This window comes from Pinus tabuliformis, chromosome 2_1 (genome assembly GCF_031772625.1).
Source record: "Pinus tabuliformis cultivar Carrire ecotype Pingquan chromosome 2_1, CPIR1, whole genome shotgun sequence".
NCBI classification, from domain to species: Eukaryota; Viridiplantae; Streptophyta; class Pinopsida; order Pinales; family Pinaceae; genus Pinus; species Pinus tabuliformis.
The window spans coordinates 537050607-537122695 of NC_142299.1; the positions used below are offsets into that span (position 1 = coordinate 537050607).

The following is a 72089-nucleotide window of genomic DNA, read 5'->3' on the forward strand; positions in this document are numbered from 1 at the left end:
AGGACCACCTACAGCCCAACGCAGGCAGAGACAGTCACCTGATCGGTACACTGGATACATGGCTCTTCTGAGCAAGCGGGTTGTGACTGAGCCATCCTCTTTCGAGGAAGCTGTGGAGGATCCCGCATGGGTAGACGCCATGGTGGAAGAGTATGATTCTATTGTCAGAAACAGTGCATGGGAGATTGTTCCTAGACCGGAAGGGAAATCAGTGGTGGGTTCGAGATGGATCTACAAAGTTAAGCAGGCAGCTGACGGGAGTGTGGAGAAGTACAAGGCAAGATTTGTTGCCCGAGGCTTTTCACAGATTGAGGGGATCGATTATGAGGAGACCTTTGCACCTGTCGCAAGGTATTCTTCCATACGGACGATTCTTGCTCTCTCAGCGCAGATGGGATGGCACATTCATCAGATGGATGTGAAGACTGCGTTCCTCAACGGAGTCATTGAGGAGGAGGTGTACATTGAGCAACCCGAAGGCTTTGAAGTCTTCAGCAGCGAGTCGCATGTGTGCAGGCTCAAGAGAGCGTTGTATGGGTTGAAGCAAGCACCATGTGCTTGGTACACACGGATAAACAGCTATTTCACAGGACTTGGATTCTCCAAGAGCGAGGCGGATCCGAACCTATACCAGATTGTGGTGGAGGGTAAGTTGCTTATCATTGTACTGTATGTTGATGATTTGATTCTAACGGGTGATGAGCTGTTGATACTGTCATGCAAGAAGGATCTTGCTACAGAGTTTGAGATGAAGGACTTGGGCCTCCTTCACTATTTCCTAGGATTGGAAATATGGCAGCGCAGTGGTGGACTGTTTGTTTCTCAGAGCAAGTATGCTCGGGAGATACTGGAGAAGTTCAACATGCATGGCTGCAAGCTTGTTGATACTCCTCTTCCTGGAGGTTGGAGGAAGGAGGATGCCACTTCGGGAGAAGAAGTGGATGCCACTGTTTATCGACAGTTGGTGGGGTCGCTGATGTATTTGGTCAATACACGACCTGATATATGCTATGCAGTTAACCAGCTTTCACAAGCTATGGTTAAGCCTACCAAGCTCTTCTGGAAGGCGGGCAAGCATGTATTGAGCCACTTGAGAGGCACATCGGGATATGGATCTTGGTACAGACAGGAGGATGAGGTGAAGCTATGTGGCTTCACGGATGCAGATTGGGCAGGGAGCCCAACAAACAGAAAGAGCACATCAGGAGGGGTCTTTAGTATCGGATTGACAGTAGTTTCTTGGTACAGCAGGAAGCAGAGATCTGTGTGGATGAGGATGATCCTGGTCGGGTTTTTTGGGTCCAAGCACATCAGGTACCATCATATCAGAGATTGTGTGCAGCGGAGGATCATGTTACTTTCGTACATTCCAACGGAGGATCAGGATGCTGATATTCTGACGAAGGCTCTCACTAGGAGCAAATTCGAGTACCACCGAGGCAGGATAGGGGTTGCTGATAATCCATATCTTGTCAAGAGGGAGTGTTGAGATTGCAACAAGATGATGGAGCTTAGTGAAAAGAGTCGCCTAAGTGGGCCCGCAGGCTATTTTTGGCGCAAGTCTATTTTTAGACTATGTCTATTTTTAGACATATGGATCATGTCTATGTTTATGGATGATTGATCAAGTTGGGAAAAATAGATGGACTTCTATTTTTGATGAAAGTGTGAGTGATCACAGTGTGAGTGATCAAGTCTATTTTTAGACTGGCTGTCAAAAAATAGAAAAGTCAAATATTATTATCTCACAATAATATTTGGACTATAAACTTAATCTTATTCTCTTGGAGCACTTCAGTTTGAGCTACGGAAGTGGCACATGCAGCTGTCAGAAGGAAATTCGTTTTTCTTATGAGTCAGTTGAGTTGTTGCATGCATGACTTCAGTTAGAACTCAAGTGAGTTGAGTTTAGTGGACTGGAGGTACAGTTGATGGAGTTGTGTTCAGTTTAACTTAGTTAAACTGGTTGTAGTTAGTCTAACTGCAGATAGACTAATGATGAGTTGTTAAAATAATTATTAACTCATAATACAACTAAAGAATACATCAGTTAACTCAGTTGCATGTCAGTGCATGTTCAGTTCAACAGGGACAGGTGGTAGAGAATCAGATTGCTATCAGTTGTGACTATAGTTGTGCACCAGATCTTGCACAATCAAAGGATTGAGTATGCCAATGAGTTTGCTCACGTATTTGGCCCGCATTTTAGCATTTGCTCACGTCCACAAAGGGTGAGTGACTATTTTGCAGGTGAAAATCGAGTTTGGGAAGCAATTCTCATCAGTTCTTGAGCAGGTATTGAGCAGTGGAGGTAGGCAAGCAGCGGGGGAGATTTGGAGATCAGATCTGAGCTGTATTGTGTGTAACAGAGGTGGAGATACTTGTGAGAAGTATTATGTTGTGTAATGTTACATGACTCAATCATTAATATACAGATAGTGTGGGGTTTTTAGCGAGATGCTTTCCCCGTGATACATACTGTGTTAATGTGTGAATGCTCTTGATGTTTTATTGTTATTGATGCTGCTATATTCTTGATCAACGTAGAGGAGCTTATGTATTGTGTATGTTTTCCGCATTAGTACATGATCAGGATAATCTCCATTGAATATGTGTTAAATTATTCAAAATTTCTACAGAAACTAGTATTAGTAAACAACCTTTGGACAAGGGTTACATATGCCAAATATAATGCTCTGATGCACATCATGGACTGGATTAGAAGAACTCACCTAAATACCACGGGCATCTCTATTATCTGGGAGGTCGTCCTAAAAGCTTGGAACCCTATCAGAGAGGGCCTCACTTGGAGAATTCGATCTGGGTGCACTGTTCGCATCGGCCTCGATCCGTGGGTGGGATGTGGGGACATGCACTGCCTACCTATGGATCTCATACAGTATCTTCAGCAACATAACATTTCTTATATTGCACAAATTGCAAACTTGGAGAACACTTCTTTCCTCCAACAGGCCTAGAAAACTGCTCATCATTTAAACATTCCTCCTATTTGGACACAGTACTGGGAGGACTACACTCAAGCCCTCACTGATGCCCACATCCATATCCTTGAAGGTGACGATGAGATTATATGGGCTCTTTCAAAAAATGGAAGGTACTCGCCAAAAGAAGGATATATGAATTTGTCGACACCAAGGAAGCCTCTGATGCTTTTCAACTGGTGGAGACATCTCTGGAAGCTAAGGGCTCCTCCCAGAACTAGACTCTTAATGTCGACCATCCTATGAAACAAAATCCCATCTAGTGAAAACCTCCTCAAACGAGCACATTATGGTCCCCATTGGTGCAGCTTTTGCAAGAAGGAAAATGAATCCACTTCCCACCTATTTCTGGAATGTACAGCTATTTGTAACCTGTGTAATCTTATCCTCCCTCCCATCGCCCCTTCTACAAATTGGGCTGGCAATACTATTCTTGCGGCCTGGCAGTCCTGGTACAACACTTCATCATCACAAAAGCTTCAGAACCTCCCCCTTCTAATTTGCTGGACTATCTGGATTGCCAGAAACAGTTTAATTTTTCAGGACACAGTGCCGAACTGGGTTGTACTGGTGACCAAAGTCAAGGCCGAATTCTCCTCATTCCAAATGATCCTCCCCCATGTAATACATGCATTCCCACTCCTATTTAAATAGAATACAACAAACATGGGTTTATTTCGACGATGCAGCACAAGAGAAAGGTTGTGGGTGGGGGGGGCTATACTTCATATAAACCATCATCATTCTTATAGCATGCTCATAGGTTTCCGAAGATGCACTAACAATTCAACTAAGCTCCTTGCCGCAAAACATCTCATTCATTTCGCTTTGGAGAAAAACTGCAGAGATATACAATTATTTGGGGACTCAAAAATTATTTGTGACTGGATGAACAGGAAATATAGATGTTCTACTTTTGCATTAAATCACATCTTGGAAGAAACTTTGAGATTGATTTCATCTTTTGACACCTTTATATGCTCACATATTTACAGGGAGTAGAACGGAGCTACCGACAACCTATCCAAAGAGGCTGCGCTCGAGGAGTCGGGCATCTGGTTGATTAGAGAGCACCATGGGGAAGATTTCTTCCAATATTATCATCAACCATTCATGGATCTACAAGGTTAATTCATGCTTTTTGTTTTAGTTATTTTTTGATCAGTCACATACCTTTTTTGTATGTATATACTGACACTGAACATGGTAACAGTATGATTATTATATGGCTTATAGTTTTTTGTTTATTATTGTTGCCCCCTGCATGGATCAAAGGCAACAATATTGTTTATACATGACATGATCATGCACTGCATATGCACCAGCATCTACAGAATGTAATTTCCTTTTTTAATGAAATTACGATTTTTCCTTATGGGAAAAAAAACTCAACATCCAAAGTCCATATTTCTTTCTCAAAAGAAATACATTGGATATCTATTGAACAGGTTTGGCATGACAAAATGCAATCCTCTTACTACTCCAATGGAACAAAACTTAAAGCTTACATCTATTGAAGGAAAAGAATTTGAGGATGCAACAAAGTATAGACAGCTTGTAGGAAGTCTCAACTACCTAACTACTACCAGACCAGACATTTCTTTGTTGTTGGAATCCTCTCCAGGTTTATGAAAAAGCCTTGTGAGGGACAAAGGTCTACTGCAAAAAGAGCTATAAGGTACTTGAAGGGAACTCAAGACTTTGGAATCAAGTATACACAGGTGGACGACATCAGCTTGATTGGATACTCTGATTTAGACTTCGATGGAGACAAAGAAACTAGGGTATCTACTTCAGGATATGCTATGAGTCTTGGATCAGGAGCTGTGTCCTGGAGATCACGCAAACAATCAGTTCTAGCAGATTCCACAATAGAAGCAGAATACGTGGCAGCAGCTAAGGCAACAAAATTAAGATAAGCATGTGACCTCAAAAAAATGTTGTTTAGGGGGTCAAACTACTCTGGAAGTTTAGGACTTGAATGAATGCTAAAAATAGCAAATGCCGAAATAAACAAAGAAATAGATTAAATTGACTGGAGGTCTAGGTGGAATAGGTGGGTGGCCACCAATATCCACATGGATCAATCCTCCCCCCTTAGGAATCAATGTTCCCCATTGCGTGCAGAGCCTCTATGAAGTGAGGAAATTTTTGTTGAACCTAGTCCCTGGTGATGGAGTTGGCCTGCTTTGACAACTCAATATAGTTGGATCCTATGTTGGCCAGTGTTCTTGATCTATGTGTCCATGAGTTGATCAGCTGTGGCATGTTCCATGCAGTCTGGGTTTATCTTTGTTGGTGTCAGTTGTTCTACAATATTGGATGTGTCCAACAATGGTGGAAAGTATGGCCAAAGGCGGTCTACATTGAACACTAGTTGCAGACCAAGGAACGATGGGATGTTAATCTCGAAGGCATTGTCATCGATAAGCTTGGAGATGGTGTATGGCCCGTATCGGAGTGGGCGAAGCTAACAGTGGGGTCCAGTGAGACACTCCTTCTGCATATTTAGCCAAACTTTATCACCCACCTGGAACTTGTGTGACACTCGATGTTGATCATGGCATTGCTTGTACTTAGCATTAGCTCTGTCCAATATATCAAGGACCTGTTGGAAGATGTGTTGAATGTGCTCAATGAAGTTCTTAGCCCTATTGGCTTTGGACTGGACGTGAGTTGAATCTGCCTAAGTGGTTGCAAATGGTATGGTCACATCAATGGGACATAATGGTTGAAATCCCATCTCTACCTAAAAGGGGATTTGGACAGTTGAGTTGTGGAGAGCGTTGTTGTAGCTATGATGGACATAGGGGAGACTTTCATCCCATGTGCATGGATGCTTCAAGTTGTACATGAACAGAATGTGTACGATCATCCTATTGACAACCTTTGTTTAGTCATTAGTTTGGGGATGGAAAGTCGTAGACTTAGTAAGTTTTGTATCCAAAATCAACCAGAGACTTGACCAAAATGCACTTAGGAATCTGTTATCCTAATCTGAGATAATGGATTGTGGGATCCAAAAGTGTACCCACACTCGCTCAAAGAAGAGCTTAGTAGTGACCTTTGTTGTGATACTCTTCTTGCAAGTCGCCATGATAGCTATCTTAGAGAATCTGTCAACAACCACGAAAACATAATTGTTTCTATGCTTAGTAGAAGGAATTCTCGACATGTAATCCATGGAAATATATTCCCAATGTCAACTTGTTATAGGTAGAGTAGTATATATGCCTTATTTCTTGATGGTTGGTTTGGCAATGGCATAGGCGGTGCAAGATCTAATGTACTTCCCAACATCCTGATGAAGTTTCGGCCTTAAAAATACTTCTACAATACCGCCATTGTTTTCTCTACTCCTAAATGTCCAGCAACATGATTGTAGTGTGCCTCCCAAATCATCTTGGCACACTCTCTTGAAGGAACACATATGTTTTCGTAGTGGCATAATAGTGCATCCTGAAGGTGAAAATTTGGAAGTCTCTTCCCTTCCAAGAGTGTCTAGTATGTGCTGCTGAATTCTAGATAGCTCTAGTAAAGATGCGACCACCCCGAAGTTTTGTGTCCACAAGAGTCGAGAGAACAGTGATCAGCGCCATGCCTAGTGGTTAGCTGAGGCAGTCTGCAACATTATTATGTTTCCCTTCTTGTACTTAATGTTCAAATGGAACTATTTCAGGTAGGTGGACCATTTATGATAGCGATCATTCTACAACTTCCCTTGTGTCAGTATGAATTGCAGGGGTCAGTGATCTGTGTGGATGATAGTTTCGTTCACCATTATGTAATGTTTCCATCAATGGTAGGCCTACACAATGGGATACATTTCTTTGTCATAAGTGGGATACTTTCAAACTATGTCTGAAAGTGTCTCACTGTGGTAAGCCATTAGATGTCGTTGTTGAGTAAGAATTGCACCACTAGCATAGTTGGAGGCCTCTATCTCAACCTCAAATGGTTGTTGCAGTTCTGGTAATGTGAGCACTGGTGCACAGTAAAGGTGATACTTAAACTTGGAAAAATCCTTCTTTTGGGTTTCAGACCAAAAAAAAAAATCTATCTCTACCCTTGGTGACTTGACTTAAAGGCCAAGTGATATGAGAGAACCTCAACAAGAACCTGCGGTAGAAATTGGTAATACCCATAAAGATGCGTAGCTCTTTTAGATTAGTTGGGGCCAGCCAATCCTGAATGACTTGTATCTTGGTTGGGTCCACATTCACACCTTGCTCATCAATGATGTGCCCTAGATATTGAACATAGGTCATGCCAAAAGTGCATTTCTCCAAGTTTGCACACAACTTATGGTGTCGTAGGGTTCAAAGGACTTGTCAAATATGGTGGAGGTGTTCTTCTCAAATCTGGCTGAAGATCAAGATTTCATCTAAATACACCACCATGAATGCATTAGTGAAGGGTCGCAAGGTGTCATCCATCAATCTCATGAAGGTTGTGGAGGCATTCGTCAACTCGAAAGGCATTACCAACCACTTGAAAAGGACCTCCGATCGGAGGGTTCGATAGGCACCTGGTGATAGCCATACTTCAATTCAATCTTTCTGAAATATTTGGCCCCTTAAGCAAGTATGAAAGGTCATCAATTTGTGGGATTGGGAACCTATTCCGGACAGTGATCTTGTTTAGCGCCGATAGTCAATACAGAGTCTCCAGGTCCTATCCTTCTTTTATACCAGTACAATCGATCTCCCACATGCTGATGAGCTTGGCCTGATGTGCCATTTCTGCAATAGCTCCTGAATATGCCCCTTGATCTCATCGTTCTCCAGAACATAGCATTGATAAATCAGTCCATTAGGTAGCGGCATGCCCGGGGTCAAATCGATGGAGTGCTTGACCTGACAGTGTAGAGGTACCCTTGTAGGTGAGGCGAAAATGTCCCTGTACTCCTCCATGACCTTGTACATATGTTGTTGTTGTGTGGTGGAGCCCTGTCTAGAAGTCATGGCCACAACCTTCTTCTTTCCCTGAGGGTGTATCATAAGGAAAACAAATTTCCTGATTTGGGAAATAATATTATTGCATTGCTTTGCAGTGATCAAAGAGATGGCGGTAGGCGGGGCTACCTCCAGTATCATGTATAACTTATTGCCCAAAGTAATAATCACATAGTGATATCTAGACTCATATACAACATGTCGCTTACACAAGTACGGTTGTCCTAGTAATACATCACAAAATTCAAGAGGATCAACATCACACAGTACCTCATTTGTGAAGGGCTTGATGTTGTAGGGAAGGCGGCACTGCTGGCTGACATGGAGATCTAGTCATTGGTGAAGCCACTCGATGGTGTATGATTGCGAATGTACTTTTTTCAGTAGGCCCAACCACTTCACAACCTCTACTAAAATGAGGTTCTGTTGGCTCCCAATATCGGTGATGAACTACAGCGAAGAACCCTTCACCCACAAATGTGAGTGGAAGAAGTGTTCCCCCTCCTCTGGATCTTTAGGCTCATTCTTCTAGATCTTGGTGGTGGCCACGGTGGCATTGGACTCCGCGTCAACGATCTACTTCCCTTTGTCACTCCCCTTGTCGGGTTCTGAGTCAGAACCCGCTTCTGATTCAGAAGCCTTCAGCGCCGCCACCAATGACTGCTTGGCCTAGCACTCACTTGTGTTGTGAATGGAGCTCTTATGGAACTCAAACCATTTTCCCGTGTCCTTCTTTGGTTTCGTGGTGTTGTTCTTTGCTTGCAGCTTTGATGGTTTGTCCTGGGTCGCCTCTCCTTGGCTTTGGCCTTTACTCTGTGGTTTCGGGGTGCCTTTTCCTTGCTTTGGATTCACAAATCCAAAGTCTCGCTTCTTCTGTTTAAACTTTTGCTCGATCTTGAAAACATATTGGTATGCCATGTTGAGTGAGGATATTTCCAGAAACCCTGTCTCGTCCTGGATATATTTGTGTAGACAATCACGATACTTGAGTACCAAATTCCACTAGAATCCTTAATACCCAACTTCGTGTGGAGGGTATGGAAAACATTTGTGAACTCTGGCATATCTTCATCCCTTCCCTACCGAAGCGTGTTTCGATTTATGTATTTATCTTCATATCTTCCGACATGGTAATTGTTCCTTGATGGCATTTCGGAAAGAATCCCAAATGGGTGCGGCTAAAAACAATGATGATTCACTCTCGTCCTTTTGTTCACATTAGGTTTCCCACCAGTGCTTGACATGTGGGGCGGCTTTGAGAAGTGAAAATGTAATATTTTCCTAATTGGAAAATTCATGAACTGAAAAATATCCTTCCAATATATTCAACCATTTATCTATGACATCTACATCTATCTGACCCTCAAATATGGGAATATCAAAGTTAACTTGTACCTTAAAAGGAGTAGCACCTCCAGAGTGGTTTCTGGATGAAGATGCGACGCCTGTGGGTGGTCGTTGAAGAATCTGGGCAAATTTATCCATCATCACGTTCCTTTGTCGCTCGAGGGCTTCCTCAAGCAATATTTTGAAAAGATCTCCTACCCCCTCATCTTTCTTTTCTTCCTCCATGGGAGGTCGTCAGGGTTTGCAATGTTGGTCTTGTAAAGGTTCAACTAGATTGATCCCCAAATCCTTCTACCCTGACCTCATTGGGGACACGTAAAGAAAATAGAGAAAGAGCAGACTGCTATGGTACTATTGGTTCGAACTTAAACAGGAACACAAAAAATTACAAATATATCCATAAATACAGAGATGTATCAGAAATAACACTTCATTTCATTAATATCAAAATACTGAAATATGCTTACAAACAGAATCGAAATAAACCAGCTTGGTCGATGATAGCTTATCTCTGAGAAGAGATGTCGTGGCTACATGCCTCTGAACTATGTTACAATGAGGCTCAAGGGCCTATTTATTATTGAACAATAAGAGAAAACCCTAAACAACCAAAACCCTAACCCCAAGAGATGTAATGCCAAGAATTTGTGGGCCTCATTAGGGTTAGTTGGGCAGCCAACTTCTCGGGGTCATAACTTGGTCATATTATCTCCATTTGGCACGTATGAATCCTTGTTGGAAAGGCCTCCCCAAGTACTACAGGATTTTTAGTAGGCCCCTACCAATGGCTATAGGCCTATAGTGGACCTCAAAAAAATGTCGTTTAGGGGGTCAAAATTGCTCTGAAAGTTCAGGACCCGAAAAATTGCTAAAAATAGTAAACGTTGAAATAAATAAGGAAATGGATGAAACTAACTAGAGGTCCAAGTGGAATAGGCGAATGGCCACCAATATCTACCTAGATCACAGCTGGAGTACACAAGAAAATTGAACTAATAATCAGGAACTTTTTATCGCTGGGGGTTAAGAGTGATATAAAAAAAAATAGCTTGGTAAAATGGAACCAACTAATCGTATATTTTGAAAAAGGAGGTATCTCCATTCGTCTTTCTGGGTTAATGAATATTTCCTTAGGAGATAAGGTGATTTGGATATTTATAAATGGAGAATCCACTTGGTGGAAGAAAGTTTTAGAGGCAAAATATCTTAACTACCCTCGCCAATCCTTTCTCACTGAAAAAATGCCTATCAGACCTTGCTCTCAAATTTGGAAATTAATCAAAAAATCCCTCCCTCTTGTCAAAGAAAACAAATCAAGAATCCTTAGGGGTGTTCGGAACATAAATATTTGGAGTGATAGTATAATGAGAAATCCTCTTCTCTCAAACCTTCATGGTATTCAGGAACTCAAAAATTGGATGATCAACAAAGGAATATGCTCTCTGGAAAGAATATCATATTGGAACCAGAATGACAATTCTTGGGATAGCTGGTTTCCTCCAGATTTCTCCCCAGACCTCAAACCTCAACGGGATACCCTCCTGTCTCATATAAACGGTGCATCTCCAATCAGTTATGGCCAACAAGACTCCTTCAAATGGAATCCAACAGGAGGAGAGTTCACAGTCAAATCAGGGTATTCAAAGCTTCAAGATAATCAAAATCATCATGATTGGTCCCTTTGGAAACTAGTTTGGAAGATTGAAAGTCTTCCAAAAATAAAAATATTCATATGTACCATGTTAAATGGGAAAATTCTTACAGCAAAAGACCTAAATCAAAAAGGCATTCTTGGCCCCTCTCGTCGTCCCCTGTGCAAAGAAGAAGAACAAACAATCCAACACATATTTTAAGGGTGCATATTTGATCAAGAATGTTGGACCTTGTTGACTGGACTGTTTGAAGCAACTATCAACACCTATCTCACCATCACTAAATTCTATTCAAATTGGAAAGACAAGTACCCATACTCCTTAAAACACAAAAACTTGATAAAAGGGTTTTGGAACAGTCTTCCCTCTTTTTTATGTTGGAAAATTTGGCTTACAAGGAACAACCAAAATTTTCAAAATATCAAGCCAGAAATAAGGAAGTTTTTTTCTAAAACTTGGGGGCTAGCAACAGAATTCCTTTTTGCAAAAGGAGTGAAAAATATAAATTTCAGTCTCCTCCAACACGAAGAAAAAATATGGATGAGTTTAGTTTCATACAGGGCTCAACACTTCAGAACTGTTCAAATAATAGCATCAAGTAAATACAAATATTGGAAAGTTCACCTTAAAGAAAAGGAATTTCTGATGTGACTGAGTACTCTAAAGAGGCCATGTTTATTCTTCGATGGGGCCTCAAAATCAAATCCAAGGCGAGCAGGTGCTGGTGGCTATGTAATGGATCAAGAAAATAAAAATGTGATTGTTTTCGAATGGGGTCTTAGATCAGATTCCAACAACCAAGCTAAAGCATGTGCATTTCTTTTTGGATCTCAAATCCTTAAAAGAAAAAATTATCTGAACCCTATCATCTTTGGAGATTCTTCAATTCTAATCCAACTAATGGTTAAGAAAGAAAGGTCGAAAAATGTTGGCCTTGGGAAAATAACAACCAAAATTCACCATCATCTGAAAAATCTAGGTAATGTCACCTTCTACCATATTCTGAGAGAAAATAATAAGGATGTTGATGGTTTCTCTTCCCCATGGAGTTTAAAAATCGAAAATGAAGTCTCTAATCAAACCATCCCCTAATTCCTCTCTTCCTTATCATTTTTTGATATACCACCTCGTTCTCTGGATAATCATCCTTAAGATATTGCTCTATCCAACCCCTGTCAGCTCTATTATCCTAAAGCAATATGTCTCTATCCCAATATCCTTCTCAAGTCGCTCCTCTTATGACTCCTTTCCTCCTCGTGATCCTCTCTTCTTTGACTCTCAGATAACGCATTTGACTCCTCCCTCTTTATTTCCCTACCCCTTCTATTCTCCCCTATATCACGTCCCTCCCTCTTTTGTTGGTTGATCTTCCAACACCTCCTTCCTATCCCTCAGCTCGGTGCCTTCCCTTCTCAGTGTTCTCCTTCTACGTTGGCAATACTTCCCTCTTCTGGTGCAACACCCTTCTCCTCCAGCGACCTTCCTTCATTTCTCCAAATGGATCTATTGGACGATCCTCCTAAGAGTCAACCTTGCACCCACTGCAAATCACACAAGGTTGTGTTGGAACATAAAAAATCAACGCTTGAGCAGCTTCGCAGTCAAATAAGATCAAAGCATGCTCTCATCTTTCAGCAACTTAGTAAACACAGGGAGGAGTTCGGAAAACTCAACAACAGATGCACATTGTCAATTTCCTAAGAATACTGTCAATTTCATAAGAGAAGTAATAGCAAAGAAGCTAGGGGAAATTTCCAACACCCTAGATCGAAGCACCAAAAACCAGCAACAAGAGGGGAAAATAATCAATCAATATTAAAAGGAATCACAAATCTAGTGCATCTGCATAATTTTTGTATTCATCTAGAAGGATTCTTAGATCTAGTTATATTCTGATCTTTATATTTTGCTATGAAATGTAAATGTAAATTATTGCTTCAGCAGTATGTCAAGATCTCCACGCTTGGTATTGTAGGCAAATTAAGAATTTATGAAGTAAACTTAGCAGCTAGAAAAGAAGATGCAAGGATTTTGTTTTCATATCCTTCCTTGATCTCTTCATCTTTGTAATTGGAAACGCAACCTCCCATTTCTTTTTGGATGAAATTCAAAATACCCAACTTTGTTAAAAAAAATACTATTATTAAAACTATATTTTAGGAATTAAATGATTATTTAAATTTGAAAATAAATTCAAAAAAACAAAAGTTTTTCTTAAATTTTGTAATTACTTTTATTAAAAATTTCATACATTACAAAAATCAATTATCTCATATTTCAAATTTAATTTTTTTTTGTATTTATTTATAAAAATAAAAGTTTTATAGTTGATTTAAAAAAAATGTAATTTTAAAAATAAAATAAAATTATTGTTTTGCAAAATGATAATGTCCATAACAAAATTAATTAAAATTTAATTTGCAAAATTATGGGATAATGTTATATGAAGCATATGCAAGTTAAATTAACCATAACCTAAGTATTAAATAGATTAAATGATATTAAAACTAAACATTGTTTTACAACTCCAATGGTATATAGCTAAGATGACAAAAAAACCCACAATATATAACTCCAATTGTGGATATCTGACATGACCAAAAAAAACCATAATAATTGAAGTTTTGTATTTTGGGTCATTTTCATTAGATAAATCCTTGTTTTAGTTATCTATGAAGATTTTGTATTTAAGTCATTTTTATTTAATAAATCTTAGTTTTAGTAATGTTCAAAGATTTTGTATTTTAGGTTGTTTTTATTTAATGAACCTCAATTTTAGTAATCTTTGAAGATTTTAGGCATGACAATGCAGATTTAAGGCAACCAGTAAATCCCATGCTATTGGGCCATTAATGCATAAGATTTATTGGTTGCCAGTACCTTATTGCTACCATGAGCCATGAAAGCCATACATATCCATGGACATTCTGGCAACTCCATCACTCTACCTCCGGCAAGCTCCAGTATTCAATGTAATTAATGCAGATATAGTACAGCCCGACCCGACATCCATCGTAGCACTCCTTCCTAGCATATTTCAAACTCAGCCAGCGGGAAATTTCAAAATTTGAAATGAAATATGGGAGGGACTGTATGAATATTTCGAAAATCCGTAGGATCACTTCTCATATTATCTTTCAATTGGCAATTGCCTGTCTGAGCCATGCTCAATCTGAGCAGATGAATGGAAATGGCGAGGGGCCGGAGATCGGTATCGATCTGGGGACGACGTACTCGTGTGTGGGAGTATGGCGGAATGGCAGAGTGGAGATCATCGCCAACGAACACGGGAATCCAATCACTTCCTCCGTTGTAGCCTTCAATGATAAAGAGCTCCTTATTGGAGAATCCGCTGAGAACCAAGTTGCCAGAAATCCCCACAATACAGTTTTTGGTCAATAATCATCAACTACCATCTATACGATTTTATTTGTTACATTCTTCCTCTTTCCGTCAGAATTGAATATGTTTTCGGGGTCTTTTGTTCTACTCCGATATTTTCATACTGAGTTGTTTTGTTAACATATTGCAGATGCAAAGCGGTTCATTGGAAGGAAGTTCTCTGATGCGTGCGTTCAGAGCAATTTGGGGTCATGGCCTTTCAATGTCATTCCAGGAGCTGGTGATAAGCCCATCATCGTTGTGACATACAAAGGGGAGGAGAAGCATTTTGCAGATGTTAGGATAGATTTGTTCAAGAAGTGCATGGAGACGGTTGAAAAATGCCTGAGGGGCGCCAAGATGGACAAGAGCTCGATCCATGATGTGATTCTTGTTGGTAGGTCTACTATGATTCCCAGAGTGCAGTCCTTATTGCAAGGAACTCTGGAAGAATATTAACCCAGATGAAACCAGTTTGTTTTCTAATATTAAATACTCTTTTCCATCGACTCCGAGATTTAATTGTCTTACACATTAATATCATTTAAAACGTTTATTAACAATTTGTTTAAGTGGATTTAAGCAGTATCGTGAACATCTGAATTCTGATCAAAGGCCTTTATGTAGAAGTTCTCGACTGTTATTATCAATACCAAGGATCTCTCAAGTTCTTGATTGTTCTTATCAATACCAAAGGCATGGATCTCTCTAACCGAAAAATTAAGGATGTGGCATCGATCTATCACAATACATATTTTGGCTTCAATATCGTTTCAATATACATTCTGTATATCATTTCGATATATATAGTTTTGTCTATATCGTTTTAAAAGGCTTCAGTATCGTTGAACAATATACATAGTTTTCTATACATCGTTTAAACCGATATAGTTTTTTATAGTATTTTATTTTTATTTTTTTACACTATAGTTTTCTTTTGCATCTCGTAGTTTTCACTCTAGTTTTCCTCTCTTGAATTGTATAGTTTGCATTCTGTTGGCGATTCCGTATAATCTATAAGTATGATAAATTTATTAAGAGTAAGAGTTTTCCCTCTTGCATGGTATGGTTTGGATGATAAATTTATTAAGAGTAAGAGTTTTCCCTCTTGCATGGTATGGTTTGGATTCTGGTGGAGATTCCGTATAATCCAGAAGTACGATAAATTTATTAAGAAAATCACTAGCAAACACATTATTGTATAATTTTTTTATTACATTGTAGAGGAAATTTATTACAATATTAAGAGTAAATGGGATTATATATTGCATTTTAATATATTTTGTATTATTATGGGCATTGTTTTATATATGGTTTTGTTTTCTATTATGTTTGAATTGATTTGTACAATTTTGTTTTCTATGGAATAAATGAACCTGTAGATGAGAAACATGAATATAATGAAGCTATTAATAAAGGAGAAGGTGAGTCATTAGGGGACATGATTTTGGAGGAAATCCAGAGTTGGTGATGTATTGAGTATTTTGAATTTAGTTTTAATACATATGAATATTAATATATAAATTCAGCTTCAATAGAATATGTTTTAAATTGGGTTTCAATATAAGTTTGACTTTTCTCTTTTAATAAACACTTTGTTATTAATAATATTTTTTGTTATAGAATTTGCCTATATTTTTTTGATTTATTGTGTATATGCATTAGATTCATCTTGCAAGCTAGGTTCTCTGTAATAGTTTGTTTAACAATTTTGAATTAGAGAGTACATTTAGTGAATCTAAGAATGCATCTAGAGAATTTAGGAAACATATACTCACAGAACTGTAACTTTTCTTGATTACTTGGTGAATGTCCTTTCGCTCAAACTACGCTTTCTCCTTGACTTCCCTATGGATTTGAGCATTTGAAACACTTTCGTATTCAACCTACATACTCCACTATCCAACACTCGTATTCCACTTCCCACAATTGTTACATACACTAATTGTATATATTGCATACTCCACACCCTTGCACAAATAAGAAAAACGTTTGAGGTGTGTTGTCAAGGCATGGCCTCATTGCACTTCCCACCCACTCATTGATTCCACTTCCCACTAACGGTGACAAGTGGTAGATTAATTGTGTGACATAAATAAGACTGGGTGATAATTTTAGAATTCCACTTCCCACTAGTCTCACACATGGTCTAAGGGGTGAAATTAGGGAAAAAAATATTTTTGCATTTTAGTTATGGGTTGATTCTACTTCCCACTAAACATCATATTAAAGCATCACAATATTTTTTTAATCATGCTTTATATAATTGAAAAAGTAAAACATGGATTATGAAATAAGATAAAGTTAATTTGATTGATATAATTCATTGGTATAAAGAGAATGCAAGAATATGCTAGCATATTTAATTCTAGACCATTTAATCAAGATTTTAATAATAGATGAATTAATTTGCCAATTTCAATAAGGTTTCATTAGGGTGACGCCTATCTTAGTAATTTCCTTTGTCAAAACTTTATTTACAAATTTATTTAAAGATTCTACTTTCCTTGCATTTTATTAGGCTATCAAAGAAAGATTATTGGAAACCATTTTCCCTTTAACCCCTATTAGTTTTCTTTTGACTAACACAATTTTAATTTTTACCTTTTGAAAATAAAATATTAATTTTTGGATAAAACACAAAAAATATAAAAACTCTATTGAATACGAAGCCCATTAATAATTCTATTGAACAATAAGCTCATAGTCTTATTACTACTTTCCAAAATGAAATGTCAATTGTATAACCGCCCCATGGATATATTGCATGTATGTTGTCTATGATAGTTGGGGTTTTTGGTGATATGTATAACCACCTCAGTGATACCTTGTATAATGTTGGCTATAGTTGGGTATGAGGGTCTAGTTACTTCATTTTATTTTCCCCTATTTAGTTCATTTGTGAGTGGATGCAACACCACCACTAAGATTTGGTGTTCAGTGTCATCATTCAATGCCAAGGTTCGATCCCCTCTTGCTCCATCCTTTGTAGAGAGTTTTTAGTAGCGAAAATGAGCATTCACATTTGAAGTGCATTTAAAGTGAATAAAAACATTTTGACTATTTTCTAATTTGTACCATATTATTTCATTATGTAGTGTGTTGTTCCAAAAATATTTCCTTCATGTGCTTGCACCTAGTACATGTCATGTATCAAATTCAAATATTATAAGGCTTTATAGTTCGATGGACTATTGGTTGGCATGAAATTTTATTAGTTTTGAAAATATGTTTATTTCAATTTTTTACATATACATTTACATATTTATGCGCTCTGAATAAAATGCATTATTTAGAAATGGGAAAAAGCGCGAAGGTAAATTTGATCACTTCTTTCAATTGTGTTTACATGGAACCCAATACTTTGGTTGATAAATTATAAAAGAGGGACTCTAAATTTTAGCACATCAAGCTAGATTATTCTACTTAAGTTTATGAATGCTTTTTTTATCAACATTATTTCTAAGTCAACAATTTTTTCTTGGATTGGTGTATATGTATTATATGTAATAGTTTAGTCAACATTTTTTTTGGATTAGTTTATATGTATTATATGTAATATGCAAAGCCATCTCTTATACGCCCACCAACCACAAGTCGTCGGAGTGTGGGGGGGTCTACTATACATGGTTAGTCTCATGATAGATCACGTAGCCCAAGCAAAGTGTGTGTTCCACTCATACATATTGGCACCGACACCAGTCGGAATGTCAGAGGCAATGTTTCTATATTTGTTGACAATCATGTTACATATAGTGGACCATCTTCACCTTCTACAGGTGCATTTTTAAATCCTCTTTAAACTTTATGTGTTTATGTCTTGAAATTGTCTTTAATTTTTAAGTCGTATTCAATTGATGTGTTTGAATTTAATGTATATGTTATTATGTTTATGATTTACAGTCCCTCAACAAGGTGAACTTGGGGATCACAGTGCAACGTTGATCCCTCCGTGGGACGATGCTATAGCCAATATCACACTAGAGGATGTTGTGGCCTAGCATACATGGATCACACAAGAGTTGGATAAAATATGTGCTAGTTCACCTACTAGGCATAGTTTGTCTTTGATGCTAGATAACATCAATAGGTTGATCGAGACATACCACAAGGTAGGCCCACAAAGTCGCCTCCTACATTCCATACAAAGGATTAGAAGGTAGGAGGTTAGAGGCCCACATACTTGAGAGGCAGTGAAAGACACCACCAAGGACATTGATGTTTGTGGGGAGTTATTTGAAATCCATCTAGAGCGTCGTGCTAGACATCAAGGTTTGATTCCACTCAAATATTTTAAAAATGTTGACGCAGCCCCTTTTTTTTATGATTGATTCGTTAGAGCTTGGGGCCAATTCCCCCACCATGACGAGGTACCCCTTTACTTTGCAAAGAATATATATGCAGAGTTTGTGCTACATATGAGGTCGAATTACACTAGCACCGGATCTGAGTTCTATGGACCCATCTTGGAACGTACCTATGATCATGACGAAGCTCGTAGGGGCCCTGGGCATGTACCACCACCTCTGAGATTGTTTCGACTACCGTCTCGGAGTGTGGTATTGTTGACGGCGCTAGAGGAGTCTTTGCAACTCAATGCTAAGACCAGGAATAACATTACAGATAGCATGCAGACGACATTAGCCAGTGAGCATGCAGACATCATTGTTAACAGAGCTAGAGGAGTTGTTGCAACTCGATGCTAAGACCAGGAATACCGTTGCAGATAGCATGCAGATGACATTAGCCAGTGCGCATGTCACATTTCATGGAGAGATAAGCATAGCACCACCATTTCCTCATGACCTTCCAGTTCCATTATATGATGATTCATATCTCATGAGTTTACTCGTTGACTAGTTTTTGTCATATGCATGCATGTGTCGTGATGCCATCTGTGACACTTGGAGGGTGAAAGACCCGTTTGACACTGACATGGAACATATATATCAAACTTTTGACTCTTATCGTAAAATTATACATAATTATTTATATTTATTTAGTTCTTATTAGATTGCATTTATATTAATAAGTTCATGATAACATGTAGACACAACCCAACTACATGGATGAAGTTATGAGGTCATCCAAGGGGGAAGTTGATCAGCGAAACCAACCTCCACCAATGCATCTTTCCATGGATTCTCCTCCACCTCCAACTCATAACACTCGTTTGGGGGAGAGTCACTGTGTACAACCACATGAACCAACAGTGGAGGTAAACTTTTTTATTCCTAAGATTTTGAATTTTTTTTTTAAGTTACACATATACTAATTAATAAGTAGACTAATTATAATTTGTCTTTTCCATTGTGTGCACAAACCTGGATATGCAGAGTGTTGGCAATGTTGCATTTATGTGGATGCATTAGTAGGATGTTGGATATAGAGGCTCCATCAATGCAGGGCCCAACCTCTAAGCCATAGGCAAGGGAGCACCAAACCCATTCATCAAACCCCCATCCTAGATGACTTGAATTTGGACTCAAGTGAGGTCAGTAGATTCATATATGTAATTTAATGTAGTTCAAAATATTTTATTTCCAATTTGTTTATTTTTTACAAATAATGATCTAATTAGTTTGAATTTGAATGTGGTATATTCTGATCCATGGCGGCAGATGATGTGGATAGGAGGCAGCTGCCTGCCCTCTAAAAGGTCATCTCACTGAGAAGCTCGACGATCGCAACAATTTCCGCAGAGGTTTCGCCCTCCGATTTTCCAACGATGTGCAGGACAAAACGCACATCTTTCCGTGGCTTCTGCCTTCCAAGGCGATCGATCTCCATCGCAGACAGCGACGGGTTCTGCTGGATCTGGTTGCTAATGCATTCAGCACCAGATTAAGACGATATCCAACCAAACTGTTCTGTTGGTGTCGTTATCATTCTTTTATATTTTTATTAAATCAACTTGTTTTTCTTTATTAATCTTTAATAAAACAAATTTATTCTTCACTCCTTTTCCTTAAAAAATTTCCATGGGCAAGCTCATGAACAGGTCATATCGTAGTCAGTTTTGGTGGGAAAGAAATTGGTTATTATAGCTTAAATTCAAATAAGTTACCAGATTATATCATACTAAGATTTGGTGAATTCAATATAATCCTTAATGAGATTAAGGATTTGACAATAGCCCGTTGGGAGGAAGATTTGAAGTTGCTAAAGGTAGTAAAAAAAAATTCTCAGGTTTGTTATCTGTTCACACAGATACAACCTTCATCACTTTGACCTTAAAGCAATAGTTTATGGCTTCTCTCGTTTAACAAATTTCTTATTTTCCGAATTTGAAAGTCAAACGACAAATTAAGAAAATAGAACCGGAAGCTTTGAATTCAATATACTCCATATAATCGTTAATGAGATTAAGGATTTGACAATAGCCCATTGCGAGGAACATTTGTAGTTGTTAAAGGTACTAAAAAGAATAAATTCCGACCATATCCCTATTAATTGATAAACATTACGAATACCAACCGACAGACGTCTTGTTCCTCATAATATGCATGTCTTAAATTAGGAACATAGTAGCATTGTAGAAGAAACTTCATTAACAACAATAGAAACATTATACAATATTTGTTTCAATGAAATAGTCTGAGCTTAATTCAGTATTCGGGCCGTGTAGGGCAATTAAAAGACAAACCATAATAAATAGTACTTTTGGTCCTAAGCTGCTCGAGCTAACAACTCTAATCCAAAACAGAGTATCAAAGGACTGAAACATGCATATATGAAAAACCCTTCATACTAATTTAAACTAGACTCGTGAGCCATAGACCAAGGATTGACGATCGAATCCCGTCCCCAACCTCATAGCAAGTTTGAAGTAGTATCATATCCAGAGGAAATCCAACCTGTGCATACGACGAAGAACCTGGTGAGGGCACAGCCTTCAGGTGTTGTTTCCAAATAAACCAAGGGTAGTAGCATACCTGCGATAAGCAACCATGTTCTGAGTTGAGGGTTAAAAATCCTGAAATCTTAAATTTAAAAATAATTGAAATGATTGATAAGAGTGTACCTGTGGATGAGGAGCAATCACTAAACCCTCGTTGCCATCCTGTCAGTACTAGTCGTGTTACCCTGGCTCGGACCTTCAGAACGACATAGCATGAATTCAATCAAAGGAAATTGTCTTTCACGAATCTCAGAATGGTTTACCTAGGCCATTAACAACCTCCATCCGTCCAACCTCCTGAGAGCCGAGCATTCAAGCCTCTCTGAGCGCGAAAGCCCAAGGCTGTCACCACAAACCACCATGCACAGTCAATAAGTTGAGGCATGTCACACACCAATACAAAAGTAATTTTTTTTTTACCGCCGTATAAACATGTGAATATATATACATTCTTTGGATCTTCGCATTGCAATCAAATTATAAACATTATCATTGACAAACAATATAACAAGGAAGACTTTAATATAAAATCGTTCTTATGTTTCAATTGGTACTTTTACCCGCTCATACAAAGTCGATATATGACTCACTGTTCTAACATCTGTCCATGCCCGTGATTCATTAACGATTATATCAAGGTTGACTCATGTTATATCTCGAGTAATCAAATGGTAGGTACGTAAGGGATATGAGTGGCACTTCAGTCTTAAATGTTTTTATGGCAATTTCCATTCATACGTGCTGGTTTATTTCATCGAGGTTAGCCGAGCCGCGAGTCCCGTCCGGCTCTGATGCTCACCCAGCTGGCCTGCTTAGCATCGTCCATTTGGCACGATGAACGGCCGGCCTCCGGCTTGCCATGCGGCCTCCGCGTGCTCGGTACTCCACACCGTCTGACAGTCTCGAACTTACCATTTCACCGCTGTTTCCCGGTTCAACCACTGGCGATCGAACGAGGGAAATGAGCCCGCCCAAATCAAGGGCTGCGATTGAGCCATGAGGCGGTGGGTGCTTTAAAGGCTTTACTATGTGGTTACTCCTATAGTTTGTTTTCCTTCTCATTGCTGAGTGCCTCCTGTCACTTACGGCTTCATGGCGCTCCGGCTTTCTCAGAACTCCTTACCTCCAAGCGGCCTGGTGCACTGCAAGATACCTCTGCCCTCCATCACCGGATCAGGTATCGACTTATCCTTTTTTCAGGTTTACCGCTTTTCTTATTTTTCCATTCTCATGTTTCTCACAGGTTCTCGAACTTTACAGCTTTGGTTATAGTTACAACTCCTCCAGCTTTTGTATACAGTTTCTCTCGGCATATTTATGAGTTTTCTGGTTATGTTGATATTCTCAGGGAAAGAGTTCGATCGTTGAACCAGCGGCGTTGGAAGACCTCCTCCGCTTCTCTACCAACTCGTGTCCAGGTAAGAGTTTCTATGTGTTTGATTTGTAGGCTCGTTTGGCTTTTCTGTGGTAACGGCTGAGCCGCTGACCGTTTGAACAGGATGTCGGGGCCTGCTCAAGCTTCGGAATCCCTCCGCCCACACAGGGGTTTCCTCCCATGGGAAATTCCACGTTTCCCCTTCATATTTTATTGTTTATAAAGTATCGGGTTTTACCCGCCAGCACTCAGGCGGTAACCTCCATTAAGAGGCGCTGTATGCCCATCCTGTAATGTGTAACTTGATTCCTTGCTGTGGACTGTTGATATGGGTGGCGGACTAATATTTCAGGTTTTTGTTTATATAATACTGTGCTCGGTTTAATCTTGGTTTAAGAATTAATATTGGTTTGCACAGGGACCTTTACTTGGCTCCAGATCTGTTATTCGATGTATACTGGGCTTGCTGCCTTCTCTGCAACTTTTACTGTGAATATAAGTCTTTGAACACTTATCTCTGTTCGTTTTTCCCGTATATATATTCGTTTCTATGTTTAAGTCTTTCTGTGTCAATGGTTCTGGCAATTAAGCCCCTGCTGGCTATCAATATTTAAGCACAGCTTCGGCGATTCCTTTCGGAGCTGGGGCATCTGTTAATAGGTGCTATGCATGCATGTCGGCCACGGCCCTACCTCCGTTCCTCGGAGACTAGGGTATTTATGTCCGACTATTTCGTTTCCTTTCTGCATGCCTATATATTTAAATGTTGAAGCTTTATAATGTATAATGGTTTACTACTTCGAATTACTTGCTCTGCTCCGCAAATGGTTGAATGGTTTTTTTTTTTTTTTATTGATAAAAGGTCTGGGTGTTAACCGTTGCTCTCGGTTCGATGTATAAACACATCGCTCATGCACGGTGATGGATTCTTTTGTTTTATTTCATCTGGGATTACAGAGGATGGCTTACACAGTAATACTTTCCTGTTTTATTTTCTTTCTATCGTTTATGCTACCGGGATTTTGATCGACATATTTTCACTAAATATATTTGACTGAAAAATCCAGTTCAAACTCTGCCAGTTGCGCAGAGGCTAGGTTTTCTTTTAAAAAGAATGTTTAAACCTTTTCCTTTCTTTTACTTACGAATCAAGTAACATTAGCTTGGGTGAAAATGTATTCCCTAATGTCACTAATCCTACTACAGAAATTCCTAGAATTTTATTTGATTTGAATGAGTCACCTATATTGGGCCCAGAAATCCAAACAGAGCTTCTACCATGCTTTAATTCTCCTCCCATTCTAAATTATCATAATGAAACAAGCAATGATGATTTAGATAATTTCTCATATAATGTTGAAACAACCAATGTACGACCAGATAGTGCATTATTTGAAGATGATGAGATGAAACGTGTTAACTCATCAACTCATGAGAAATTGAGATCCATAATACCTACAAATTTGGAACAGGCATATGCATTAAACAACTTGGTAGACAAGGTATGTCAAGAATACAACAAAATGTTTTTCAATACTATAACTCCATCCAAGATCACTACCAAGAGAAAACATAGTTTCTTGAGCCCAGTCAATAAGAAAAGGTGTTGTGGTCACAAGTCAAATGCAGGGAAAGATAAACTACAATTTGAAAGGGTTGGACGAGTTCGTGCAAAAAAAAAGAGCATGAATGAACAGCTGGAGATGTCTTCTCAACGACAAAGAACTGTGGACCACATGCCTGAGTTAGTGCAACATTCTATTATACACAAAAATGGTAAATATGATGTTATGCATTTTTCATGTGAAATATGATATACTATCATTTGCAATGCATAGGCATAACTATATGAACTTTTTTTGTTGTTACAGTTGACGGGCCAACTTGTCGACTCCAATTATTTGATGAGCATGTCGATGAAAGAAACTATAGCATTGGGAGCACTTCTCCAATCAGTACTATCCCAATTCCCTCCCCGAGGGTGCTTCCCCCTATTGTACAACCAATGGGGATGTATTGTCGGCCACACCCACCACCTTTTTCCTTCATAAATTCTCCCATGCCTATAACCGACTCCCCAAACCATTTCCAATTCCCACCCCTCCCCTTTAACCATCCGCCCTTCTCATTGTTCCAATCATCCACCCTTAACATTACAATTTCCCCCCCTAGGGTGATCGCTCGCCCTAGGGTTATTCCCACTATCCTACAACCAATGGGGATGTATCATCGCCCAAACCCACTACATTTTTCCAATTTTTCTCCCACCATGCCTTTATCCATCACCCCTGAACCATGCCTATATCCATCACCAAGTGCTCCACCATCTACCCAGGAAGGGCAGTCTTCTCCATTGCCTTAGATCTTCATGGTGAGAATGAGTAGTTGATCAAAAACTTATCATTAATTAACGAAATTGATTATATGCATTTTGGATTTTACAACTAATTGGTTATTGAATTTTTGCAGCAATATCACTTTAATAATGCACTTGGGAGTGCCAAGACTGGCGATGGTGACTTATACACCCAATTTCTAGATCAGTCGTGAGGCGGCATTTCCATAATGTCATTCATGGGCATGAACTTCCATTATCTATGTTGGGAATGAAGTTCCATTTTGTATAAAAGAAAAATGTATAACTAGACAAATTTGGAATACAAATACATGAATTTGAACTTGTGTGTATGACAATGTCTTCATTGACTTTTAAATTCATGATGTGGATTTGATGTTATATTCTATCAATGTTACATCAGGTTTGAGGAATGTAGTTAGAATGGATTTATTTGTTTCATGTACAAGTTATCAAGTTTGCAAGTTAAGTTACTTTTATATTTATATCTTACTCAATGTTGCACGCATGAAAAAACATATCATTACCAAGGAACTTTGCTTAGTTATAATAATAGATGTATCATGTACATGAAGAGAGCATATATATGGATTTAGATTTATTTTAATTTTTTATTTATGAAAAATAAAACTAAAGTTGAATTTATGAAAAGGAAAAGTACACTATACATGCCATATAAGAAAATCTGCAAAAATAGATAATGATTTGAGCCTTTACCACTTAACTACTAACATTTAGAGATGAAAACTTTATTGATAAGTGGTGTAGTATTATTTAAGTTTTATTATATATATATATATATATATATATATTAACAATTCCTTTATTTATCTTTGGAGCCCTGTAACATAATGTACACAACTCAATGCAACATAATGTCTTACCTAAATTCCATTAGGTAGATCAAATTAAGTATCCTATCGAACTTTACAATACCTTATAGAATATGTGCCACATGTCAAGTTTAGGTAGCTCAGAGTGGATAGAGACAAAGAGAGCACAATTGAGAGGGTTTACATTTTGTAATAGCCCATGGACCACATGTCTCAGGTAACTACATAGATAATGTCTTCTCCTTTTCACTTGCATTATTTCAATTCGAGATAAAAGAGGACATAGTAGATTCACCTTTCGAATGAATTTTCTTTTGAAAGGGTTTTCAAGAAAATAATTGGCATTCATTGTGGTTTGTGAGTGATTGTGAATACTTTTCTTTATTTTTCACATTTAATTTATTGCATACATAAACAACAAAATTGGTAATAAGGGATCTAGAATCTAAAGGAATTAACCCTTCATAGTATAGATTTATATTTAAGTAACATATATGTTTTGATGGACTATCTAGTGGAATATCCATGATAGTTTATAGATCAACTATGGTTAAGGACCTAATGTACATGAACAAGATAAACAACATGGATGATAAGGGAATCCCCAAAAAAAATTTGAACTCTATCCATTACTATCAACACCTGAAGCAAAGATGGCATCAAGATGATGTGTTGGTTAAATCATTAGGGAATATAGCAGGATGTCATCCTACCCATACGGACAATATTAAAAATATAATTGTATCTAAATTTAAAGAGGATTTGTGGTGCAAAGAAGAGTTAGACATTAAAAGGAAGCCAAGATATTACGAGGGAGTAACTCGGATTCTAAAAGATCAAAAATATCTTTTAGTTCTAACTAGTATAAAAAAGAAATCAACATTACTAAAACAAGAACCAACTCCCATGAACTACATAACTATAATGGTCATTGGGAAAATTCCTAAAACCGTGGGATGTAAAAATTTGTCACCTTTGTGATGGTTGAAGATGAAAATCAATTTCTCAAATTAAAACTCATTTACCTTTCTAACCTCCCAAATCTAAAAAACTATGATAATCTTGGAATGCTTCTCTTACAACTTTTAAAGGATAAAAACAAGATTTCAATGAATTTAAATAAGCTTTCCCTTTTAAAAACAAAATTTTTAAAAAATTTAAATAATCTTGGTTTTTAAAAATGAGATAAACTAATTTTGATCTCAATGAACATGAATTATCATTATTATAATCACATTAACATAAACATTATTATTTGGTATTAATATAGATACCATTATTTCCATGATTAAAATCTATTCTTTATATTCAATGTATTTCTTCTTTATAAAAAAAATGATAATAATAAATGAGATTTAAATAATAAGTTTGATGTCTATGTTGAATTTTGTCAATTTTTTTATAAATTATATATAAATTTTTTTATATAAAATTATATCATATATGTCAATAATTATTATTTATAAAAAAAATAAAAATTTAAATTATTATAACATTTTAATTAACTTATAATCTATTTACCCACCCCATAAGAGTCGCTGAGCGCTAAACTTAGCAGTAACTCCTTACGAACCCAAAAAATGAGATCATGGAAGTGGGCTATTTCACTTTAATTTATTAAATCACTTGCCACCACTAACCTCGTTATTTTTTTTTTTTGACTTTCCTGAACTGAACTCAATAAAGAAATTGGGTGTCGTATTTAATGTTAGATCTAACCATCTAGAATTTCATCCCAATGGATGCGTTCACACGGGCATTCGGATGGAGACATGTGCTGGCTCTGCAATGTCTGTGAAGAGTTGTTATATCCAGCTCGTCCTCTTCGCGGAAATTGCGTTCTGCATTGATGCGTGTGGGCCGGAGGCAATAAATTTAGGTCTGTTACACCAATACCGTACCAACCCATCGCACGAAACCAGTGATGTGCTAACCATGACAGTGATGTGCTAACCATGACATGAAATGGCTATGGTCATACATGAAAGGGCGTACTATAAGTCATTAAAATCCCTATAGCATGGGATTTATGGTTTGCCCAGATTTAATGGGGTTCTCGGAGGTTGTGCCCACCACCCCATAGTTCCACCATACATTTATGGAGGTAGGTCAAAACCTCCCTTGTATGATTGCACATGCAAACTAAAGATGACAAAATGTGTCTATTTAATGGTGTGGATGATTGGGACATCAATCGCTGAAGAAAGGAGAGGCGTCAAGGATTGGTCCACGACCTCCTAGTTCTGTTTTTCGATTTCAATTGAGTGTAATCCTCTTTGATCCATGGTGGGGGGGTATGGTTCTGGAAATTCAGGGGGCGGGAGTGATGGTCTACACAAGCTTAGTTAGAAGGTTCCAGAATTCAAGGATCACTCATGTGCATGGTCACTAGAGACATGCTTTGCAGGGGGGTCAAGGTTGTGTTTAGCCCCTTTTGTAGAGCGAATTCTCAGGTGTTGCATAAGTCTCCCCTGACCTATCTCTTGTGGTTGGTCTAAGAATTTTAGGTTCTTAAGCTTTGGGTCTCATTTGTTCTTGGGTGGTAGTCTTAGTTCAAGGTCTAGTGTCCATTTGCTTTAGAATTTCAGTCAATGGTTTGTGTTTAAGGCACAACCCTGGGGTTGCGAGTCTTGTTCGAAGAATTTCATTGGTTCTTTGTAGGTTTTAGTTTGGTCCTTGGGGGGATAAACCTTGGGGCATTGAAGTTGGTGGGTGGTTGTGTTGTTTGAGGTTATGTATTGTGTTAGTCCTTGCTTGGTTGTTTGTGGGTTTGATGGTTAATGGCAATAAGTTAGAGGAGGTAAATGCTCCTTCTATGTCAATTGTTGGGTCGTTTGTTGAGTCGCGGTCAATCGCTTGGAGTTACTATGACGATTTAGCATGTTGTCTTCATAGTTGTGTTGGTTTTGGGTCTAGTTTGGTATTTTGTCCCTTTGCAAGTAAAGACTTTCATCGCAATTGTTGAGATTTCGGCCTTGATTCAACCATGTCGCTAAGACAAATGAGAAAAAGCAGTTGGGGGGTGGTGGTCATGCCCACCATGGGAAACCTGGTGCTTGTCTTTTTTCCCACAATTCGACCACCATCTTTTTCAATGTTGTCTCATCAAAAACACATAGAGAAATATGGAAGCTTGGGACACAAGCAAAGGTCGAGAGATAATCACTTTCAGATTCAGAACTTATGGAATATATGTCAACTTGGGTCCCCGAACCTAGGCACACCAAGGGCAAGAAGAAACAATACCTCAGTTTTGTGGTTCTTCATTGGATATTGAAGACCTTTCTATTGTCCTTAGGGATAAACAAGTGGAGAGGTACAATATTTTCGCATCCAGTGAAAATGTTGAGAGAATCCTTAGGAATTAGAGGTTTTTTAAGACAGAATTGACTCTCGGTTAGCTCATATAAAAATCCAAATCACTTATGAATCTAATGGAGGAGCCCTAATGGATCCTCCTTAGACTGGTGCGAGGGCTCCAACAAAAATTTCTTCTTCTGACAATGATTAGAAAATACAATGGGGTGAGGGGTTGTGTGATGGCTCTTTGTGTAAGCCTCTAGTTTGTTTGGTTGGGCATGTGGCACTTCCTTTTGCCTCTTGGTTGCATGGTGATCTTCAAGATTGGTCCTAGCCCAGTATGGTGGGCATGTGGTAGTGTTCCTAATTCTCATGCGGTATGTTCATCAATCGGTCACAACGCTTAAGTTTTGGATGAAGTTCCTAGTATGGTGTTTTGGTATCTAGGGTGCGATTTCTATGTTTGATATCATAGTTGTTGGGTTGCCCCTTCGCAACGTTAAGGCCATGGATATTGTTGATTTTTTATGTAAATATGCAACTTGTCTTTATGTGGGCTTGTGGGTATTTTTGCAATCCATATTATGGCTACGGTTTTATGAAATTTTGGGATTTGGCGTATGTAGTCTTAGTAGATTTGGGACTCCTTTGGCTGAGTTGAATGATTAGGTTTCTTGAGAGTTTGTGCAATCTCCATTATTAGTCTGGATATCTCTGTAACCCCTTGTATACCAGATTTTGAGTAATATAAATGCTTTATAACAACCCCTTGTATATCAGATTTTGAGTAATATAAATGCTTTGGTTAGATTTTGTATTTTAGTTCATTTTCATTAGATACATTCTAATTTTAGTTATCTTTGTCGTTGTAGTAAATAAATATCAGACAACTTAAAAGAATAATAAAGTAGTTAACCTGGCGCATTATAAGCTCCTCATGATAAAGTTTTCCACTCATTCAAAAGTTGAATAGCTTGAAAAATAATCAATGCTTAACAAGGCTCACTATAAGCTCCTCGTCATAAAGTTTTCCACCAATTCAATAAATCAATAAAATCAAATAGTTGATGACTAAATAAGTATATAAAATTGTTTATTATGTAGATAGGGGTGTCTATTATGGAAAAGGGTTTCCATAATTTTAAGTGGATGATTTCCTCATTGACTATGGCTGATTGTCACACTTCAATAGATCAAATCATCACCCTTTTTGAAACGAAGGTTTCTGCATGTAATTGGCCAAGCTCCTCTGTTGCTCGTTTCCCTTGATGATAGATATGATGTCATATGTTTGAAGGGCAAAATTCCATTGTTGATCAGCTATATGTTGGGATTAGTGTGAAATAAATTTGGCACGCTTTCAAGAGTCCCTTTGGAATTGTCAATACCACTTAACCGAAATTCCAAATTTCATGATAAGTACCGTTAACATTGTTAAGGATTATATTACCAGGTTTAACAACTTAGGAATCTAACATAATGACAACCAGAGGAATGGAAAAATAAGAATCAATATATGAAAATATTGCCCTAAATAATTTATCCCCCTTCTAATCACTCTGGAAGTCTTCTTTCAGATGACTTTGGCAATGTCTTATTGGACCGTTCTCCTTTATTGGTTTCTTATTGGTCCTCTTCTTAATTGAAACAATTTTGACCTGCATGCCAAGCAGAGCTTGTCACAGAATCGATGACATGATATGCTAGCAACCAGACAACTTTCAATAGGTTAAAAAAAAAAAACATATTTAGCATTTACAGAGCGCACCAGGACAAATCAGATACTTTTTTCAAAAGCAGATCCTCGCATAAAACTAAGAACAACTTTCAGACAGGGTTTAGAAAAGCCGATCCCATTGCTCAGACAAAATATTACATTTAAATGGTTGAAAAGGTTACGCTTTCTAGAGCGATAACTAGGAAGTGATTACTTCAAACTTTAATTAGCAGGTGGCTCAGTGAGCATCAGCAGCTCACAGGGCATGGCTTCCACAATACCAAATAAAGCAGACCTAATGTAAATATAAAGACTGGTAAGAAGTTCCTGGAGGCTTCCATAATTGGTTGATCCACGAAAAGAGCCAACCCCATACAAAGACGATTGTAGACTGTCTGATGGATATCAATGAGAATTTGACAGAGATGATGGGTTGCTTCCAACATCATAGGCTGATTGATAAATGCCTTGGCTTCCTCTGTCATATATACCCTGACCAGGTAAACTGTAAAATGGGATACTGACCACTGGAGTAGGACGATATAAGTGAGAAGAATTGGTAAGGGTAAAGGCACTTGGAGATTTAGGTTTATGGAGCAGTGCAGCAGAATTGGAAAGGAAAAAGGCACTGGGAGGGGAAGGTTTAAGGAGAAGCGCACCAGCACCACTACTAAGACGATCCATTTTAATCTCAGACTTGGTGACTTCTTCAGATTTTTTCCTCTTTGCCTTGTCAATGGTTTCTTCAGGTCTTTTCCTCTTTTCCTTGTCTTTCTGTAACTGATCCAAACGCTCTTCAAGATCTTTAGAAGATATCCGTGCTTCAAGTTTGTGCTCTTCAATGCACTTAATTGCATTTTTCAATAAATCCATTTCTCTTGAGGCTGCATAATTCTGCAATAAGCCATGGAAGTGGTCAGAGCATATATCCGAGTGACAAGTTAATATTTTGATAGTAATTTTATACTAACAAGGCTACATGCACAGCACGTATGTAAGAGTAAACATACCTTCGCGCGAAGAGTGTTTTTTCCCTTATTTGCTAATCTTTTTGATACTTTCCTTGCGTACTCTACATATGCCTTCAACAAAGGCATAGGTGGAAATTTTTCTACGAGTCCAAATGCATAGACAAACCGTATAGCATCAATTCACTTTCCACCACTACTCAATTTTTCCACAAAATCTGCGAGAAACAAGACCAATCATGTCATGCAGAACCACAATCCATACATCGGAAGATCAAAGTGCTGCAAAGAACTTGAATAAACACCCACAAGGCTCTGAAAACTCTTAAGACAACTAAGGAAGTCACAGTTATTCGTCGAAAGAACAAACATCTCTTTGAAGAACTAAAATATCAGATGATTAACAATCCAGTCCATTAATTGGCATTTTTTAAGTGAGGAAAACTGTATAATAGTTCACAAATTAGATTAACATTCACTTGATCTTAGAAAAGTAGATGTATAGTTTGGAAGAAGGATTTATATGCATTTGGACAGATTAATATAATAAAATCACATGCAGTTACCTATAAAGGCACCTATTATGGACACAATTACAAAAACTACTCATGAATCCTTTGGCCGTTGCCTGCAGAGATAAGTGGAGATGCGTCATTCAACAGTTCACCAATGGTACATGTTCTTAATAAGCCTAAAGTTGTAAGTAGTTAAAGTAAGCTACTTCAAACAATTTCCTACCAAAATCAATTGGATGATGAAACTAGCTCAATATTTTAGCCAGCTCTCAAGTTTTGACGGGATATTTATAGGTAAAAAGAACTTTATCAGGAAGATTGGAGTATTGGACAGCTTATCGTATCATATTTATATTTAATTAAAAATAGTATCAGTTTGGTGGAGGGCAATGGGTTTGGGTTGGGTGGAGATGTCCAAGAAGTTAGCTTTTTCTTACACATAATTAACTTCACACCATCAATCTAGGCTTTTAGGCTTTTAAACGTGGCTTGATATTTTTTTTAGCATCACCACATTTTTACCAACAGACAAGAAAACTCAATCGAGACAAATCTGCTTCCCTAGTGATATCACTAGGACCGCCACCAAGAACAAGCATCAGAACCATTCAGGAATCACAAGAGTAGATCTACATGTTATAACCATAACCGAAAAAGAGAATATCCATGTACTGTAACTGATAATTTGATAAGTTATTACCATCGTTGATTACTGATGACTTTGAAGACCATTTCGGCATAAGCATGTAAGCAGGTCATGACTCATAATGGTTTGTAAGCCACATTCACATGTTCATAGTGGTGAATGTGGTTTTCTCGAAGGATATGACATGACTAAATAAAAGTGTAAGCAAAGTGACCAACATCGCAGCACATAAGGATCAATTAGACATTGAGATCAGGGCTTGACATAAGGATAAATCAAATCTTCATTAAGAATGACGTGTAGGGTTTTAACCTTTAACAGTGTTGGGTGTAAAGTCTGATTATCTTCTATATTCAAAGGTATCCCCGCATTGGACCCTAGTTTGTAATGGGGCGGCAATGCCGCCCCATAAAATATTCGTTGCAGGGGGGGTCCAGGGGGAGACGGCTGCAACCTTTGGGAGTCCCCCTGACGGGGAATCGGGGGCACTGCTAAAAATAGATGTAAAATTTCCTTGTAAAATGTTGTAATTTCGTAATCAATCTAGGCCGTTCATTAAGCGGAAATCTGAAGGTAGAAGTTATGTTTAATTTAGGGTTTTTGCCCTAGAAAGCAATCCCCCGCTATATATGAGGGAATTGTATTGCGTCTATGTAAATATGTATTCTGAGTGAGGAAAGGAGAGGAGATTGAAAGCGAAGAGGAAATTTTAGCGGATCTGTTGTAGGTTGTATCTCTTCAGTTTGCTGGATAATATAAAAGGAAAGACTGGCTATTTCTTCGTGGATATAGCCCAAACTGGGTGAACCACGTATATCTGTGTCTCTCTTGTTTTATGTGTTTTCTGTGTTAATATTTCTGCAATGTTTTGTGTTCCATTGCTCTGTAATATATAATTTTCTAACAAGCAATATCAGGTCTTAGGAAGTTTTTCTTTAAAAAAATCAATTTCTCAGTGTACCAATTGGTCAAAAAAACCCTGGAACATTTAGGATCCATTTCATAGACACAGCATCTGTTTCCTTATCCAGGGATCCGTTTCTATGAACCTGTTCACATAAACAATTTATAAACCTAGCCATCAGCCGATTCCAATCTGAGTCTAGTTTGACCCTAGACCGATTCAAGTCCAATTCGAACTTCTAAAACATTGGTAATTTGAAATTCAACATGACACCCTACGAAATAAAATATCAAAAAGACATTTAAGGGATACCAAAATAGTCAAGGTAATTTTGGACTTTGCAATTTTACATCTCGATAAGACTTGTTTAGCAAACTCATAATACTCGAGGTAATTTTGGACTTTGCAATTTTACATCTCGATAAGACTTGTTTAGCAAACTCATAATACTCAGAAAGACAAGCAAAATCACAAATCTATCAAGAAAGAACTATCACAAGGTAAAGCTATCAGGATTGAAGTCCAAATTTACTTCTTATAACTTGAAGATCTGTAAAACCATTTTAAAGCGAACAAAAATTGATGAAAAGTCAATGTTGTCGCAACACTTTACCTATACCAGGTACAAGGTGTCCAGTTTTAGTAGCTCACACCCAGGTTCAAAAACCCTGAAGAAATAGTTGTGTTAATTTGAGTAGTAGAACTATCTATCTAATCTGAGATTGAGTGAGGGTCTCGGCATCCCTAACAAGCAACAGATATCGAGTATTTCAACAAATGAGACGAGGTGAGAAATACTCAGCAAATTTAACAGAATAGCCTCTCTAGTTGGGCCACTAAGCCAAAGATCGAGTCCATTTCCTTGAGAAATAGCCATCTACCAACAAAGGACATAAAGGAAAAAAGGGCTGGAAGGGAGGCCATATAAGATGCACGTGCACAGTTCATTGTAAAAAGGGGGCCGCATAGGCCAGAATTTTAAGGAATCATCGGCTTGAGTCTAGGGATTTCTATCTCTGCTCAATGTACAAACTAAAGGAATTGCCATGATGTGGGTATACACAAGGTACGGATTTTTCTGTAAACGAGTTTTGAACAGACTGTCAAATTAAGGTTTTTAACATGTAAGGCAGAACCTCAACTGCGAGCTGCTGCTGTTGACTCGTCTAACTATAATGAAGATAGATAAATAAGATGGTGCTGTTGATGACTGTACAAATTATACAATTAAAATCGATCAGAACAGTTTATTAATGTCTACAAATGACAACAAAAGTATAGCGATGAGACTAAAAGAGTTCAAGAGTGTAGATAACAAAAACTGGGAGTTGACAAGCGACTACTAGATCAATACTGGGGGCAGGAAAAGATAATATACTGAGTGCATCGCTAAAAGCAAATATCTAGCTAAAAGAATTTATAAAGAATGTGCAAGAAAAAGAAAGATACATAACATATAAAACAAGGTGCAAGAGCCAAAAAAATATGCTAGAAACCGAGAAGTCTCGGTGTCGAACAGAACAGAAGATTACTTACGGGAAAAACACATTAAAGTGCACAAAATAGCGAACTCCAACCCCCTGCCTGCTGATGAATGGTATACTTTTTATTTTACGTATAAAGTATACAGTCTAAACTGACAATGTAACCCTCAGCGAACTTCGCCTAAATACAAAAGCTAAACTGAACCTAGAGGCCGGCTGAAATAGAAAAGGAAAAGTCCAGCAACCTGGTATCTTGTGACTAATTTGAAGCGCACGGCAGAGCTCCGGCGCCTCCGGGTAGCTGGAAATGCGAAGGACTAACGTACATAAGTCATCATCCTTAAATTCCTTTGAAATTCCGTAAAAAGCCAAGAACTGCAAGAATGCGCGTGCTTTCACATCAGGGATCCGGGAAGCGTCAGGGTTCATTTTAGATTTCCATATAGCAGCAATTTTCAAAGCATCTTTTTTCGCCTCGGACGACACCTCGTCCGGCGACAAAACAGAGGGAAGGGCCTCCAAGAGCAAATCACACGCATATCTCTGCGCATCAAGGCTCCTAGGCGGTTTCAACTCATAATCGGCCGGATAAAAACCATCCAGGGTCTGTAAAACCAGCTTAGTCGGGTCGGCAGCACATCTTAGCGCCGCGGGGACTTCGTTACGAATCGCCCTGACCTCACGGGAACTGACCAAGAGCTTCCTGAGGCCCTCGCCGTCCATATTCTCGCATAGAGTTTTCAGCTTTGGGCGCGGATTCACCTCATGTTTTAAGGCCGGCGAAACCTTTTTAGTGTTTTCAGTGCTCTCTTTTGCGCGAGAATTTTTCTCCAAGGTTTCATTAGGGTTTCCAGCGCTCTTCCCCACGGCGGATTCCATCTCCGAGCTCTCATTAGGGTTTCCAGTGCTATTTTCTGCGGCAGAATTTTTCTCCGGGGTCTTATTGGGGCTTCCAGCGTTCCTTACTGCAGCGATTTTTTCCTCCGAGGTCTCATTGGGGTTTCCAGTGCTCGTTTCTGCTGCAGATTGTTTCTCCTTTCCATTTTCCTTCCCCTTTTGCCCGAGATCTTCGAAGCGCTTCTGTAACAGCCTCTCCAGCTCGTCGAAGTGCTCTTTGAGCACCTTCCATTGGAAGGTGAAGTTCACCAAAGCTGAAGAATGGGATTGCAGCTCCAGGAACGCCTTCTGCAGCCGCTCCTCCCTAGAGCCGTCCGCCACCATGGTTGCCGATATCGAGCTTGATACGACATGTACAATGGATCTTTAATTTCATTGAGCTCAAATAAGCACATTAACCTCTACGAAGATCGGTAAAATTGTGCTATCAAACTCTACCCTGCAACTCTACATGCAACGTCGAAACGTGGACTACCAGTCCATACCAGTCCATATGGGGCGAACTTTCATGGTTTCGGAAACATGTTCCGTGTTCGGAAATAAGTTATCGATTTGCAAGTCACACACGTTTTAGAACGTTGTCATATCTTGTGTTATGTTTTTTGGTAAGAAGTGACGAGTGATACCTTGTGTTATGCTTTTGGTGTGTAGTGTTTGTATAGTTTGGGATTGTGGTTAGATTTTTTATTTGTAATGTCAAGGGGATAAATAGTTTGAATGACTAAGAAGTAAGTTGTTTATGTTCTTCACTTAGGTTTAAATTTTTACTAATATATTTTCAAGGTAGTGTTTTTAGTGAGACATCTCAATTTTAAAGTGGAGTTTTGATTTATATTAATTTGAAGTGTTTTAATGGGTTATCATTTTGATTTTCCATAAACTTAACACCAGAGTTTTATTAATTAAGTTAATCGTTAGTGTTCGGTGGTTTGGTTTATATCAATATATTTATTTTAAAGGGGGTGGCTAGTCCCCCGAAGAAGCTTTATATTAGGTTATATGTACAATTTTTTACATATATATACAGCAGACATCCATCACATCATCAACATTTATCAATATACTATGTCATTATACAATCATGAAGATACATAGGCTGCCGTGTAGCATCACCATTGAATTAATAAGTTATGATTTCAATTAGGGAGGCCATAGAGTAGAAGGTGAAATTAAGCACTAGTCGTTGAGCCACTATTGGAATATTTTAGAGAAACGGAGGATGTTATGAGGTTTTCCTTAAAAGTAAATATATGCCAATATGAAATCCATTAACTATTTGTGGTAGTACGTTCTTTTCACTCTTTCTCTCACTTTTTTATTTGAATATTTTAGAGAAGGGGAGCTCATAGGAAGTTTCTTTTGAAAAATAAATAAATATATATATATATATATATGAAATTTATCAACTCTCTTTTTTTTTCTCTTTTTCTATAGAAAGAGAGAGAGTTGTTGTTGTTAGGCTATTTCGATCAAATCCTTATAGGTGAGGAGCATTGGTTTATGTTGATAGATTTATGAACATGAATAAGCACCTCTTGGTTTTCCCCACAAAATTTTATAGGGAATATATATATATATATATATAGAGAGAGAGAGAGAGAGAGAGAGAGAGATTTCTTTTGAATATATATATATATATATATATGAAATTTATCAACTCTCTTTTTTTTTCTCTTTTTCTATAGAAAGAGAGAGAGTTGTTGTTGTCAGGTTGTTTCGATCAAATCCTCCTAGGTGAGGAGCATTTGTTATGTTGATAGATTTATGAACATGAATAAGCACCTCTTGGTTTTCCCCACAAAATTTTATAGGGAATATATATATATATATATAGAGAGAGAGAGAGAGAGAGAGCTTTCAACCTAATACGTAATTTTTTCATTATAGGTGCTTAGAGTTGCACATATCAAGAAGAAGTAATGGAAGAAGGTTTCTAATACAAATGGGACTAACTATATAAACCCTACTAGTGGCCAAGCCCTAGGGGATGTATTTGTCTAGGACAACAAAAAAAGGGCAATTCCACCATTTAAGAAGAAAAAAAGTTCTAACTATTTTAATTATTCATAAATTGTTGTTGATATTTCATTAGACAAATTGTCACAATATATCTGATAAAATTAAGCTTAAAATCTGAAATCTACACCATGAGGGTTTTTTTCTCCTTAGATTTGTGGATCTGTTAATTTTTATTTATTATGTATGCATGCAAATTATAATTATGCAAAAAATATATAACAATGAAATAAAACTCACAAACTATAAATTAACACAAGATATAACCTGGTAACCCTTTTGGGAGAAAACATAACGAGAATGTGAGGTTGTTTTGCTCTCTTTCTCTGAATGGAAAATGGATGCAAGTACAAAGAAGTGAAGTTTGTGGGTTGTGGGTTGCTACAATGCAGAAATCCTCTTTATTTGTTGTCTCCCTATCCACTCTTAGCTAATTTTCTCATCCATGGAACAAAATACACTCGAATAGGATGGAACCCCTTTTTCTCCTAGTGGCCTAGTTATAATAAACCTGATAGCCTACTAGTCGTTAAGTTTGCCTCCTTCAGCTCTTAGCTAGAGTTACAATATGGACTTTACTAAATCTTTTTCATCATGCTCATATGGTTAGCCTCTTTTTAATTAATAATGGGGGTTGACATGGCATCTTCTCGAATTTTGATGGTCAAAACAAGAAGGTCAACTTCCAGGTGGCATAACTTTTGCATATGAACTTTGATCAAGGCAATGATTGCGCCATTGGAAAGGTTTTGTGTGGAAAACAACACAAAAAGGTTCTAGGCTTGAGTGGCAAAATTTTACCCACCAAAAAATAATATTTGATGCCTCAAATTACTTTCATAAGGTTTTAGACTTGCCAATTAAAATGGTCTTGTGAGTTGCTTCCTCCACTTTTTCCACTATAAAAGAATCAATATGGATGATAAATAATATAAGGATTCATATAATGATTCAATCTGAATCAATTAAAAACAATGTTATTCACCCTAAAGGAAGCAAGCATAAGTCTTCGCGAAAATGGGAGGAAAGGACAATTTGAAATCATTCTAAAATATGGTCTCTCTTCAATCTATCAAATGCAAATAAATATCTTTATCACGAGCGGTGAAAGACACTTCAAAAATTATGGGTTGATCTATATTACCAAGTAATTTGATCCCATATAGTATCATTTCTCCACATAATTGGTAAAAGTGGGAGTTTGATCACATCATTTCAATCCTTAAGGTGCACAAGCATTATTCTTCCATACTCTCCATTATTTTTGAACCCATAACCAAAGGATATTAAAGAAAGAGAGAAATGTAGGTTACCCTTGGGAGGAAAGCACATCAGAGGCTCAAAGGAAGTTGTTGTTCTTTAGATTTTAATTCTCCATTATCTATGGTTTTTTTTAACCTTTAAATATGTTATTCTCAAACAATCTTCATATCAATAATCTTTCTCATTGAAAATGAAGCAAGAAAATCTAGTTTTGACTTTGCCTTGGTCAAACTAGATTAAAATTTCAATTTCAATTTCAGCAGAATGCTTGGAGGTAATTAACTGAGGTGACATGGCACTTGTCACTTAGTTAACTCGATTTGGAGACGCTTGAGTTCAATTTATTATGATTGATTGCTAATTTCTAGCAATTTATTTAAGTTAATTTGAGTTATTGTGAGTTAAACTAGTTCTAGTTATTAGAGAACTTGTGGAGGGTCCAGTAGTGGGATGTGTACTTTTGTGATCAACTAGTTAACTCATCAATCAACCCAAAATAATTTATACATGCAAAGGACTCAAGTTACCCAGTTGAGATTGGAGTTCAAGGGCAGTGTACTATTAATTGTAGACTATTTCGAAGTGTACAGGTGGTGCATGTAGTCAAAGAAGGGCCTAAAGGAATTGCACAATTCTCAATGAGGAATTTTCATAATTAATAGGGGCCTAATTCCTAAAGGAAAAATGCAAGGAAACAAGAGCTTGGCAAGATGATAATTTGGTTAAGTGTTGGCTAGAGTCATTCTATGAGGCAGTGAGATAAACTATACTAGTGCATAGGTTTCTCAAGCTTAAGCAAGCTTTGTATTTCTTCTCTGTTTTTTTCTTAATGCAACATGGATAGGAAGGAGTTTTGAGCAGTTTCTTTCCACTAGATAAATATTTTTGTATGTGTGTTGAATCATGATGCATGTTTATGATTTCCTTTCTCAATCATGAATTGCTTTCCGTAGATGAGTAGAGTAGATTTGAGTCTTATGTTTTAGTAAATTACATGAACAATTTTGAATCTACATAGAATTTATACATGGTATCACATCAGGATTCACATTAGAGAAGAGAATTCAAAGTTGTTATTGCAAAAATATCGAATTTGTAGGATCAATTCTTTAGAGCTAGCGAGATGGCGTTTTATGGTTTAAGGCTTGAGTATGCCCTTGAGGGTAGCTCAAACTTTGTCGCTTGGAAGGACCGCATGGAGGCGGTACCGGAAGACAATGGGTTGAATGAATTTGTCAAGCATGACATTCCAAAACTAGGATTCTCCTGACCTCAAGGATCTAGCAGAATGGAGAAAGTGTGTAGCCAAAGCGAGGAGAATCATATTGGAAGGTTTGCAGGATCACACTGTTTCCAATCTCCACAGGAAAGAAACCCCGTATGCAATGTGGTAAGCACTAACAGATTTGTTTAAGAACAACAGCGACCACAGGAAACTAGCGCTCAAAGACAAGCTTCGAAATATCAAGATGCAAAAAACTAAATCTATTCAGAAGTACCTGAACAGGTTCACACAATGTCATGATGAACTTGGAGGAGTTAGGATTACTATTGTGGAGGATGATCTCATGAGCCTAGCCCTTATAGGCCTTCCCAAGAGTTGGCACAACTACCAGGATTCGATAAATGGGATGGAGAAGCTACCAAATTGGGGATGTCTTTGGTCTAATTTCGTATAGGAGGAGGTAAGGCGAAATACTAGAGATGAGACGTCATCCAAGGTTGAGGATGAGATGAACCGTTCCTTGGTTGGAAATAAAAAGAAAGGGAAAGGGAAGAAATCCCAATCCAAAGGAGAATCCAGTCAAGGGGGCAAGAAGAAATACTTGTATAAAATCAAGTGCTTTCATTGTCATGAACTGGGACACTATGATATAAAGTGTCCACACAAGAAGGCGGGTAAGAAGCCCTCAGGAGGAGAGGCAGGTAAAGCTTTGGATTCACAATTCGATCTTGATTTCACCCTCATCGCATGCATGGTGAGCATGGTGATGGGTAGTGTGTGGTATCTGGATAGTGGTACCTCATTCCATATGACGCGAAACTGACAATTTTCAGTGACTTGGAGGAGAAAGACCTCCAAATGAACATCAAGATGGGAGATGATGGAACAGATAGTGCAATCGGTATTGGTAAAGTTACTTTTCAAAGGGATTATGGCTCCCCTCTCAAACTCAAAGATTTCATGTATGTTCTGGGTCTGAAGAAGAATATTGTTTCATTTGCTATGTTGGAAGCCTATGGCTACAATGTGATATTCACCAAAGGGAAGGATTTCTTGAGACAAATAGCCTTGGGACAAGTGAATCGGATTAGGGTTCTAGTGAAGAACCTTTACAAATTAGATGTGGAAGATTGTGCAGCATTGAGCACAAAAGAAGAGAAGGTGCAAAGCCAAGATCTCGATGAATTATGGCATAGAAGACTTAGCCATTTTCATCATGGCGTTTTGAAGATCATGCACCAAATTTCTACAGGCCTCCCCAAAGGAACACTAGAGCAACATGATACATGCAAAGGGTGTATGTTGGGGAAGTACAAAAAATCCACCTTCAATGATCGGGACAGTAAAGCGCAAGCAGCCCTTGAAAGAATTCACTCTGATGTGTGTGGACCTTTCTTGACATCCTCCACTTCCAAGCACATGTATTATGTTATATTTGTAGAAGATTTCTCACGAAAGTGTTGGATATTCTTCATGTAGAAGACCATACATTCTCCAAGTTTTTTGAATTTAAAGTACTTGTTGAGAAAGAAACTAGCAAGAAAGTGAAGGTTCTCATGAGCGATAATGGAGGTTAGTATGTGTTAAATGAGTTTAAAAATTTATGTGAAAAGGAAGGCATTCGACGAAAGCTTTTTCAGGGAAGAAACCAGATGTGTCACACTTCAAGATCTTTGGATCATAAGTTTAATATCATGTTTCTAAGGAATCAAGAAAAAATTTAGAGCCAACAACAGATTTGGGCATATTGGTACATAGAAACACCTCATAACTATCGTTTGTACTTACCATTTCTCAAGATGACAGTTGTTTGTAGAGATGTGAAGTTTGATGAGGAGAAGGCAATGAGGTGTTCTCTTGAGAGGGAGCTTTACTTTCATTCAAATCAGGAGCTTTCATCTCCAAAGGAAGAACCTTGGGAAGTTGTGGAGTAGCCACAAGTAGAGGAGCAAAGAGTGGAGACATCCACTCAAGCAAAGACATCTAGAGATGGAAGGAAGCAAACCAGGGAAGCTGACATATTATTGCATGATGCTAGAGATGTTGGAAAATGTAACTATGTTCGGTCTTCATTAATGTACTTGAGTCATCATGTAATGTACTTGTAAAAAGAATAAAGAAAATAATTTTAATTATTATTGCGACTTATTAAAGCACGGGTTTCATGATTGGGTCGCCATGTTTTAGGTCAAAGTCCCCACTGAGGACTTCTAGGATTTATTCCGAGTCTATAGAGTTATTGTACATTTAAAGGGACCCTTCTTGGGATTTTGAATCATGTAAAAAGGTTAAGTATTGAGTCAAATATGAATTATATAACCTCCACACCATGTCGGCCTAGAAGAAGATCAAGTCAGTCTAAATACCCTATTCGACCCCACGAGAAGCCTATAAAATGAAGCTCATTGAATTCATTTGGAGCATCATGCTCTCACATAAGTTAGAAATCTCTTGTAGCTGGAAAAAGTGTGAAGTTCTCTTATAGATGGGAAAGAGTGTGGAGTTTATTACCGCAAAGTCAAAGTGAATTCGAGTTTGGGGAAGTTTGAGGAGAAAGGAAAAATCAAAATTTTGGTACCTCTTTCTCTCTCTATTTTGTGGTCTGGATTGGGAGATCGAAGTCTCTTAAGTTTCATTGTTGTTGGAAGTTGTTGCCTAGTCGAATATTTGGGAGGCTAACTTGGTGTGGAGGGAAAGTCTAGTTTTAGTCTAGGATGAAGAGTCTCAAAGAATACTATTGAAAGGAAGAATTATCTTGATTGGGTTTTCCCCTCGAGGGGTGTTTTTCCCTAGCATGTGCCTATATCTTGTGTCTCTTGTTTTGTGATCTTCATACACACATAATATGGTAATTGCTTGATGAAAGATAAGATAATAAAGAAGTAAAAGAATCCAACACACTCACAAGTAATTATCAAGAAAGGAGAATCAAACCCTAATATAACTACTTTGATTTTCCAACATGGTATCAAAGGTAAGATCAGGAAGAGTCAAAGATCACTTTGTTGGCATGGATATACATAAGAATGGGTTTCAACACTACTAGAAGCTGGACCAAGAAGGCCATCTACTACTTGTTCAACAAGGTCAAGAGTCAAGGATTCGTTGTTGCTCTTACAGGTTCTCTTACTGATGAATATGTTAATAGAGGCTTGGGATCAACATCGTTGAAGTTGGATAATGAGTCGAAGCTGCATTATATATGTTCCAGGTTTGAAAAAGAATTTGATTTTTATTGTTCAGAAGATAAAAGGGAAATAATTTTTTTTGTTGATGGAAAAGTATTGTTTTGGGAAAAAGACTCAACATTGATAATCCTTGGGTTATTGGAGTTCATGAAACTAGGTCTAAAAAGATATTAGACCTCATCCTTTCTTATGTGTGTGGGACCATGTCTAACAAATCACTTGGAGGTCAAATATGAATTATATAACCTCCACACCATGTCGGCCTAGAAGAAGATCAAGTCAGTCTAAATACCCTATTCGACCCCACGAGAAGCCTATAAAATGAAGCTCATTGAATTCATTTGGAGCATCATGCTCTCACATAAGTTAGAAATCTCTTGTAGCTGGAAAAAGTGTGAAGTTCTCTTATAGATGGGAAAGAGTGTGGAGTTTATTACCGCAAAGTCAAAGTGAATTCGAGTTTGGGGAAGTTTGAGGAGAAAGGAAAAATCAAAATTTTGGTACCTCTTTCTCTCTCTATTTTGTGGTCTGGATTGGGAGATCGAAGTCTCTTAAGTTTCATTGTTGTTGGAAGTTGTTGCCTAGTCGAATATCTGGGAGGCTAACTTGGTGTGGAGGGAAAGTCTAGTTTTAGTCTAGGATGAAGAGTCTCAAAGAATACTATTGAAAGGAAGAATTATCTTGATTGGGTTTTCCCCTCGAGGGGTGTTTTTCCCTAGCATGTGCCTATATCTTGTGTCTCTTGTTTTGTGATCTTCATACACACATAATATGGTAATTGCTTGATGAAAGATAAGATAATAAAGAAGTAAAAGAATCCAACACACTCACAAGTAATTATCAAGAAAGGAGAATCAAACCCTAATATAACTACTTTGATTTTCCAACATGGTATCAAAGGTAAGATCAGGAAGAGTCAAAGATCACTTTGTTGGCATGGATATACATAAGAATGGGTTTCAACACTACTAGAAGCTGGACCAAGAAGGCCATCTACTACTTGTTCAACAAGGTCAAGAGTCAAGGATTCGTTGTTGCTCTTATAGGTTCTCTTACTGATGAATATGTTAATAGAGGCTTGGGATCAACATCGTTGAAGTTGGATAATGAGTCGAAGCTGCATTATATATGTTCCAGGTTTGAAAAAGAATTTGATTTTTATTGTTCAGAAGATAAAAGGGAAATAATTTTTTTTGTTGATGGAAAAGTATTGTTTTGGGAAAAAGACTCAACATTGATAATCCTTGGGTTATTGGAGTTCATGAAACTAGGTCTAAAAAGATATTAGACCTCATCCTTTCTTATGTGTGTGGGACCATGTCTAACAAATCACTTGGAGGTCATATCTACTATGTAACATTCATTGATGACCATTCTAGAAACACATGGTTCTACCTCCTCAAGACAAAAGATGATGTTTTTGATAAGTTCAAGGAGTTTAGGGTTGAAGTGGAAACCCCAACCAAAATAAAGATAAAAAAATTGAGGTCTTACAATGGTTGCATATTGTAAGGAAGCTAATATTAAGAGGGAGCTCAATGTTCCCTATTATCCCACACAAAATGGATTGGCCAAAAGGAAGAATAGGTCAATTGAAGAATGTATTCGAACTATACTCCTTGATCAAGATCTGCCAAAGTTATTATGGGAAGAAGAAACGATGCAAGTCGTATACATTCAAAATAGGAGTCCTAATAAGAGTCTTGACAATACAACACCCGAAGAAGTATTCACAGGAAAGAAGCGGAGTTTGGATCACATCTGAATATTTGGAAGTCGAACTTATATTCATGTTTCATAAGACATATGTTATATACTCAAGAACTATGAAGGAGAACCACTCAAGACAAGGTAGTTCAAGGAACAAAGGTATGCTTTAAATACATTGATTTATTTATATTGGAAGGATTATTCATTTGACAATGTATTACTAACATTGTTATGTCTAGTTATATTTAATCATAATGATTCTTGGGTGATTCATCTCTTGATAAATCTACCCACCCCCTCTCATATTCTAAACTGATTTTGTAGAACCCTAGACAGGTTATGTAAAACCCCAACCGAAGGGTATGCTTATGTGAATGTCTGAAACCCTAAGCTAATTAGGGATATTCTGAAATGACGCTTGAATTTTTTATTGATGATGTCATGTTTAAGATTTTGGTATGATTGGGAAAACCTAACTTGATAGGGTTGAATGATAAGGTCTAAAATCCAAAACCATTGAAGTTTTGGTAATGTTGGGTTTGTTATGTTTCTACATTGAAACCCTAGCTCATTAGGGTTTGGTGGAATGTGTGAGTAAGACCCTTATATTGTCTTAGAGATGATTTCCTTGGTATGAGTGTGTTTGTCTAATCAAACCCTAGTCAAATCAAGTTTGAATGTCTAACTCTTATTTGATATTTTCTAAGAAGTTGGGTTTGACTAACACATGATATGGAATGTATTTGCATGATGATGAAATCTAGGCATATATAGATATGCCCTTTTGATTGGAACCCTAACTTGGTCTAGGTCATATGTATTAATGTTGTCGGACATATGATATGCTTATGTATGGTTATGAATTCCTAGATATTTGTGTTGACCTAGTCATTGATGTTCATGAGTCTTAGGATTAATGGAAATCCTTATGTGAGATTCTAGGATGATGATATTTGGAAATCTAGGGTTTTGAAGCTAAACCCTAGTAGTAGTTAAATTGTCTAGTATGTATGATATAAATTTTAGATCTATTTAAATGATTGTTGAAAATGGAATTCTAGGTTTTTGGAGTTAAACCTTAGTCAAAGTAAAATATCTTAAATATGATGATTTGAGATTTGTGTAAGATCATTGAAATTGTGAAAATGGAATTCTAGGGTTTTGGAGTTGAACCTTAGTCGAACTAGAAATCTCTTGTGAATGTTAACAATATGATAATTTGAGATTTGTGAACTATTGTTGAAATTTTGAGTTTTGGATGGATTTGATGATTGATTGGAAATCTAGGGTTTGCAACTAACCCTAGTGGAAGTTGGTCAGGTTAATGGCTAAGTTGTGATTGACTTTGATGGATTCTTTTGAAATCTAGGATTTGTATGAATCCCTAGCGAGAAGTCTAACATATGTATTTTGAAATATTGTTAGATGCCTTGTAGATCTATACTTGTGCGAACTATTTCTAGGGTTTTATATATGTTGAAGTAAGGTATGTCAAACCTTTGGAAGGAACAATGAAACCCTAGATGGAATGAAAGTTGTTATGATATGGTCTAGAATTTGTGACAAAGTCCTTAGCAAGATGATGAAGAGTATATGTCTCTTGTTTGTAAAATTAAGTATGGGTATATGATATGTATAAAGTTGAAATGATTCCATGATTCTGATATGGCTAACTTCATGCTTCTATAGATTTGGTTGTACTTGCTATCTAAGTTGTGTAGGTACACAATCTTCAATTTGGTGAAGATGCTCATTGATAAGCATGATGATGATGATCGTAACTTTGATGAAATAGTTGGAAGCCACGAAATATTCTCTGATGACGAAAAGAAGAAGTAGAACTCCATAAGTTAAGAGGGAGTCTGGATGAAATCTCCCTAGGTTAATAAGGAGCTTGAATGGAAGGAATCTCCCTAGGATAAGAGGATGGTTGAGAATATTCCTTGTATAGTAATGATTAGATCCTGTTTTTTTTTAAGGGGGAGTGACAAATATGATTCTCCACTTCATGTGTCATGCACTAGACTAGGATTAACAGCTGTAAGTTTTAGTGAAGGCCATGAGTAGAAGAAGGAAATTGGAGAATGCACTTTGAGGTGTTGCTGAAAGAAGGAAAGTAGGATCTGGTTGAAGAATATGTTGCTTCATATGAAGTAGGAAGAAAAATGTATGATTGAGGAATCTTCTGTCAAATATCCAATTGACAGTTCTACTATGGAAAGTTGAGAAGCAACATCTGCTATCTAGAAGACCCCAGAGGTTTGTATTTGATTATGTACATGTGAAAATATTATTGATTGGGCTTGTGTTTGTATAGGTGAATCTCTCAAATATTTCGATAGCATGTTGGTTACCGATGTTGATTGGGAGAGATTGGTTATCATTGATTTGTTGGATCGAGGGGTGTTGAGGCTTTGTGAGTGAAGCATTTCCCGGGGAGACATTTGGCCAACACTTTGTGTTGATGTTTGGGTCCCGAAGTTAGAATGGTGGTGTTGGTTATTGAACTATGTTTTTGATACACACCTGGATTTTTGGGTTGATGGTTAGCAAGTAAGCCTGAGGGTACCTAGAGGGGTTGAAAGCTTCGGTCCATCTTAGACCCACTTAGATAGATTTCCTTGGTCAGGAATCTAGTCCATGGCATTGTGGTGCCTAAATTGATTGAGTGATTGGTTGGATATATTTCTCTGGTCAGGAATCTAGTCCATGGAATTGGGGTGCCTAAAAGTTATTCATGGTTCATATAGTTTGAGGTATTCCATTGTATTTGTACATCGTGAATACCTCCCTAGTTAAGAGGGAGTGTTGGAAAATGTAACTATGTTTGGTCTTCATTAATGTACTTGAGTCATTGTTGGAGAGGTAAATCCCCTCTACGGATAGAGGCGATCCCTACTAGCCCAGCAGGGGTCTAGCAACAATCACACAATGCTGCTACGCATGTTCCTAATTACAATTAAACAAGAGGTAAAGAGCACCTACTTGGATTCCTGCGCTGTCGTTTGACGAAGAGATGTTGCCTTCGCTCCTTCGCTTCAGCTGGTCACAATCCTTCGCGATCTCCGCGAATAGATACCTGCACACACGAAGAGAAAGCAAACGCAAGCGTGAAATCTAGTAAAAGCAACCATACATCAGTCAGAAAAGATGTAATTCACATTTAACCATTGCATAGACAAATGAGAATGGAACAATAATAGCAGTCATCTATTATTAATCAGAATAGAGAAGAGTACAACCAAATGTTCTGACGTCGGTAACCTTCTCAGGAGGGGCCAGTCAGCATGTATCTCAAGCATTCACCTTTGAGGATGATTCTCCCAAGACAAACAACTCTCTCTCTCACACAAATGTCACAAAACAACCTTCCCTAAGCAATCAATCACTTCCACACCTAGCACACCAAACCTATAGCAGCAATCTGAGCACTACAAGCTCTGTACAATCCAAGCTATTCCAAGCTAAGTCTAACTAGCTGCTCATGGTAATGGTGAGAGTTTATATAGGAGAAGGAGTCTCCTAAAAAGGTGGAAGGATGAGCTTATCTTCAAGGGGAGTTGTTGGAAAGGGTCGAACAGACATGCCATAGGAGGAAGTCGATATTCACAAAGCTAACAACCAAGCCTGGAGTGATCTGGAAGGCTGGTTGTTTGAACAAATTCGCCCAAACTGGATCAGCGCGGATTATAAGGAGACTGCCGCGCTGTCGGCGCGTCTCAATAACTGAGACAGTCATGTCAGCGCGGAAGCACACGGCAAAGGCGCGCTGTGGGCCATCGCGGAAAAGTGATGTTCTTCCGCGCTGGCAGCGCACAGAATACATTATAGAGCGCCTGTCATCGCGGTTATTTTAGGAACAGACGCGCTGATGAACAAAACTTTGGAAAAATGGGTTTTTAACCAGTTCAGGGAGCAAGAACTTAGTGATTGTGAAATCTGGGCACAGCAGGGTGACTGACAGGAAGGCAGTGAGAAATTACTGTGTAACAGATGCCCCCTAAAGCATGAAGACCGAGAGAGTGGGAGGGGTGAAATGCTTTACAACACACGCCGAACTGGAACGCCACCAGGAAGGACCGAAAATCTCTGATAATCAAGTACATGCAGTCTAGGTATGGGCGCAGCCATCCGAAAGACATGCGAAAACTGGTCTGTGGAATGGACGCAGCCACCCAGCTAAGGAGACCAAAAGACTGATAAGGTATGGGCGCAGCCATCCATGAAGACTCAGGTATGGGCGCAGCCATCCATCAATGAGTCATGTAATGATCATCCACAATTCGCAGCCTGGACCATAACAGACAAGGATCCAGGGTCTTGCGCTCCATCTCGACCCGAACAAAGTACAAGTCCAAGCATGTGAATACATAAGTTGAAGTCGAACACGCGTGAACATCGTCTGATTACCAGTCAATGATGAAAACTGTTAACAGACGCGAGAGGTACCACCAATAATGACAATGGTCCTCAAGGTACTATAGGTACAATCCGTGGCGTGTGAATCAATGGGCTGGAGTCGAACACCCACGGAATCATTCGATCGAAGGCCAATGATGCAAGCCTTGCGTCGAACACGAAGAACCTGCCATTGAGGCATGCAGGCTCCAAGGCACCTGAAAGGAGTCTCTAAGTCACTTTCCCGGATAATGAGTTGGAGTCGACGGGAAGGGACCTTGATCGAAGGTGGGCCATAATGGTTCCCACATCATCGACACGAGACAGAGGTATAATAATTTGTGTGAGATAGCGAACAAGGTTGCATTGTGGCAGAAGACAACTTCTCTTGAACATGTGGCGGCACTATAACGGGTTTGGCAGTACTTGACATCAAATGAGCAGAGGATATGGTAATGATGGCAATGAGCAAATGAGAGGCCAAATAGGATATCCCAAACCCATGGAGGCTAGTGAAAACAAGATGAGATGACCCCACCCAGACACGAAACAACAGAGTGCCATGTTCAAGAGCGACGTACTGCCGACACGACTGTAATCATAGTTCCATTTTCCCCACCATTTCTGGCAGGTACCCCGATTATTTTTGGATGACAAGCTTGACGGGGATAGCATATGCTTGATGTGTGTCATTTCGACAATACCCGATGTCATTGAGTGTTTAACGAGCCTGACAAAGGAAAAACTCGGCCTCTTTTCTTGTTTCGAGAGTCTGAAAAGAATGCGGAAAAGGAGACTCCAGGGGGTCCTTTTTCGTACAGTTGTGTCTCTCGAGCCCGAAAAAGTATAAAACTATGCTCGAAAGAACCGCCCGGCCATTACGACCGAGGAGTACTTTTCGTGAATAGTGCCTTCGACCCGAAAAAGTAAAAAAGCGGTCGAAAACACATCGTTTTAGAGCCGATATCGAGTGCGAAACGACAAACACCCGACAATCTTTTTAATTTAATGATCGAAAAAAGAGCTTAAAACGACCGCCTTTCATTCCTTTTAACGAGCTGAAAGGAGGCTCGGCTATCTTCTCTTGTTTAACGTCGGAAAAGAGCTTAGAGACGACACATTCGGGGATCATACGAACGGAGGACCGTCACGACCAAGTTGCTTTATCTGAACCTGCACAAGAGCACTACCCGCGTAAATCCATTCGATATGTGTAAAAAAACATATTGAAACATGCATTTAACAAATTCAGGGCTAAATTCATGGTTAAAAATGGCAAAAACCCAAAAATATGACAATTCGTGAGTTTTTACTATAAATAGGGGGAGTAATAAGTCATTTTTACCATTTTACTATTTTGGGACGTGAAGGACGTGGAGAAGCCAGAAAGTTGACGGAGCGATTTCCAGCCCGTACGGACACCATTTCTCGAACCGCTTCTCCCAGGTAGGTTCTCGTTCCCTTGCCCTGCATTTTGGTCAATTTTAATAGGATTTTAACGGTTGAATTTGCCCAATTGGGCAAATTCTTGGTGCATGGATGCGCCCTCGGTCAGCGCGGATATCCCCCACGGGTCCGCGCTGACCGAATTAGAACAAAACGTGGCCAACTTCGGGTCAGCGCGGAAAACCCGTGTTCTTCCGCGCTGACCTCGAAAATTAACGAAGGGCTGCCATGGCCAGCGCGGCTGTTTCTAAAACAGCCGCGCTGGCGCGGAATTTTTTTTTTGTTTAAAATTGAACGTGAAAATCTTTATGCCAGCACTTCTAACTTGTTTCGATGGCTTGTGCAGGACACCATGGCTTTCCAATGGCAGGAAAGAGTTCACGATGTGGAAGATGTAGCCGCTTGGGGGGATGTGAATTGCTGCAATGCCATGCGGGCTTGCGGTTTTATGAAATTCTTCCTCACGCCACGTCTAAGGGCTCAACATGACCTCCTTGAGCTCGTGATCAGGGCATGGAACCCGGTGGATGGGAAATTCACCATCCGAGGTCATGATATCGAGTTCGACCATATGGATATTTTCTTTTTGACTGGGCTGTCACGCCGAGGTGCGAGGCCCATCATAGAGGGACAACGACCTGGCGGTGGTACTCTGGATGCTCTCATGACTCGGGTATGTCCGGAGGCTGAGAAGACGCGAAGTGGGAAAGTTTCGATCCCCACGGTGGGAAACATAGTGCTTCGCACCATCCTGTTCATGGTGACCCGGGCAGCAGGTAGTATGGCCAACCACGAGGCTTCAAAGACCCATCTCATGCTAGCTCTTGATTGCCTTGAGCCTACAGTGTTTGATTGGTGCACAGCAGTGACCAATAACATGAAGAGGCAGCTGAGCAACTGTCGTCGCGGGGAGACGAAGCAGTTTGGCTATGGGTCGATCCTGATCCCGCTCATTCTAGAGCGAGTGCCTGCTATGCGGTTACAGGTGATGGCCGTGGATGCTCCCAGGGATCCTCGGGAGACGAGGGCCTCACGGTGGGCTCGTATCATGCCACGCGGGGGTGGCGGCCGGCCACATAGCTGGGGAGCATTTTTCAGAGACTGGCTGGACCAGCAGGAGATTTTTGTGCAGGATTGGCCATATGCGGGCATGGATTTCCGCAATGACCCTGATTTGGTACTGCCCCCAGGTGAACAGTGGGATGATGCAGGTATAACACTCTGACTTTTGAAATTTTTTAATGTTTTTTGGATTTTTTATGTACATGTCTTAACAAATGTCATGGTATGCAGATGTGGGGCCTACTAGACCGATTGGCCTGGCTGCCACGGCACGGAGGGAAGGACAGGGAGCTGGGGTCTTGGCCTTAGTCCCTCCAGGGGTTGACACGTCAGAGACTGTGGCTCGCAACCTTGAGGGGTTGCTGGAGGGGGTGCCTGACTACCAGGGGGTCGAGGAGGTCCCCATAGAGCATCAGATCCATACAGTGGGGGTGCAACCCAGGGTGCACCGCCTTCTGAGGCGGGTGGCACGAGCAGCCACGTATTACAGAGAGCATCATCCGGCTCCTTAGTTGTCTAGGTTTTATTCCCACTGTTATTTTGAGACATATGACTCAGATGTATTGAGATTTTTGGACATGCACATCTATTTTTGAGCGCCTTAGTGCGCCACACGATATATATATACATACCGGTTTTTGGATGAGTCATTGTTACATGTGATGATGTATTGTTTATGTTATGCGTTTATTCAATACAATTGTGATCTTATGTATGAATTTGCACGACACATGACCCATGGATTTTGTATTTTTTAATGCAAGCTTAAAAGCACACACATGCAAACTATGCTTGAAATGATTTATTTACATATGCTTATGGTCTTACTATGCTATCTATGCTTTCCTGTATAATGTTTATCTGTTACGCAAATGTCTATCTAACACATGATTTGCCAATGCATCGGTCAACGTATTTAATCGTCTCGGAATGTGTTGATAAGTAATGTAATCAAAATTCCGTTCCAACAATCTTACACGTAGGTACAACCTTAAAATGCGCTGGTCTCTGACGGAATATTGCCCGTTGAGTTGATGGACAACCAGCTGGGAGTCCAGGTTCACCACTAGTTCTCGGATGCCGAGATCAACTGCTTCGGCCAGTAATTCGATTACAGCGCTGTACTCGGCAACGTTGTTAGTGGTACGACCTAGGCAGACACCCTGAAGGTCTAGCAACTCTCCGTGAGGATCGTAGATCACCCACGCTGCCGAAGACAAATTACAAGTGCTACGGCAGGCACCATCAGCGAAACCAACATAAGGTGCACTAGACATATGCACAGGAAAAAGAGAGCATAATAAGGGGCAGGACATGCCTTTATACTAAAGCAAAACGAAACTCATGCATGAAAAACACAAAACACACGTATATACAAAGTGAATGTGCGAAGCTATGCATAATATTTCTTCAGATACAGCCCGTTGCGGGGCTTGTCAAGAGGATTTCCTTCATAGTCAATCAACTCATATGCGCCCTTTTGTAAAACTCTTTTCACGATGTAGGGGCCTAACCACATGGATTCGAGTTTTCCTACCCCCAGCTTATCCTTAGCTTGATCGTAGAGCAGTACTAAGTCTCCCTCAACAAAGGAACGAGGATGAATGTTCTGGTCGAAATGAGCCTTGACTCTTTTCTTCTGTGCTTCGATAGCCAGAGAAGCCAAACGACGAGTCTCGTCTAACCGTTCTAGGTAAAGAAGCCGTTCCTCCACCGGAGTGGTGTTGGGAAGCAACTCGACAGCTAATTTCAATGAAGGAATCTCGCATTCGACGGGAAGGGTAGCCTCCAGTCCATAGACCAGTTGAAACGGGGTGAAACCGGTGGCATCCTTCACAGAAGTCCGGTAGGCCCACAAGGCTGGGAAAAGCATAAGATGCCAGTTTGACTTGTGTGTATTGACGGTGCGTTGAAGCATGGTGATCAAAACTTTGTTCACAGCTTCGACTTGACCGTTCGATTGAGGATAGTACGGTGACGAACTATCTTGGCGCAAGCCTAGCTAGGTCGTTAATTCCGTCATCATATGATTTCGGAAATGCTTTCCGTGATATGTAACAATAGCCTGAGGGACTCCGAAACGAGTGATAATATGGTTGAATACAAACTGCGCCACTGTATGACCGTCTTCGTTTAATGTAGGCATCGCTTCGGCCCACTTGGTGAAATAATCCACAGCAACGATAATGTACCCATGCCCCCCGGCCGAACGAGGGTTACAGGACATATAATCGATGCCCCATTTTGCAAATGGACCTACGGTTACGACAGGGTGCAGTGGTGCAATAGGTGCACGCATCTTCCGGTGGTAAACCTGGCACTCGTGACATGTGCGTACAGCAAGGATGCAATCCTTGAAGATAGAAGGCCAGAAATAACCAGCGCAGAGGATCTTCTGAGCGGTAGCGTATCCAGACATATGACCGCCACAAGCGCCGGAGTGGCAGTCATTCAAGACTCGCTCAGCCTCCTCGAGAGTTAAGCATCGGCGAAGAATAGAATCGACGCCGAGGCGGTACAGGGTATTGCCCAAAATGCGATATGGTTGAGCTTGGTGGCGAATTCGTCGTCGAGCATCTTTCGATGTGTTGGGACGAAACGAAGACATTTGTAAATATACGATGATGTCCCCGTACCATGGGTCGAGAGTGCTGATGAGAAATAGCGTTTCATCCGGAATATGCTCCTCTGAACGAGATGGTGCAGACTGAGATGGTAAGGAGCAGAGCAGTTCAACGAAGACCAGTGATTTCTTAGACTTGGCTGCAGTGAATTCCAAGTCGAACTCTTGGAGGATTACGATCCACTTCGAGTATTTTCCCCCCAGCAACTGGCGTGACAAAATATAGGTCATGGGGTTGCAATCAGAGATCACGGTCGTCGTGCGCAACAGGATGTAATGACGGAAACGTTGGACGGCACAGACAGCTACCAATGCCAACTTCTCGACATATGCGTAGCGAGTTTCCGTATCCAGAAGGTTGCGGCTAAGATAATATACGACGTGCTCGGTGCCATCATCGTCGTCTTGCACTAAAACCATGCCGATGGTGGTATCGGCGGCGGCCAAATAAAGGGTGTAGTCACGGTGGTAATTTGGAGGTCTTAAGAGCGGAGCTGAGACCAGGAGGTCTTTAAGACGCTCAAAAGATTGCTGAGCGATAGCGTCCCAGCGAAAGGGCGTGTCTCGCTTCAATAATCGCGTGAATCCCTTAGCCACCTCGGCATAATTTGGGATGAATCGTCTGAGAAAATTGGCTTTCCCCTGCAAGCTCTGTAACTGCTGTAGAGAGGCAGGGGGAGGAAGATTCAAAATGGCCTCGACCTTAAGGGGATCCAGACGGATACCTTCCCGGGAGACGATAAACCCGAGCAGTCGGCCAGATTCTACGCAGAAGACACACTTATGCGGATTGAGTCGGATACGGTAGTGTCGACAGCGGAGAAAGATTTCGCGTAAATGAGATGGATGGTCTTGGCGTTTAGCTGAATGAGCCGGTAGGTCATCCAGGTAAGGCTGTACGATGTGTCGGATATCATGGAAAGCATACGACATCGCACGCTGGAAAGTGGCGCCGGCATTTTTGAGACCGAAAGGTAGCTTCTTGTAAGCGAAGGTGCCCCAAGGACAAATGAAAGCAGTCTTGTGCTGGTCTGCGGGGGCTATGTTGATCTGGTTGTAACCAGAGAAGCCGTCCATGAATGAATAAATTTCGCTTCCTGCGCAATCGTCGATAAGCTGATCAATAAAAGGCGTAGGAAAGTTATCTTTTGGACAGGCGCGATTGATATCGCGATAGTCAACACAAACCCGAATAGTACCCTGTTTTTTATTTACAGGGACTATATTAGATACCCACTCTGTGAGAGGAATGGCATAAATGAAACCAGCTCGAAGGAGTTTTTCAACTTCGGCCTTGATGGCTGCAGCCTTTCGGGGGTGCACTGGGCGTAAACGCTGACGAACAGGCTTAGCGCCAGGATAAGTAGGGATTTCATGCTCCACGATACTGGGGTCAATGCCGGGCATTTCCTCGTAAGACCATGCGAAAACGTCACGAAATTCACGAAATAAATCGGTGTAAAGTTGAATTTCCTCAGGAGTGCATGTGACTCCAATGTAAATATTCTCGACGACCCCTATTTTGACAGAGATGTCGATAGCCAAAGTCTGCGTAATGTTACCCATGTTTCCTTCCGAAGACACTTGATACAACTGAACAGGCGTTTGGAGAGGGATAGATGGGACACATGAAGCAAACCGCTCGAGACATGTGGCCATTTCCGAATGAGGAGGGAGAAACGAAGAGCGATGGTGGTAATCTGACCAAGGAAGCTCCTTGGGAGACATAGTCTCAATGATAGCCTCGTTGGAGGGAAATGATTCCTTCAGGGGATCCGAAGTGGCCTCTCCTTCCAACCAAGGGAAGTGGTCATATGAATCGGGAACGCTGCTTGGAAAAGCAGGTTCAGGAGGTGGAGCCGATGCAGCGACTATCTCGATGTAGTTGAGTTCGGCGGGACTCAACGGCATCATCTCGCCCCAGGAGTCTTCCTGATTCAAGGGAGGGAGAACCCATGGATCGGAACGTACTGTGATCATGTTAACGGAGGCGAGATTTGGAGGTGGGAGGGGAAAGACTCCCATCAGGGAGGGATCTTTAAATAATCCAGCACCCACACTCACTAGCGATTTGGAGGTATGCTCTACGAATGGCACATTCCCTTCAGAAGAGGAAGCAAAGAAGGACAGCTGGTCCACTGTGACGATTTTCCCTTGATGGGGGAAGCGAACGACACGGAATAAGGAGGAAGCCACGGCATGCATGGCATATGTCCAACTTCGTCCAAGGAGGAGGTTGTAAGTGAGATTAGCGTCAACGACTTCCACCTCGACCTCTACCGTTTTCCCTTCTAAAGAGATAGGCAATCGTGGGAGGATACCATATGGGCGAGATTCTCTTCCATCGAAAGCCTCTAGGGTGGTAGGAGACTGGCTCAGAGCAGGGGAACCAATAGCTTTCCAACAAGCAACCGACATGATGCAGGTTGAGGCACCTTCATCGATGACTGTACGATGGATCGTTTTGCCATTGATGAGAACCTGTATAAGGAAGGCCACCTGGTGAGGCAATCTCTGCGTGAAACCCTCGAGATCAAAAGAGATTAAATCCGAATCCGCCGGGTCTATGCCACCAATCGCTGATAGCAGGGACTTCCTCTGGGAGGGGCAGCTCTGGAGGACTTCTAATGTGGACATAGCAGACAGGGCCTGAGCTAAGTCCTCGACAATGCTATAATGCTGGGCAGCACGAGCATTGGGGTTATAAGATGACTTCCTGAGTACACCTTTGGGAGGGGGTCGGGGGATCGTCTCGGTGCTGGGCCGTTCAATGTGAAGGGGACCAGAACTGGACGGAGGAGCGCTGGAGGGAACCTCCGGCTCTTTCCCGGCTGAAGATGGATAATCTTTCGCTCGAGTCGTGACATGGATGGGGATGGTTCCAGCCATGAACACTTGAGAACCGAACGAGGAAGAGGATTGAGAGGGATCTGCCACCTGATGCGTCTGCTGGGATGGGAAAGGCTCTTTAAGCACGACAGGGGACCCTGGAGCACCTTTCAAAAGCCGACTAACCTCAGACCGCCTGGGGCAATCCTTGGTGTAGTGATCCTCCTCGCAAATGAGACAAGGATACTTAGGCTTCCGTTTGGCTCCTTCCTCGGAGGGAGGTTTAGGAGGGTTCTGCTTGGGCTGTCCGGATTTTTCTTTGGCCTTTCCTTTCTTTTTGCCTTTCGAGGATTTGTCTGCCGTGGTGGACTGAACGGCATTTACCTCGGAGGTATTCCCAGGAATAGATTGGCTCTGAGAAGCATTCTCATTAGAGGCGTTTTGTTTCTGCTTCCCAGGGTTCGCGGTCGATTTCTTACTTGATGAATTTACGGAGCCAATAACCCCATCAACGGAAGGCTTTGGTGGAGTTTTGGTTTGTCCGGGCCTCGGGGCATCTGGCAAATACTCATACAAAGTACCTGACTGAGAATACACTAAGTCAAGGTATTGAGCTCGCGTGATTGCTTTCTCCTCAGTTACACACGCCCCCATTGCAATATCTTTGGCAATTTTAGGGACAAAGGACGTGGTAAACCAGTCGGTCAGGAGTTGATCAGGAATCCAAAATTTAATCAAGCGACGACACCTTCTCCATTCATGTATATGATCGGAGATGTGCGTTGCTGTATCCTGTTTTAGAGACGTGAGCAGATGGGTCCCAGTCTCGTACCGAATGGGTAACTGAAAATGAGTTAAAAAGGCCATAGCCAACGAGTTAAAATCTGAAAACATGTCGCGATTGAGTTCGATGTACCATTTAGCAGCAGAACCGGTGAGAGTCCTCTGGAAGAGGCGAAGTCGGATAGAATCATCAAGCCATGAATTAGATGAGCACCAAAGGTGATAAGTCATTACATGAGCTTGAGGATCCTCTCCGGCTTTGCCGTCGAACTTTGGACAGTCACCTGGTATTTTGGTTGGAACCGGTGGCCAATATGGGTTATGCAAAATAGGGTCGTTTGTTAACTTGGACACATCAGGTAGTTCCAACGTTGCCAAAAATGGTAGCTGCGGGTTGAAGGACATCTGTGGCTGCGGATTCGAGGCGACATTAGGGTTCCACCCAGATTGGGGTTGCCCCCACGAACTTTGTCCGGACGGGCCCGTCCCGAAAGGACCTGGCGCGTAGGAATTTTGTCCCGATGGACCTGGTCCATAGGGAGTTTGTCCGTAGGAGTTTTGTCCGTATGGATTTTGGCCATATGCGGACGGCTGTCCTTGTGTCTGCCCCCCAGTTCCCCATGTATTAGCAGCTTGCCCGACAGGTTGACCATATTGATAATTTTGATAGGGAGTGACCTGTGGTTGCTGATAGTTTTGATAAGGAGCATACTGATTTTGCCCCTGGGGCTGCTGGTAGCCAGATGACTGCTGGGTCCCATACGGAGCCTGATAGGCAGGCTGCGTTTGGTAGGAGGGTTGATAACCTGTTTGAGTTTGAGGCCCAGAGTAATGTCCTTGAACCGGCTGGGGTTGAGCCATATGTCCCGAAGGTTGACTTGGTCGGATTCGAGATGGACCTGGTTGGCCAGCAGGGTAGCCCTGCTGGGCACCAGGTTGTCCATGTGCCACCAAGGGTTGTCTTTGCGGAACGGATGGTCGAATTGGCTGGATAGCTGGTTGACGACGAGGTTGGCCAGCTTGACCAGGTTGACGATGAGGGTGGACAACGGGTTGGTTTGGCTGTATAGACGGTTGGCCCGTTTGCCCCCCAGCATGACCAGATTGAGAAGAGGGCTGGGCTTGCTGTACGGCAGGCTGCCCTCCTTGGTGTATGGGCTGAGCAGAGGGTTGGCCTTGCTGTATAGCAGGTTGCCCCCCTTGCCCAGAAGGATGAGTGATTTGAGGGGTAGGTTGGCCCTGTTGAACATAGGGTTGTCCACCCTGCCCAGGGAATTGACCAGACTGGGCGGTAGGTTGGCCCTGTTGAACATAGGGTTGTCCACCCTGCCCAAGAGGATACCCTTGCTGGACCACTGGTTGATTTGGAGGATTGTAAACTGAGCCAGTTTGTCCGGAGGGGTACCCTTGCTGGAAACCGAGCTGGCCTTGTTGAAAAGACGGTTGCTCTGGTTGTCCAGTAGGTTGATTTTGATATGGATATGGCGGACCTCCAATGCCCATGGGTTGTTCCTGGTAAGGTTGACCTTGTGGGCCCCCAGATTGTCCTGGGTCAGGCGGGCCATATAGTGGTTGCCCCTGAGGGGTTTGCACGTAGAATGGCTGGCCTGAATTGGGTGGTCCTATGGGCTGCCTGGGAGGATCCCGGTTCCCTTTGAACATATGAGTAGCGTGATCGTACGTGACATTCAAGGGTTCCTCGTTTTCTTCGAAAGGGCGATGAGGGAGGCCTGAGATGCTCTCAAGGAACTCACCGTTTTCATCATAGAAAAAGAAGGGACCTTCGTAATCTGCGTCTGTTATGGGTTCCCCAAAAGCATCATACTGTCTTGATCCTGGAATTCCACCAACAAAGGAACCAGCTTGAGGGTTTTCAGACGAGGAAACTGGTACAACACTGACGACCGGAGTCGAGCGTGCTACACAGACAGTAGGTTGAGTGGGAACTGAGGTGACGGGCGTGTTAAGCCCTATCGTAAGGGGTGTACTAAGGGGCTGCGAAACAAAAGGCCCGGTGGAGGCAACAAGATTAGGATCCCATATAGTTGTAGAAGTCGTTCTAGCAGCATACCTATCCCTCACTGATTGATATCGTGGAGGGAGGGGAGAGGAAGCCGGGATCGGGGTCTCGATGTCTGTGACCACGGGTGTCTCACCGGTGCTGGAAGCTGTCTCATCCATGTGGGAAGAAGACATTGGAGACGACATACCGAGAGGGGTACGAGGGGTACGGGGGGTATAATCGGGCTCCCAAATGGGATTCCAATCCTCTATGTAATCTTCGTCGCCTGGGGCACGTACGTTGATAGGCTGGATACTCGGAACAATGGGAAGAGTACCGCTTACAACTGGTACCTCTGGGGCAACAGAGGATGGAGAACCTTGATCACTTAGACCGGGAGTTGATGGGTCAGCCAGGATGACCAGACCCCTTAGAAAACCTAAAAGAAACTAACGATAAAACCCTACTCAAAACTATCGCACACAAGATCTAAAATAGGTGATGTTATCGTGGCCAGATTAATTTTAAAACACAAGAACCAAACTTGACCTTTTCATGTTTCAGGAGTCGAGAAAAGGACGAAAAGATGACTCCAGTCTCCTTCGAATGTTTAATGAGCACGAAGTGACAAGACGCTCACAGACACCTTTTAGTTTAGGGAGTCCGAAAAGGATCAAAAGTGACTGCTCTGGAACTCTAGGTAGAGGGTGTGCCAAACTTTTCGCAAAACCACAGAATACTTTTTAGGGTACGGGTGGTCAATCTTCGTGAATGCTGTGTTCACTGCATTGCGAATCGTAGGGCGGCCGACTCGGCTTCCTATGGATAAAGGATAAAAGCCTAGTGGGGTCTCCCTATATACGCGACGGTACGTGGGAGCGCAGTCCGTGTTAGACCACTATCGAGTCACAGAAGGAGGAATCACCCAACCTAATGTGAAACAACAGTGACTATGTTTAAAGACGCCGGAACACGTCTCTAACCTAGACCTCTAGATATTTGCGTTTAGTTCCAATGCGTTTTTAGATTCATTTGGTTCATTTTACAGTTGATCTTGAGATTAAGTTTCGATTTCAAGCTCTATCGTATGTTCGCTCACAATTACTTAGATGCAATCTATATGCCAAAGAATTTCGTTTTGTTCGATGAATTCTAGCTACGAGAGGGCAAGAAATTTTTTGATCAAACAAGACAAGTGCAATCAAACAAACAGCTTAATGCAACTAAAGCGAGGAAAGGAAACTTTTCTTTTGAAAATGCAAATCAACGAGATGTTCTTTTCCTTTTCAATTTTTTAAAGCAAAGCTACTAGTTTGATTTCTTTTCAATGACATAAAGCACCTAAAGGAATTTGGAGGAACCGGAACACCAAGTAAACTACTTAATGAAAGCACACAGAGTTCCCGAAACACTCAACCAAAGTTTCCAAATCAAAGGAAAACAAAGTGCTGCACGAGCTATGTGATCTAAGCTCTAAAAGACAAGCAAGGAGGGAGCGAAAAGAAACCACTCGGAAACACAATCCAAAACACTCCAACAATCACTGAACAAATGCGAAAACAAGTCTGAAATCGATTGGTCAAACGAGCAAACAAGAATCCTACGGTAGGCTTGACACACACACGGCCTCTAGATGTCCTAGGGCTAGAGTGCGAAATCAATAGAGAAAAGCGAACACCCGACGGACGAGAGTCACGACCAGTCAATTAGAGACTCAACACAATCCAGCAATTGCAAAAGTAATGATGGAAACGCGAACCAAGCAGCGAAAGCAAAAAGGGAAGGTATTTGCAAACTTAAGAACCGAGCAAAAACGAAACCCTATGAAACCAAGCTCCGTAATCAAGCAATTCAGAGTTCAGACAGTGAAAAACAAGTCACCAGACAGGTGGAGAGAAGAAGGGAAAGTCTCAGCAAGAGGTTCAGGAGGCCAATTTGGTCAAAAATGAATTTTACAGGCTCAGCGCGGGTAGCCTTCAGCAACTCGGCGCTGACAGGGGGAGGCCTGTAGCAACTTTGCGACGTCAGCGCGGAAGAACAGGGATAAAGCGCGCTGTCTCAGAAAAACGAGGTCAGCGCGGAAATAAAACACACAGACGCGATGACAAAAACCACAAAGAAGCGGGGGCGCGATGCCAGCGCGGAAGGACACGAATAAAGCGCGCTGCCCTTGAAAACGAGGTCAGCGCGACTGTTAGACATACAGGCGCGATGAAGAGAAAACCAAAGAACAGGGTCGCGATGTCAGCGCGACTGTTCGGAATTAAAACGCGCTGAGAGCAAAAACAAGCAGGGCCAAAACAAAAAACTTCCCAAACCAAAAGCAAGAGTCTTTTAACAATAAAGATGCTTTCCAGAAACACCCAGAAAGTTCACAGGCAAAGAGACAATCCCAAAAACTTGAAAAGAGATCAATCAAAGTCAAACACAAAAGTGGACTCAAGAGACAAAAAGGCTGATCCCCAGCGGAGTCGCCAAATTGTTGGAGAGGTAAATCCCCTCTACGGATAGAGGCGATCCCTACTAGCCCAGCAGGGGTCTAGCAACAATCACACAATGCTGCTACGCATGTTCCTAATTACAATTAAACAAGAGGTAAAGAGCACCTACTTGGATTCTTGCGCTGTCGTTTGACGAAGAGATGTTGCCTTCGCTCCTTCGCTTCAGCTGGTCACAATCCTCCGCGATCTCCGCGAATAGATACCTGCACACACGAAGAGAAAGCAAACGCAAGCGTGAAATCTAGTAAAAGCAACCATACATCAGTCAGAAAAGATGTAATTCACATTTAACCATTGCATAGACAAATGAGAATGGAACAATAATAGCAGTCATCTATTATTAATCAGAATGGAGAAGAGTACAACCAAATGTTCTGACGTCGGTAACCTTCTCAGGAGGGGCCAATCAGCATGTATCTCAAGCATTCACCTTTGAGGATGATTCTCCCAAGACAAACAACTCTCTCTCTCACACAAATGTCACAAAACAACCTTCCCTAAGCAATCAATCACTTCCACACCTAGCACACCAAACCTATAGCAGCAATCTGAGCACTACAAGCTCTGTACAATCCAAGCTATTCCAAGCTAAGTCTAACTAGCTTCTCATGGTAATGGTGAGAGTTTATATAAGAGAAGGAGTCTCCTAAAAAGGTGGAAGGATGAGCTTATCTTCAAGGGGAGTTGTTGGAAAGGGTCGTGTTAACACCCAGGTTGTTCCCTATGACTCCCAAGGGAATACGGCCGGGGTAACCACTAACCAATCTTTGGGTTACAGTTCCTAGCCTAACTGCAACCAGAGAGGGCTCTCTCTTTATGATTTGTCTCTGTTATGATGGTGTTTTAGGCTAGCTATTATGCTCAGGCTTTGTTTTGTGTTTGGTTGAATGATTTCTTTCAGGTCTTATGAGGCGGTGTTTAGACAGTATAATACCATTGGGCAATGGAGTCTGGAGTTGTGAAATGATCTGATATGCTGGTTTGGTGTTGTTCTAACTGCAGGGCCTATTGAGTATTTTAAACAGACAAACTAGATCAAATGGTGATGTACGTTGATTCAACAGAAAGCAATCAAGAATTTCCTATTGAGCTGGTGGGTGAAAGTGAGCACACTGCACAGGAGCAAAACTTTGAATTCCTGTGACAAAGGTCACTGTGATAGATGTTTTCCAGAAAGTGCAGCATTTAAGAATTACACTTGACTAGATTACAGCTGAAGAAAACATTGATAAACAACGCAGATTGAACTCAGGTTACTCAGTGAATAAATCCTGAAAGCTATTCTTTTTCCTTGTTGCTTAGTATTGAAAACAGATAACATATACGGATTTTAACGAAAACAGCTAATTAACAGAGAGAGATACAGAGACTTATTGTATGATGAAATACACAGGGATCCAGTAGTTATCAACAGCCACCAGAACGCATCCAACACCTCAGAAATCCAAGAAATTCCATTGCTTTGCTCTATTAACTTCTGAAAAGGATTACAGCATAAGAACTTCTTCAGGAGAAATCAACATCAACCCTTGCAATCTTATGCCAAGGGGACTTTATAGAAATGCGTATACAAAATATCTCAGGCATTGAGTCATCTGAGAGAGAAAATATCTACATTGTTACGTTCAGAAAGTAGGCAAGGAGTTATTACAATCTTAAATGCAGCGTAAATGCCCTTTATGTCTGTCAGAGGATTGTTTTGACTTTTGAGTGTCACTGAGTCGGTTGCATTACTCTGTTTTAATTCTGGAGATACGCATTTACTTTTGGCTGCGCAGTGTGTTCTTGGGTCTGCCAGCTGTGGTTCTCTTTTTCTGCTTTGTTGGCCGCTACATCTGCTGAGTTGGCTCAGCTTTAATTTATGCTGCATGCTGACTTTGCTGAACTGTGCTTTTTACAAAAAATTGTAATAAAACAGAGATTTGGTGAATGCCTTACTGATTACAAAATTCTGTGTATTGCATCTGTCCACCATTCCTGTGTAGGGAGCTGATGCTTGAGGATGGCCTCCATTGTCTCTTCAGCGTCTGTATATTTGAAAAAAGTTGGGGCTACATCAAACAAGTGATTAATTTCATTCATTATAAAAAGTAGATTTTCTATCTTACTATAGAAAATCTGTCCTGTAATAGGCCCTGTGTCTTCTGAAGTGCTGGCCTTCTCATTGACCTGTGCTGAGGCAAAAACATTTACTCTTTTAGCATACTGTTCATGGGTGAATAATTTCCCTCCGCTGTTCAGTAAGCTAGGGAGTCCTCTACCCTACAACACCTGAAATTTCTCCATGAACTTATTTACCTCTGTCTGCATATCCTGGGTTCTCCTGTCCAATGTCTGCACTAGATTTCTAAGAGTAAGAACCCTCTTGATCATCTGAATGGTCTCAGTTCTATTTGTGATTCCAATGGTGGCTAACTGAGAACTTGTTTTGTGGTTAAGCACATTGATCATTCTTGTAGCAACTTCAGGCATATTTCCTAATAAGGCCCTTGATGTTCGGATTTCCTTCTGTGCCTTTGGGATGAGCTCTAGTTGCTCATGGATTGTCTCGATATATGGCCATTGGTTGTTGATGGATTGACCAATATTGGACCATATCATTGCTCTGATCTCAGATATGATTTTATCTAGCTTGAGCTCATTCTCAAGCTCTTTGATCCTGTCTTTAAGGGCCTTGATTTCCCTGGCCTTTTCTCCCACCTCTCTTTTTGTCTTATCATGCCTTTCATTTACCTTGGCCAACTTTTCCTTAGTTTCATTCAGCTCTGTCATCTAGGCTTCCAAAATTTGTATTTCATTCTTTAGCTTCTGCATATCTAGGCTCTGATCTGTGCCGATGGGTGCTGCTGAAGTAGATGTGGCTGTTTGTTCAGCCTGCTGAGGTGGAGGCACAGTAGTAGGAACAGTCTCCTCAAGATTGATGACTTGAGGAGGGGGCTGAGATGTCTGCCCTTCTTGTGCTTGTTTTGATGATGCTTGTAGAGGTGCTTGTGTAGCTTCATATTGCCCCAATTTTTCTTGTGCCTTCACAAGCTCTTTGTAAATGGAAACTAGCAGGGCAGTAGAATCATGCTCATACCTTTGCTTTGCTACCTCATCAGTCTGTGGATGGATAGTGGCTGGAATTTTGATCTTCTTTCTTAGTGCAGCCATGTCAGCATCTCTAAGTTTCAGGATCTCTTGTATCCCTTTGATGTCATTGGGATTGTGCCCAATTTCTACAATGATTTCCTCCAGGGATCTTATCCTGTTGTCTTTGGCCTGAGAAGAGGCCCTCTCCAGTTCTAGCTGGGAAGCTGTAGCATTCAGACTGCTTGTTAATTTGTAATTATCCAAAGTCTTGTCGGCCAATGAAGCATACACCATTTCGCCAGTTTGCTTATGCAGCTCAATTTTGTCCATAGGGTGTATGTCCTTGGCGAGGACCTCCAGGTTAGTCCTAAGATAGTCAGCAGTGGATTGTGGCTGGAGTGCCGTAGGCATAAAGTGACTCATTATCATTTTTCCTTCACTTACATCAAAAGCAGACATAAGTCTCTGCTGATTGGAAGGAGCCATGTTTAGCAGGTGATTGTACAGTTGTACTTTGATAGGATCACTCCTCCTCTTGATGTCTATAAATTGCTGCTTGATGCTTACTTGTCCCTCTTTCTGCTGGCTGGAGGAGCTGACCTCCCCTCCCATGGTCCTGTCCTATTCCTGCTGGAAGGAACTTGCTGAAGCTTCTCTGCTGGGTGGGCCTATGCCCAATGCCTCTCTTATTGCTATATCCTCCTCTGGAAAATCATTGAGTCTCTGCCTTTTCTCTCCCTGGTCTATAGAGGATGTCAGGGGAGTCTCTCTGTCTCTTTTTCTAAAGACAAATGTATCCTCCTTTTGAGGGGTTTGGAGGACCGAGGCATCAAAGGTAGTGTCTTGTCTTGTAGTCACCGTTTTTTCAGTGGTCTGAGGAGTCTTCACTGTTTCCTTTTGCTGGGCAGACTGCTCCTGCCTTTGTTCTTCTTGATGTTGTTGCTCTTGCTGTTCTGGTTCTTCTTGCTGCCCTTGCTGCAGCCCTTCTGCTTGCTGCTGTTGTTTTTGTTGCTGTTCCTGCTCCATCTCTTTGCCTTTGCCCTTTTCTGAGATGTTTTCACCAGTTCTTGTAGCTTGATGTTGGGCAGTTGAGGAAGACGCTGCTGCTCCAATTTGTGTGCTTGGCAGTGAGGTGACCTGTGAATAAAACTCAAGGTCAGCCATCTTCTTAAGGTTTCTTAGAGCTCTTTGATTAAGCTCTTCTTGGGTCACATTTTCTTCTAAAGTTCCTCTTCTCCACTTGCTTTGGTTGGCATATTTTTCTAATTGAGGAAGGCTATAATGACCATAAGCAGATAATTTGTATTTGAGCCTCCTCATTGTAATGAAGTTGTTGGGGTCATAGGGTTTCCATATGAAGCTGTATTTGAGACCAAGGCCCACAAGCATTCTATCTGCCTCTCTCCACCCTTCATCCCTTTCATTGAGAAGGAAATGGCCAAGTTGATTCCTGACTTTTAACTGTGCCTTCTTACCTTTTCCTGAAAAGTGGAGCATATCCACATAACCAAACTGCCTGAAGTATTCCAAGGCAAGTAGCCTCATAGGCACAAATTTAGGTAGTTTAAATGGGGGCAACTCACACCCATATAGTCTGATAACGGTGTGGTGTTGGTAGAAATACCAATCCCCAATACTGTATGCTTTTGATAAATGCAGGAGTCTTTGCATTTCGTCTGTCAATCTGGGAGGAGGTGAACCCAACAGTAGAGTCAAGGCTGGATGGATGAAAAGATCAATAAATTCGCAGTAGGTGTATGGAGAACAGCTTACTATGTGAAAAACGGATGTCCAATACACTACTGATCTCAGATTGCCCTGTGCATCTACTCTCTTCTTTGGGAAGGAGAACTTATCATGCTGGAAGTATAGGAGCAGATGATATAAGTAAGAGGTGTATTTAAATACCCTTTCTCTGGACAGATTCATCAACTGCTCATGCATCTTATCTGATATGTATGTGGCATAATCATAGTAGATTGGTTTCTTTCCTGGGGAAAACATAAGCATCATTTGTAGAACAGTTTCATCCACATACTCCACTGAATCATATCCCAAGATGGGACTGATCATGTCTGCAAGGTCTAAGCCCAACTGGTTAAGGTAGGCAAAATTGATGGGAGGAGTTTGCACAGTATCAGCTTTGATGAAAATCTGATTAAGCTTTGTGATTTGTGCCTCTGTTATCCTGGCTCCCTGTACTATTAAATCAGCTAATGATAGAGGGACCAGCTTTTGATCTGTCTTGAACTGCAACATCTCCCTGATGGCTTCAGGGGTAATGAGGAACAAAATTGAGCCTGAAGAGTCCAGCACTGCCCTCTGGGATGCATCATAGTAGTCAGCAACTAAGTGGACAAGCTCAGGGAATTGATTAACCTGAGGAAGCTTGAATATTGGGAGAAATGAATCCCAAATTCCCAGGATGTCTGTCCCCCTCTCATGTTTGATCTTTATTTCATTTAGGATTTGTAAATGGAACCTGCTTTTGCTCAACATTTCCTCTGATATCTTGTAGTCCAAGTCTGCTAATGCTCTTGTGTCCAATGTTCTATTAGGGGCATTCAGGGGAGCTACATTGAGGGCTATAGGAGCTACAGGGGGGTCCATTGTTCTCTTTTAGGATTTCTGTTTCTTCAAGGACTGTGTTACTATGCAGAGTAACACAACCAGAGTTCTCTTTGCAAAGAATGAAAATGTCTGAGGAAAAGGGTGAATGCAGAGTCTACAGCAGTTTAAATACTATTTATAGCAACTAGGACCAATGTTTGGCTTTTCCTTGTCTCTCTCAATGGTGAAATTTGTTTTAAATGAGCCTGTCGCGATTGCGCAGACAAAACCTAGTTTTTTAGCAGAATGTAGGTAGAACAAAGCTCGGCTGGTGTTTTTCGAGGTGGTACTTGGAAATTAAAAGCTATGCAGAGGAATCCAGTGGTGAATTCATAAGTTTTAACGTTCTTTAAGCCTTCGGAGTGATTTATAGAGAATTGCAGGCGCACAGAGGACAAATGATGAAGAATACCTGGTAAAACAGTGAGCAAAGGACGTATATGCAGGTTGGACTCGTACGCTGGAGGTCTCCTGGTCGATTTAGCAGGTTGACAGCAAGCTCGGACGTGAACGCATGCAGCAGCAAGAACGGAAAAATGAATGAAAAGAACGTAAAAACGTGATTTTTGGCCATAATATAGACTTTTAGCAATTTGGCGCCTTTTTGTGATGACGTCAGCATGACGTCATTGGTGGGGTCAAGGTCGGATGACGTCATGCTGACGTCATCGGGTGACGTGGCGAGCCCTGACTGGCCCACGGGGGTGATGAGGTGGCGGGACAGATCGGCCAATGACTGGGGCGACAGTTGACGTGGCGGCATAGGTGGCGGTGACGTAAGGCGACGGGGAGCTGACGCGGCGAGGACGTAATGTAAGCGGAATGGGAAAACCGGAAACCGGCAGCGGTTTCATATCGCACCGCTTACGGTACGGTGGTGGTTTGCCGCAGTTGTACCTCCGACGCGCTGTGGTGAGGGCGCGTGGCAGCGGAGTGACGTACCCAAAATACGGACGTCGGGAGGTAACCTTCGGGCATCGGATGAGCTCCGACGCTATGGTGGCCGTCAGATCTGGAGGAGCCAAATCGGACGGTGATCGGATGATTGATGTGACAGGGAGATAGCACGCTTATTTCTCGGACGTCGGAAGGACTCCGACGCGATCAGGGCCGTTGGATGGGAGGTATTTGATCGGACGGTCGTCGGGACAACTGAGATGACAACCAAGTACGGGGAAAGGGGGGATTAAACTAATGTTTTTTCTGGGAATTTGCGCGCTGACGGAGACTATGTAAAAGTGGGTTTTCACGTCTTATTTGGAAATAGCTCCGCCCTTTTAGACTTAGCATAAAGAGAAAATGTCGATTTTTTATGGTTTTTGGCCATTTGAGGCGGGTGAGGGTAGAGATTAGGCTTTTTTAGGGGTTTTTATGTGCAAAAGGGGTCAAAATGAAGGAATTAGCTCATGAAGGGGCAGAGGTACTTGGCTTAGGTTCATCAACATGACCAGGTGTCATTCGATCCCTGACTCAAGACTTATTGGCTAAAATACCAAGGGGTGGGTATTTACATAATGCTTGGGGTTTATACACCATGGTGTTAGTAATAATAGGGGAAAAGGTAATATAGGGGATTTACATAGTAGAATTAGAGTTAATATGGATAGAGGATGAGTGGAGGGGAAACCATTTAAGTTTATATGAAACAACTTGGTTTTGAGAGTAGATCAAAATGAAAAGATTTTTAGACAAGAAATGTGGCTTTTGAAAGTTATGAACCACCATGAAAGCTTAGTCTTTTTCCATGAATCTTAGCTGATGGGGAATGTTAGAAATGAAATTGGAGGGGAATGAGGGAAGTTAGTCATGCTTCCTGCTGCAATTTGATGAAGAAGAACACCTTAATCAATTAATTGACTTTGCTTTGATACCCACAGTTACCATCTCTGCAGTGGTAGGGATAACCTTTCTGCAACCCCAACTACTTACCCAACTACCTGCCTAGCATTTTTTCTTCTTGGAGGGTGCATTTGGACTTGCAAACCCTTACTTGCCTTTTCTTTTCTTTGGCTTTTTCTTTTGCTTTTTCTATTGCCTTTTCTATCTACTTCTACCCTTATCTCTTCCAAGGTCCCAGATTAAGCTGTTGGGAGCCTTTTCTTCTCTACCTGAACTAGTTGTCTGCCAAGATTAAGCAGTTTGGACAGACTTCTTTCTCTAGTCTATAGCAGAAAATTGAAAACATGGCATGACCCAGATTAAACTGTTGGATCATCCATCAAAATTGAAATAAGGTCATCAACATTGAAACATTTTACACACCTCTTGTTCTCTAGGAAATATGGGATCTTTGTGATATCAAAGCAGAGCATATTTGGACTTTCTCTTGCCAATCATGAAATATGAATCCTATTGGTATAGGTATCCAACAGGTCGAACAGACATGCCATAGGAGGAAGTCGATATTCACAAAGCTAACAACCAAGCCTGGAGTGATCTGGAAGGCTGGTTGTTTGAACAAATTCGCCCAAACTGGATCAGCGCGGATTATAAGGAGACTGCCGCGCTGTCGGCGCGTCTCAATAACTGAGACAGTCATGTCAGCGCGGAAGCACACGGCAAAGGCGCGCTGTGGGCCATCGCGGAAAAGTGATGTTCTTCCGCGCTGGCAGCGCACAGAATACATTATAGAGCGCCTGTCATCGCGGTTATTTTAGGAACAGACGCGCTGATGAACAAAACTTTGGAAAAATGGGTTTTTAACCAGTTCAGGGAGCAAGAACTTAGTGATTGTGAAATCTGGGCACAACAGGGTGACTGACAGGAAGGCAGTGAGAAATTACTGTGTAACAATCATCATGTAATGAACTTGGCAAAAGGATAAAGAAAATAATTTATTTTTTTATTATGACTTATTAAAGAATGGGTTTCACGATTGGGTCTGTTAACACTCAGGTTGTCCCTTGGCTCCTTAAGGGATACGGCCGAGGTAACCACAGACCAATCTTTGGACTGTAGGTTCTAGCCCACCTGCAATCAGAGAGGGCTCTCTCTTTATGATTTAGCTTTGTTGATGATGATTTTAGGCTAGTTATTGGGTTCAAGGGGTTTTGTTTGTGTTTTGGTGGGAAGGAGGATGCTTTCAAGTAGAGAGGCAATGCATAGTGTGGTAAGTTTCAAACCATTGG

General features: G+C 40.6%; 1 protein-coding gene and 1 pseudogene across 2 annotated transcripts; one reads left to right on the plus strand and one right to left on the minus strand.

Annotated features, from left to right (window-relative positions):
* The first annotated feature begins 13821 nt into the window (after positions 1 to 13821).
* Positions 13822 to 15044, plus strand: LOC149201389 (heat shock cognate 70 kDa protein 1-like). The gene is made up of 2 exons (XM_089399712.1): positions 13822 to 14350; positions 14489 to 15044. The coding sequence occupies exons 1-2, from the start codon at positions 14029 to 14031 to the stop codon at positions 14794 to 14796; spliced, it is 630 nt and encodes a 209-aa protein (XP_089255838.1). The 5' UTR covers positions 13822 to 14028; the 3' UTR covers positions 14797 to 15044.
* Positions 15045 to 30885: 15841 nt separating this feature from the next.
* On the minus strand, positions 30886 to 36846 carry LOC149201390 (FRIGIDA-like protein 3; annotated as a pseudogene). Its single transcript, XR_016253867.1, has 3 exons — positions 35582 to 36846; positions 31830 to 32005; positions 30886 to 31713 (listed from the first exon to the last, which is right to left on the minus strand). The product of XR_016253867.1 is annotated as an FRIGIDA-like protein 3 (transcript).
* Positions 36847 to 72089: the final 35243 nt, after the last annotated feature.

Excerpts from the sequence above, each read along its gene's own strand:
- LOC149201389 (XM_089399712.1), top strand. The coding sequence starts at position 14,029 with ATGAAATATGGGAGGGACTGTATGAATATTTCGAAAATCCGTAGGATC. Across the intron at positions 14,351-14,488 it reads TCCCCACAATACAGTTTTTG|ATGCAAAGCGGTTCATTGGA; the intron begins GTCAATAATCAT and ends AACATATTGCAG.